Raw genomic sequence first — 72,089 nt, 5'->3', positions numbered from 1 at the left:
TGTTTGATAAAATGCTTAGACAGACCAAAGCATGGATGACCAAAGCATGGGTATTATTGCTAATATGGAATCCCTTTGACTTGTACTGCTATAGATTAAAGTTGAAAGGGTTGACGAACGTTGTACTACGCTCAAAGGCCGAAATTAAGGTATGTGAGGCTAACTCTCTACGTTTGGGAATGTTAATGATTCTCCCTATGACACATTCTTTTACAACGTTACTAATTGCCTCAGAAATATTGTTAAGCTCAATTCTTTGAATAGTTACAGAACTTCTATTATCTAGTTTCGTAATTCATTCATGACTTTCATTCCGAACGTTGTGAGCTGAGTACATAATCAATATAGACTTGTGTTTGATACCTATGAGTCTCAGTCTAGAATACTCAGCATGTTTATAAATGGTTAAAGCTTCAGGTCTCATAATCAGTTCATGAATATGTCTCAGTTAATCATTTCTCAGTATGTTAGTGTTGTACTTTTCAGCATGAGTCTCAGTTATTTTATATAACTTGTTTAATGTTGAACACCTGTGTTTTGGGCCTAAGGCCACAGTTATGTATACGTATACTGGGCTTGAGGCCACAGACTTGTGCACTTATATTGGGCCTGAGGCCACAGATTATGTTTTCAGTTAAATAGGTGATTCTCCATTTGGAACAGGAAGTATTCTTATCGTTACTTCTTTTGTTCACTTCAGTTATCAACTATCAGTTATCAGATCAGTTTTAGTTTCAGTATTTATAGTTCTTTCTTTCTGTTGCTTTTATATACTAGTACAATTCAAATGTACTGACGTCCCTTTTTGGCCGGGGCCTGCATCTGTAATGATTTACAGGTTGATGATTCTGCTTGCTAGGACATCTCGCACCAGCTATTGGTGAGCCCCAGTCTTCCGGGGCATTATCCCTCTTTTCAGTCTTTATAGTATTTCAGTTAATAAGGTATGTCGAGTGCCTTATCCCGATAAACAGTTAGCATTTTCAGTATTCTTTAGAGGCTTCATAGACTATACTTGTAGTCAGTTAGATGTTTAGTAGGCTTTTGTGTTAGCCTTGTCGGCTACTTATTCAGACTTTCAGGCTTATTCAGTATTTTTGCTTTTATGATATTTCAGTCATACTATAAGTAGATCAACATGTGTTAGTGTTATTATCGCTTTCAGAATGTTTTGATATCACATGTTGATTCAGCCAGCTAGTTGGTTCGCTTGGTCACATGTAGTCAGGTACCGAGTGTGGCCATGGTTCGGGGCCTGACAGTGTGACCAGTGCATACTTCGAGAGCTTCATTGCTATACATCTGTTAGGAATATATAACATCTCGATCAATGAAATGTAGAGTAGAGTATAGTATGTTCTACCCTAGATCATTTATCATATCTTTCACAATCTCTTTGTCTTAGATTTGAGTTCATCATTATGTTCTTGTATCAAAGACAAACGTAAAGGACTGGTCAATGAACACAATTAATGTGATGATCTTCCTGTTCTCATGAATATCTTAATCTCAATTTGATATGCTTTTCAAGATATGTCTAGCCAGACCGAATCAAGCATGATCTCGTGGCAACATTCTAAGATAGCAAACACTGAATTGAATCTCAAGAAACTGATCAAAGTCATGAGTGTACATTGTGAAAAATTACTTATAATTTTCAGGGCTTCACACGATAGCAAGTAGAGATTAAACTTGTATAGCCCTTATGGGTCACTATATGCATACATGGTATGAAACATGTATCACATTATTGACTCCTTTTCCACGGAGCGTATGTTATTAAAAATTAAAAACCGTGCAAATGATAGTTCAGACAACTCATGTCTAACTTTAAGTTCACCAATCTTCTCAATCATTTTATTCATTAGAACTCACATCTGGCATTAAGAAGAGACTATTCATTAGAACTCACATCTGGAATTAAGAACAGACTAACTCATTTTAATCACATATATTTAAACATAAAAACAAAAACAAAAAATGACATTCTTATTATAAACTCCAAGCTCTCTTTTATCATCACTTCTAACAATAATTGGTTTATAATTGTCTCATCTCTATTTGTCACTTAGACAATAGAGGCGATTGCTTGTGTGAATAGGCCAATATTTTTGTTTGTCCGACATATTTCTTATACTAAAAATTTGTGTACTAAACATTAAAAAATTATACATGTATATGAACCAACAAGAATGGATAATTAGGCATGAACTAAGAAGATATACATACATTAGCATCTACGCAAACCCAATGACTTCACATATCTTTCATAAGCATCACATGTTATGGGTTTCGTTAATGAATCTGTTATCATTTGATGCGTAAATATGTATTTCACATTCACTTCTTTATGAAAAATAATGTCTGTAACAAAATTATACTTAATGTCAATATGTTTCGTCTTCCCATGGTACTTTGTATCCTTTGTGTAGGTTGTTGCAGCTTGACTATCACAATTGATGGTGACAGGTTCAATAACATTGTTATACACACCCAAGTGGACCAGAAAATGTTTAAGCCAAATAGCTTCTTGCATAGCTGCTGAAAGTGCTACAAGTTCAACTTCCATTGTCGATTATCCATGATTGCTTCTTGCTACTCCATGATATGGCGCCATTGTTAAGTAAGAATACATATCAAGAGGTGAATTTTCTTTCATCCAAATCTCCTCCATAATCAGCATCAGTGTATCCTTTGAGCTGTAGATCATTTCCTTGGTAACACAAAGAATAGTCGACTGTGCCTCTAAGATACCGTAATATCCTTTTAACTACTTTCCAATGTTCTTGTCCTAGATTAGATTGAAATCTGCTAGTCAACTCTGCGGCATAACATATATTATGTCTAGTACATATTATAGCATACATTAGACAACCGATGGCATTGGCATAAGGAACCTTTCTCATTCGTTCCTTCTCTTGTAGAGTTTGAGGACACATCGTCCGGCCTAAAGCTTCACTTTTAGAAACATGAGTGTTTATAGGTTTCCAGTCTTGCATATTAAATCGTTCAAGAACTTTCTTTATATAAGACTATTGTGAAAGAGACATTTATCTCTTTGAACAATTTCTTGAAATCTTAACTCCAAGAATATGTGACGCTTCACCCATATCTTTCATCTCAAATGTTAATGATAGCCACCCATTTATTTCTTTAACATACTCGATGTCACTCGATAAGATCACAAACTTATTTTTAGATATTTTGATGTACACACAATGGTTTTCATGAATCATAGTGAAACCATATGATATGATCTCCTTATGAAAACGTAAATACCATTGTCTAGAAGACTGCTTAAGGCCATAAATTGACCTACGAAGTCGGCAAACTTTATGCTCTTGACGTTTTTTCACAAAACCTACATATTGATCCATATAGATTTCCTCTTCTAGTTCTCCTTGGAGAAATGTGATTTTTACATCCATTTGATGCATTTCAAGATCTAAATTAGCTACCATTGACAAAATTAGCCTTATCGAGGTAAACCCCATAACAGGTGAAAAAGTTTTCTCATAATCGATTCCTTCAAGTTGTGTATACCCTTAGCTACGAGGCGAGCTTTATACCTTTCATTACTACCATCAGCCTTACGCTTTATTTTGGGAATCCATTTGTTCCCAATAGCTTTACGACCCATAGGTAGATCAACCAATTCCCACACTTGGTTTGATTTCATTGATTCCATTTCCTCCTACATTGCTTTTAGCCATTTATCCTTTGCTGGCATGTAAGAGCCTCATTTATATTCCATGGTTCTTTTTCATCTTCTGGAGTATCTATATAAATGCTTCATCTTCGATCTCAAGTTGACGACGGGGAATTTTTGGACGACTCGTTGGTCGAGGTTGAGATGGATAAATTGATTTATCAATTGGTAAGTTACTCTCACTCGGACTAGCAATATCAAAAGAATTCAATAATGATTGAGTATTTGTGGTGGTAGGAACTAATCCATTATCATCTAAATGACTACCACTCCAATCCATTTGAGCATCTATAGCGAAGGCAATCTGGTCTGTAGGTTCATAAAGAGATAAGTCTTGACCTATCTCGCCCTGCTTAGGAAAATCATTCTCTAGGAATGTAACATCGCGTGATTCAACTTCAGTTACAATGCCACTATCTTGCTCACTTAAGAACACATACCCTTAGACTGCTTAGAGTATCATATAAAGATATACTTTCTTCCCTTGGACCTAATTTTCCATATCAGAAAAATCGATTATGAATAAGAGCAGCACAACCCCAAAGCTTCAAAATGCTCAAATTAGGCTTTGGTTTAGTCCATAACTCATATCGCATAGATGTAACTGACTTAGAAGGGACACAATTAAGTACAAATGCAACAATGAGCAAAGTATCACCTTAATAGGTGATAGGAAATTTTGCTTGTGCCATCATTGACCCAACCATTTCTAACAAGGTTCTATTTCGTCATTCCGCAACACCATTTTGTTGTGGAGTGTAGGGAGTAGTTAATTGTCTTTGAATTCCCTTTTCATCACACAATTGTTTGAACTCATCAGACAAATATGTGCTTAAAGCTTTGATTTTTCTATCTAGTTGATTTTCAACTATGTTCATAAACTTAATAAAACAACTCAAAGCTTTATATCTATGAGAAATCAACTATACATAACCAAATCGAGTAAAATCATTTATAAATGTGATGAAGTAAATAGCATCATGGTTTTCCCTTACATTCATTGGACCACAGATGTCAGAATGAATTAATTGCAATAGAGTATCAACTCTTGTGCCTTTCCCAAATGGTTTTCTTGTCGTTTTTCCGGCTAGGAAAAATTCGCAAGTAGACAAATCTACTTTGTCTATAGAGCCAAGAAGACTTTATTTGTCTAGGCGATTCATTCTTTGCTAACCAATATGGCCAAGCCTAGCATACCATAGATTTACATCATTTTCATAATTAGAAGTAAACGTAAATAAGGAAAATTTTTTATTATTATTGAAACTAGGTACACTATCCAATATAATAAAACCATTACAAGGATAACTAGTGCCATATTTTGTCTTGGCCAAATTCAAATCCAAACCATGTTTATGAAAGATTAAATAAAATCCTAAATTAATCAACATTGTGAATGAGAATAGATTCCGACGAATTGAAGGGGCGAATAGTACATCATGTAGAAACAAAGTTCGGCCACCATGCCTTTGGAGTTGTTTCCTACGTAAATCCATTTTGCTCGTTGTGGAATTCTTCAAAAATGTACAAATGCATCTCTGTCCTTCACTAGATGGTCGGTGGCTCTCGAGTCTACAATCTACATAAGATGTGATTCAGTTAGATAAGCACAACAAGATACATTTACATCACTATGTAAATTAGAAATAAGGTCATATACCTTTTTAGGCTCAGGACAATTATGAGCAATATGTCCCTTGTTCTCACAATTGTAGCATTTTACCTTCGCCATATTCACTTTCTTCTGTCGAACAGAAGCACCTTTTAGTTCTTCTTGATTATATTTAGGCTTTTTCGTGGCTTGTCCCTTCCTTTTCTTTTTGAAAAACCCACCATACTTGCGTTTTTGGCCTTGTCCACGTTCTGGACTTGAACTCGCCACACACACACTTGTAGTAGCTTTGTCCATCCCAAGGCTCTTTCTCGAGTTCCGAATAATGCTTAGCATCTTCCATAGTTTTGATGCTACATTATGGGTCAAGTGCATTTCATATTTTCCCAGCGTTGGGTAGGGAGTGAATCACAGCTTGTACTTGTTGCTCTTTGATCAACACGTGACCGGCATCTTTCAGTTCATTCACCATATTCGACATATGGCGCAGATGCTTACGCATAGTATGATCAAGACACTTCTTATAAGTATCAAACTTAATAGTAAGCGCTCTTAACTTGGCAACTGAAGTATGATCAAACTTTTCTTTTAATGCGGACCACATGTCCTTATCATTGTAATACTCTTGGAATTCTCTCATAATCTCGTTATCCATGTTGCTCAACAACGTTATGCGAGCAAGAGAATTCTTCTTTTTCCAAGACTGATAAGCCTCGAGATCTTTCACATGTTGGGGAGTATCACCATTTTCAGGAAGTGTCAGACACATTAAGAGCTTCAAAAGCCTCTTGCTCTTCTCGGGCATATTGGATTTTCATACTCCATATTTCGTAATTGTCACCGTTTAGCTTATCACCTTTGTTAAGCTCAGTGACAATGTTTTTCGCGAAAATTGACATACTGAATTAAACAAGTATAAACTATCATGAGACAATATGTACTTTTCACATGCCTGAATTCATATACATAGGGATGAGGCAGATTGCATCAAGAAGGTAGTTGACGACATATCACCCAAGTCCATTCAAGTTATTTCACCTTTTTCGGAATGTTTAGTGGGAATAAATTCTCAAATCGAGAAAATAATCTCATTTTTAGATATGGAATCAGATGATGTTGGTTATATTGGAATATGGGGGATGGGCGGTATAGGCAAAACAAAAATTGCTAGTGCTACATACGAGAGATGTCGCCTTCGATTTGACGCTGATTGTTTTCTTGATGATGTTGGAGAAATTTACCAGAAGAAGGGACTAATATGGTTACAGAAAGATCTCATCCAAAAGCTCTTGGGTATAAAGATGACTATAACTAGTGAATGTGAAGGTGTCATAATTATCAGCAATAGGCTTAGCCGGAAGAAAGTTTTGGTCATTCTTGATGATGTAAACCATATAAATCAACTAAAATTTTTAGTTGAAGGGCAAGAGTGGTTTGGTAGGGGTAGTAGACTTCTGATTACCACGAGAGACAAGCACCTGTTAATCACTCGTTCGGCTAAAGTATATGAAGTCCTAGTAGATGAAGTCCTACTATTATCTGAGAGAGCTCTTGAACTGTTATGCATGCATGCTTTCAAAAGAAAATCTCTAGAGAGAGATTTTGAGGAACTTTCAAGTGAAATGGTGAAGTATGCTGATGGACTCCCTTTAGCTCTTATAGTTTTGGGTTCTTCGGTTTATGAACGAAACAAAGAGCAATGGAGAGACATAATTGATAGAACGAAGAAAATCCCTAGTGATGACATTCTAGGAAAACTTAAGAGTGGTCTTGATGGGTTGGATAAAGATTTGATGAGAATATTCCTAGATATCGCATGCTTGTTCAATCATGAACCAAGAAAGTATGTGGAACGAATACTTAAGAGTTGTGGTATTCAATTGATTGGAATAAACTACCTCATCGAAAAATTTCTCCTATCCATCAGTGGAGATGGCTGCTGCAGATATCAGATACATAAATTGATAAGAGAAATGGATCAAAATGTGTTGTTAAGGAAAGAGTATCGAAACTGCAGAATATGGCTTCATGAGGAGGTTCAAGACCTTTTTGCATGAAAGTTGGTAAGGAATATTTTAACTAAATTGATAATTTTGTAAGCTCATACTATTGCGACTTTGTTCCGTTGAGTTTTCTGCTTCATATTTTTTTATTCCCGGACAAATAGATATTTGTTTCCTTCTTTACAGAAAATCAAAAAGGTGGAAAGCCTACGGATCTCAAAAGGTTATAGTTTTGAAGATGAACACGTAAATCATAGCAAGGTATTCAAGAGGTTTCAAAGCTTACAGGTGTTGATACTTGATCATGAAATTGTTTTCTCGTATAGCGCTATCACTTATCTTCCTTCTAGCCTGCAGTGGATAGAATGGCGAAACTATCCTTCAAGTTCATTGCCTGAGAGGTTTGAACCATCACACCTTGTTGGCCTTGTATTATCTGAAATTCGGCTTACGGAACTTTGGCCAACATCAAAGGTATACTTTGTGCGCACTGTCTCTTTCCAATTAATCACGCCACGATTCAAGTACTACACCAAATAAATGCTTTGATATACATAATTAGCATCATGTAAAACTTAAAACTTGCAACAACAACAATAACAAACCCAGTGTAATCTCACAAGTGGGGTCTGGGTAGGATAAGATGTACGCAGCCTTATCCCTACCTTTATCGGGTAGAGAGGTTGTTGTTGATTGACCCTCGACAACCCTCATCCTTCATTCGGGCTTGAGATCGGCAATGTGCACGCTCTCACACAGGCAAAGTTAAAACTTAAAACTTGAAAGTCCAATGTATATAGACTTTGTCCAATTTGTTAGGACTTGCATGCCACATTGCTTTACCATCTTTGCCACTCAACTTAAGGTTATTTTAGTCCAAATATTTTTCATTAAAACCTAAAAAGGCTATTTTGAACCGTAAATCAGGGACAATTTTTAAATACCCGGCGCGAAAATAGCTTTTTGGTACCAAGTCATCCCTAGAAAAAGGCTATTTTGAACCGTAAATCAGGGACAATGTCCTGTTCGATTTAAAAAAATTGTGAACCAAAGATGGATCGAGAAACTATGTTTGTAGGAGCAAACATAATACAAAAATCCAATGTGAAGCACGCAAAAGGACTTAAACATGCTATATATTTGTTTCTGCTATTCATTTTCTCTAAACATTCATATTTATGTATTATGAAACATAAGCATTTAAATATATTCCATCCATATATATTGTAATTGCATTAAATTTTAAACGACAAAAGGAAGGAACCATAGAAAGCAAATATGTCTATATTTGTTTTCTATAGGAACAGGGTTATAAATAACTTAAGGTGAAGTACTTTATCACAAAGAATATATTTATGTATTATGAAACATAGGCATTTAAATATATTCCATCCATATATATTGTAATTGCATTAAATTTGAAACGACAAAAGGATGGAACCATAAAAAGCAAATATGTCTATATTTGTTTTCTATAGGAACAGGGTTATAAATAACATAAGGTGAAGTACTTTATCACAAAGAATAGTAAAGAAGCAGTTTTCATGTGAAATACTTTTGATTTAAATTTTCAAATAGTAGATATCAAATGGTGACATGTTGCAAAATTCTCGTACAAAATAATGGAACAATAATTCTGAACAAATTGTTACAATGATAGAACATCTGGTATATAAACTTGCTTTTGTGTAATTTACATCTTCTAATTATAATCTACGAAATAAGGAGATTGAAATAAATGTTTTGATAGGTCAATGCAAGTAAATTAATCAGTCCATGATTTAAATGCTACATTAAATAAATATTCTGATATCCATAATTAAATCCATTTTTTTTTTTTTTGGCTAATCACTCACTTGGAAGTGAATTTAAAACTTACAAATACAAACTTCATCACAAAATCAAAACTTACAAATACAAACTTCATCACAAAATCAAAACTTACAAATACAAACTTCATCACAAAATCAGACGTATAACCTCTCCCTCTCTCTCCATCAGCTTTCTTTTAGCAATTATATCTTTAAAATATTTAGGTGGGATTGAACTAATTTGACGTTCACAATCTAAAACGAAGTACTGTATCATAAAGAATTGTAAAGAAACATTTCTCATGTGAAATATTTTTAATTCTTGGAATTTAATGTTTTTTTAAAAATTAGATATCAACTGGAGTTCGTTGCGAAGTTCTCATACAAAATAATGAAATAATAATTCCGATCAAATTGTTATAATTGTAGAAGATCTTGAATATAAACTTGCTTTTGTGTATAATTTACTCCTTGAAATTATATTTACTTAGTAAAGAACATGCAAGTCCCGGGGGACTCCCTCACATTCCTATAAATATTTAATCTTTAATATTGTGAAAAGTAAACCCTAAAAAGAAATTACGATATTAAAGAGGTAAAATTGCATAGATTGTCACATAACTATCACTTTTTTTTTTTTTAGCAAAGTCACTTAATTGTGTTTTCTAACACAAAAATCACATAACTATCATTTGTTTTCACCAAAGCCACTTAACTATGTTTTCGAACAAAAAAATCACATAACCAACACTTTTTTTTCACCAAAGTTACTTAACTATGTATTCTAACTGAAAAATCACATAACTATCACTTTTTTTCACTAACGTTACTTAACTATTTTTTCTAACATAAAAATCACAAAACTTAGAACTTATTAACACAAAAATCACACCTAGCTTAAAATCCAACTTCCAATGGGTAGTAATTTTTAATTCTCTTTTTATTTTTATTTTTAATCAAATAAATAGAAACCGACCTGACCCAAAATCCATATGCAGAAATTAAAATATTAAAGAAACAAAAATAATCCTTCCACCAAATATACAATTCTTCTCTCTATGTGGAAAAAACAATTCAGTCTAGGATTAACTTTTTTGATTTTGATAATTTTATTTTTTTTCTTCCTAATTATAATGCAATTCAAAATCTTTTTCCATATGATTCATTTTGATGAGGGAAAATTAAATGTTATGGCTTGTGATGCTAACTGTTGGATGGTGGTTTTCCCCATGATTATGGTACGCGAACAAAATGTACCAGAGCAAGACATGACCATAGATAAGCTTGTCCTTGATTATTTAATCCCAGCGACTAAAAATTTTGACGAGTTGTTCTTGGAAAATTTTTACATTCGTAAATCTTATATTACTTGATATAAATATTAGTTAACGTTGGTTAATTTGCCCGAAACAACTTTTTTTTTTCAATCTTAGGGCATATTAGGCCCCTTTTCCAATGTAAATTGAAATTTTACATTGTTGTTGGTGTCACGACCCAAATTAGGCTCGTGCGGGCACCTACCTCCCCACCTTAGTAGGCGAACCCTCTCGTTTATATAACGTTTCAGTCACATAACATTCCTTTAAAAAACATTAGGAAATTAAGAAATACAGTGGAATTTCATTTATAAATACTAACTCAAATGTTTCATAATCCAACAATACATGTTTACAGACTCGATACAATTTTCCCATGACCCGGTCTAGACTAATACAAGAGTGACTAAGTAAATTTCAGAATGACATCATATTAGACTCAACCTCCAATCCCCGAATGAAATGGGAGGCCTTCCAGACAAGCACCGCATAACTTCCGCATATACTTTGATCAATCACCTGAAACAATCTACACCCAAAAAGGGTGTAGCAAGTGCATTATTAGTACAAACACACGTACTGAGTAAGTATCATAGGCCGATAATGGTTAGTAACACATATTGGTAAAGAATTCACGAATAATGCTGATAATCACTAAATCAAGTCACATATCCCGAAACAGTAGATCACAACTTCAATATAACTTAAGTCACAACTAATCCACCATAAATTATAAGTTGGCCAAACACCTATACAGATTCTCAACATCTTTACCATTCCCAAGTCGCTCGTTCGTGTTTTAGGAGCGAACTCATTGTTACAACACCTTCATGTCCAACCTCGCTTAACACGATACACTACTAGTCTTAGGTTTATTTGGCAGGCACAAGTCAACAATACAGGTCACAAAAACCGAGTTCAAATGTTCGTCATTGCCTATGTATAGTATCTAAACCCTATATGATAAGTCTGAGTATATCTGATCCAACCGATCACTACGATAGAATCATTGCATTACGATCATCACAACAGATTTATCACAATCCAATCAACACAACAGAATCATCATAATACAATTATCACATACATCTCGGCCAAGTCATAATGCAATGCAATGTGATAATGGTATGAATGCAATGCATGACATGCAAATGAGGTGTACACATGTACTCCGGATGGAAATATCAACGTCTCGGTAGCACAACCCAGTGTGACTCACGAAGTCTAAGTGCCACCCGTCCCGGATCTTTGCCCAACAAACAGACGGGATCCTGGCTAATTGCTCACAGGGGAGTCTCACCGGCACCACTCTGGGGGACCCGCGGAGCCCATGTACTAACAATGATTCCGGGATAACGTCGGAATCGGCCATGCAAGAACGATGCCCAAATTATAACCATCGGACACCGGCCTCCTCACAATCACTCGAAAGAGTCTGTCAAATATCAGTTTCACAAATCAACAATTCCAGAATGGACTTCAGACATCGGCCTTCTCACAATCACTCAAGTAAAGAGTTTATCAAATATCAATTTCATAAAATCAACGATTCCGAAATGGATCTTCGGACATCGACCTTTTCATAATCACTCAAGTAAAAGAGTTTATCAAGTATCAGTTTTGCTCAATCAACGATACCGGATCATCATCGGGTATCAGCCATGAATGAATATGAGAGAATGCGTGTAATGCATATGTCAACAATCAACAATCAAGTTTAATATCACAAGTACCATAACGAGGTAAGCCAACAACGTATCACATCACAGTACCAACAGTGGGCATGCCAACATATATTTATAGCTCAAGTACCCATGGCGGGTATGCCATTATATATTGAGCACAAATACCAACAACGGTATATCAATTCTATTCAATCAAGACGACACACAGAACTCGATACCTACCAACTACACCTGACATCAAGCCAACACAGTTAAATAACCCAGTACACATAACGGGTGGCTAGTCCCACCACATCTCAAGTCAATAATTTGACCTACGATATGGCCATTTTCCTAATTCATCATATTTGCTTAGGCTAAGAACCTCATCCTACACACGAGTCATTTGTCACCATTTAACTAGGACATCATTCACTACCATGATACATGTTATATTTTGTCTAGCGTTTACATTCACTACAAATACTTTCATCGATAGGCATAATTAGATTACGTCCGCTACTTTCAAGTCACATAAATCAACCCAGAAACAACAAGGCCACATCCATACCTAAGGAGTCTACAGGCCACAAGCCCGAACAATAATTCACATATAACAATACTATCCTAAAGTTCCATCCCAGATCTCCAATTTCCCATACATGTATTCTCCGTTTCTTCTACACACAATACGAAAAACTAACCGGAGTCTACCGAAAGGAAATTCGTAACCTACGTCATGGCTAAGCGGGTGCTACGAACATCCATTAATTCCTTCAAACTGATTGCTACATCGTGATCCATGTGATATAATTTGGAGACAGCCATGTTACCCAAGATTAAAGCTTTCCATATGAATCCTTCATACGAGATTTGGATTAATAGGGAGGTTTGGGGGTCTTAACCCACCTCTAGCCTTCTTCTATATCAAATGTTAAAGATTGTTCCCATTTTCAAGCTTATATTTTAGAAGAACCCATCTCCAAGATCCATGCAAGGATCTATTTTTAAAGGACAAGGAGTGTAGAGATCTTAGTTATTAGCTCCTTTCTTTGGTTAAGAACATGGGAGGTGGCTTAGAAGGAGTTTAGGAAGAAAATGTTGCTACCTCATCACTCTTCCAATTCTAGATGACTTGAAACCCACTTGATAATTCTCTAGATGAGTATGTTTAGGAGTAATTTCTTAGGTGGAAGGAGGGTTGTTGGGTGTTAGAAGGACTTATTTGGACTAAAGACCTCATTTTTGAGCTTTCCCACCGAGCTGGGCGGCTGGAATTTAGGATTATGAAAAATGGGACAATTCCCGAAATGATCCTTTAAATAGGGAAATTCACTGTGCGAGACCGCCCCAGCGACAAGTTTACCGCTACGGCAGTACCGCTAGGGCGTCTAAAGTGTCGTTATGGCGGCTGTGAGATCACCTGGTACCTGTGGCGGTTAGTACACCGCTACAGCGGCATTGCTGTAGAGCCAATACAACTGCTACGGCGGTTAAGTTGGGTCTGGTCCCCATGCTTCTACATCATACACGATGCGTACAACGAGTTTGGTTGACTTAAATAATCTCTAGGATAGGACTAGGTGAAAACACTGTTAGGGACCCATTGCTGTCTTCCTCCTTCAAAATTCACGGTAACGACGAAATGAGTCGTTACAGTTGGCTAGTAGGAAATTGAATTTTATGGGGTAATAGTTATTACTATTTGCATTGAAAGTAATAATCTTGTAATAACGTTTTTCAAATTTATTCACTCTTTTAGTTTTTAATATCTACATATGAGTTTTGGGTCGCGTTAGTTCTTTTCAATTGAGTTTGTATGTTTTAGATGAAAATTTTAAAAAACATTACCCATACAAAAGTTGAATTTTCCGACAGGTGTGATTTTTGTGTTAGTAAGGTCAAAGTTTTGTTACTTTTGTGTTAGAAAATATAGTTAAGTGCCTTTGATGAACGAAAATGTGATAGTTATGTGGCCATTTATGAAATTTACGCTATAGAGGTTTTATTTGCATTGCTAAATTAAAATAGAAGAAATATATGTTTAGATGTTAAGACACTTATGTATTCCAAATACAAAGCTGAAACCTCTTTTTCACATTAGCTACAATCAATATATTTTCATGAGCATTCTAAAAACGAAATTTTTCCATCAATTCTGTAACAACCTTCCCTTTATTGTTTCCCCACAATATTTCTATTAGGAGTAGCTAATTGATATTTCATAGAAACCTTATGTTTTATATATATTTTGTTTTTTATTAATGAAAACAGAAAATAAGCAACTTGAAGCATTTGAATCTCAAGAGGAGCCTTGAGTTAACAAAACCCCCTAATTTTGGTGATATGCTAAACTTGGAGACACAAAATTTATGGAGGTGTAAGAATTTGGAAGAGGCCCATTCTTCTCTTGGAGATTGCGGAATGCTTACAGAACTGGACTTGCAATTCTGTCAGAATCTTAATGAATTGCAAGGAGAGATACCCTGTCACGACCCAATTTGACTAAGTCGTGCGGGTACTTAAATTTTTCACTTCGGTAAGTGAACCCTCAACCTAACGATAACGAAATACATGAATAATAATGTCACGCCTCAAATTTGGAGTGGCATGACCGGCACTCGATGCCACACTAGGCCTGAGCGAACCACTCTAAGGCTAAAAATCTGGGGAGTAACCCCCAACTTAGACCGATAAGGCCCACCTGCCCACAACGATACCAATAAGCTGGCAAGGCCACAATCTAGACATATATAAAAGTACTGACTATCTCGTCTGAACTGGGCACACACACCCAAAATATATATACACAACTGAGCAGGCCGACAAGGTTACTTTGATCGTACAAATCCAACAGTATCCAACAGACATATACAAGCCGACAAGGCTATCACACAGTCACACTATATATGTAGGACTCGTCTACAAGCCTCTAGGGAAAGTATGAATGTACCACGGTCGGAACAGGGCTCCGACCGTACAATTGGAATAAAAAAGGGAGTGACTCCAAAGACCTGGCAACTCCGAACAAAGAGAGAGCTCACCAATCAGCTGATATCCAATCCCGCCTACTGGGGAGGTCTATCGGTCTGTCGATCTGCACCTGTAGGCATGAATACATCACCCCCAGACAAAGGGACGTGTGTACGAATAATGTACTGAATATATAAGGCAAGATAACAGCTGGAATGGAATAACAAACTATACCCTGGATATTTCAAGAAAGCATCTGGAGGTATTCTACCTAGGTTGCCTTTCATCCGAGGCAAGATAACATAACTCCGTGACCCGAGGGTCAGGCATAGATAACTCTATGACTCATAAGCCAGGTATAATCAACTCCATGACCCGTAGGTCAGGTATGCGCAACTCCGTGACCCATCGGTCAGGCAACAACTCCATGACCCGTGGGCCAGGCGTATACAAACACATAACGATAACTCGAAGGCAACATAACAACCTATAAGCAACATATACACTAATTATACCTCATGTCACTCAATCATCTTATAAAACGCAACTATTCTTATACTCACTCTTAACTAGAAAGGAGTACTATAATAGGGTTATGGTAACCCAAGTATAATCTTCGTGAATAGCATATCTTTGTGTGAATAGTCAAGGATGTCTCAATAGTAGGAATCATGCCAATGAAAATAAGGAATAGCATTAACATACCTGAAGCTTACTTCTCGACTTTCCAACTTACTTCCTATCTTTTAATCTACAAACGATCTTTCGTAGTCTCACAATCTACATAAAAAACCATTCATACTATTGTTAGGCTTATCGTCAAATGCTTGTCTTAAGCCTTCAAATTAAATCCTTTTAGAATCTGCTGAAATTTGGGTAGCATCTCCCCTGTTTATATCCCTATCCCGAAATCACAATACCAATGTTACACTCCGTAAGAGTCTGTGCTATTTTAATTAAGACAAGAAAGAATGAGTTAAGAAAGTTCAAGGAAAGTTAATCGAGTTAGTAAGAATATCGTTATATATATGGTTGCCTTAAGTATCCCGAGGTGACATCGTAACCTAAAGGATTTGAAATCGCGTTATGAGCGTATATGAGGTAATGTGAGTGCCCTTTTAAAGTATTTGAGATTATTAGTAATGATATAGAAGATGGATAAAAGATATGAATATATTTTTGCGATTGGAGTTTCGTCGAAGCTTCGTAAGTTCTCCAGTTACGTTTAAGGTTATGGTGATTCTCCGGACCCTTCAAGACGTGTATGGATTGTTATGTATGTATATGTATGTATAAGAGGTTACATGAGAGTTGGAAGAGGATTAGAAGATAAACGAATCTAAACAAAATGCATCGGAACAACTTCAGTAAAATCTCGGACCAGATTTTTAGCCCATATTGTTGGGGGCATATCTCCTAGTATATGAGGAGTTTTAAGGTGTTTCAAAAGCCTAAAATTACGTTCATCGAGTCTAGTTTCCAACGCAACAAACCGCTCGGCAAAATGATATTTAGATAAGGAAATATGGACGATGCAATTTGGGCTGGCAGGGCAGCAAGTTTGGACCCGACCCAAACACTAATGTTTCGGCCCATGAGGCCCATTAACGTTAATATATATGGCAAATTCACTTGAGGGCTGATCATTTTCAGCTAATATCCTCCAAAAACATTAGAGAGAGAGAGAGAGAGAGAGAGAGAGATCCTAGGCTAAGGAAGCCATTTTGATCAAAATCCGAGCTCCGAATCCCGAAGCTCATGAAGAGAAAAACGTTGTACGTTGCGTTGCCTTCAATTTGAGATAAATATTGGTCTTGGGGGATGAAATTTTCGTGGTGGAGCTTCTGATAAGGTATTTATAAAATTCCTTTTATGTTATTAAAGTGTTTATTTAGAGTTTTAACGAATTAGAACGGAGAAAACAACATTATAAACTCGTTTGTTGTTTTGTTGAAATTTATGGGTGAGGGGCTGTTTTAATTGAAATTGATGGACTGATTTTAATTAATATTTTGGTTGTTGTAATCATGGATATGTGAGGAGAGTGAAGGAATTTAATGGTTAGAGTTGGAGTTAAATTGTTGTGGGTTGTTGTAAGGATTATAGAGATAATAATGTGGTTTTATTGCACATGAGTAGATGATGTGGTGTCGAGTGGCTGCTGTTGTATTTCCCTGAAATTTTCTGAAAATATGGCATGAAATAAGGTATAAGAAGTGCATATGGGCTGCTTGGTGTATTGCAAGTGTTCGTTAGAATTTCGGGCATCGTTATGTTACAGTTGGGGGTTGTTTTGATATGTTGTTGTTCTTGTTGAAATAAAAGAATTGAAGATATGGTTGTGTCCATATGTTATTATTGGTATTTTTGTGTCAACAGGAGAGCAATTGGAAATTCGGATAGACGAGTTTATAGGGGAAATGCTGCCCAAATTGTTGTAGACAAGTGATGAGTTAAAGATTGAATACCAAAAGCCTTATAGTTAACAATTGGTAAAAATGACCATTTGTAGGTTTTGGGCGAATCGGAGATTGAGTTTGGACAAGCGTGAGTAGCGCGAAAGGTATGTAAAGCTTATCCTTTCCTTCTTTGGCATGCCCTAGGTCTACTAGGTTGAGATTTCGGCCTCGGGGACCATCCTGCTCATCGTAACCCGAGATTAGTTTTCGTTACTATTCATTCAATAGAATTGAATTATAAAAGGTGCATTTTACTAGAAAAGTGGTTGGACTTCCAAAACGTTTACAAATGTAACCCGATCGTTCTAAAACTTTCTTGGATGACTCCGTAGAGTCTAATGGGCGTGATTCTCGTCCGCCGCCTCGACTTGGCCCGAGGTGGGCCCGCTATCCCCGATGCCTCTCTTATTGTTCTGTTTGTCTTATTCCCGTACGGTAAGTCAAGGGAACTCATGGTTATTGTTCCGACTACTAAACGGGAGATATTTTATCTATCCCGAGACGGATTTTAATGATTATTGACCCAATTGTGGGGACCGAAACCCTGACATGTGATGTACGGCTTTAGCCAATGTACTCTTGTCCGGAGTTCGCAGGTAACTCCTGGTTATTATGCTGTTCACTATATGATAGGTGTTATGACCACCTTCATGAGCATTATAAAATGTTTTTGACATCTAAAGCGTTTTTAAAAATCTTACCCTGAGATTCTGGACAAACTACTTATTTTCTTTATTTTCTGATATACGATTTTGGTATACCTGAGTCCTGTGTGATGCATGATCCTGGCATGTGTGATTATGTTTGGAAAGTGATAATTTGGCATTTTGTCTGGTTATCTTCTGTGTTACCGAGTCCCGGGCCGGTTATGTGAATATGCGCATATGTGATATTGGCCGCTGGACCCTCGACCGCGGCGTGCTCGACATTGACTACTGGACCCTTGACCGCGTCATGCCGGACGTGTGGCATTGACTGCTGGACCCTTGACCGCGTCTTCCGCACTTGTGATTATGCCGACATAGACCGCTGGACCCTTGACCGCGGTATGTCGAACTTGTGATAGAAAACCGCTGGATACTTGACCGCGGTATGTGTGATTGTGACCGCTGGACTTATGGCCGCGGAAATTGTGCGTTGATTCTTCTATGTGTGTGAAACAAAGATGTTTTCCAAAAGAAAGCAAACATTTTGTCATCCCGATTGTCGTGTTGATTTCTCCGGAACTTCTTTTGCCTGTTGTACGCCGGATACGATTCCTTAGTATGCTGGCTATTGTGCTCGCTTTCTATATATCGCATTTCAGTTGTGACTTTTCTTTCTGTGTTGTATGCTTTACATACTCAGTACATATTTCGTACTGACCCCTCTTTTCGGGGGGCTGCGTTTCATGCCGCGCAGGTACTCCCAGGTGAGTTGAAGACAATATAGAAGATGTTCCAGTGCAGATGGCAAGCTCCATTTGTTCCCGGAGTGCTGCCGAGTCAGAGTTGGTATGTTATGCTTTCTGGATTACGTTAGAGACTTTGCAGACAGCGTCGTGGGTATTGGTTGTCAGTCTGTAAGCGGCTCCGTCAGCCAAAATGTCGGTCTGTGTTATGTACTGAATTTTGTATGATTATTGATTCGTTATGCTTGGAAGCTACGTGAAAGAATATTTCTGGAAAAAAAAAATTTACGATGTATTTCATCTCATTTGATTTGAAAAGTTTGACATGATTTTATGTGCAGCAAGAGTCTGAGGGTTCGCTCGGCCCTAGGTAAGGGTCGGGTGCCCATCACACCCTAGCGGAATTAGGGTGTGACAACCAACAACCAACAACAACGACAACTCTAATATCAACAACATCATTATCAGTACCAATATACTCCAAAAAATATCCCACACGATGTTTACCTGATTTCCCAACCAACTAATCCACTACACGATGATTTAATAAATCTATCTTTGTAAATAAACCTAAATCAATATCAATAAAGAGAGATCCATACCGTGTTCTTACTAGAACAAAAATATCTTCAATATCTACTTTGAATCCAGGCCAACATCCACCGCAAAACGACACTATAATCACAACTATATGTTAGCCGAGCCTTGATTAGTACTTCGCCACTTGAAATCACTCAAATCCCTTAATTCTATGGTACATATATGCCCCTTTATGTTTGCTGAGCTTTTTGGGAAATTATTGGATGGAGAAAAGGGCATTTAGGTCCTTATATAGTGTGTGGAAGTCGGTGGAAACCGACTTAAAATTGCTTTGCGCGTTCGTGTCAGTCCCAGCCGCGTTCGCGCAGGGTTATTTCCCTGCTTTGGTAGTCCGTCTTCAAATGCTCATAATGTTAGATTCCGATGTCGGATCGATGCATGGTTTGTTGCATTGGAAACTAGAATTTATGAACTTCAATTTAGGCTTTTATTTTACTTCAAAACTCCTAATATACTAGGAGATATCCTTCTCTCAAATTAGACCAAATTATCGTACGAAACCTTGCCCATCCTCTTTCCAAAGCTCCAACAAACTTAACTTCCTTAAGCCACTTGCCCTCCAATCCGTCCATGACCTAGTACATGAACTTAAACCCTCATAACCATAAAACGGACACATATAATCTAATATATCCTAGAAAATACCCCAGCGTCTGCAATTGGATAGCTAACACCTAACGAATCTCAACGTACAAAATTACGAGGTGCAACAAATAAATCAAGCAAGCGAAAAAGAAAAATTACAAAAGTCTCACAATAATATATAATAGAAATAGTGCGGAAATAAGGAAACACCCCCAGGGTCTGATCTAAGTCATATAAGAGCATCTAAAAGAAATAATACAAGTCTGGAATAATATAATAATACATCAATATGTCTGTGTCTCAGAGTAGAAAAGTAAGACGTGATAATAAGAGGAGTCTTCAAGGCGGCGAATGACTCGTGCTCACCCTGGAAACTTGACGCTAATGCTGAAGGCGACTATCAGCTAGAGGAGATGGATGAAGACCTAACCTGGTACTCTGCATTCATAAAAGAATGCAGCAAGTGTAGATCAGTACAAAACCACAGTACTGGTAGGTATCATAGGCTAACTAAGTATAGCTAACATAATTTAGACAATAAAGAAAGATAGGCAGATAAACTAACAAGTATAAGTCAAGCATAATCGAAGCCAAGTACACGTCATCACCTAAGTAGAGCATCTAATCCCACATGTGCCAAGTCTCAATATGTCAAATCCGAATCCAACATCACAAGTAAAACACCAAATCATCTCAATGTAAGTCGTGATGCAATGCAATGCAATAATGTATGAATGCAATGCAATGCCATGCAAATGCTATGTACACATGTTCTCCAGACGAAAATATTGACGTCTCGGTAGCACAACCCAAGGTGACTCGCGATGTCTAAGTGCCACTCATCCCGGATCTTTGCCCACGGGGATTCTCACCGGCACCACCCTGGAGGACCCGCGGAGTCTATGCACTCACTCAATCCATGATTCCGGGACTAACATCGGATATCAGACTCTCACGTCATTCTCATTTAAAAATCGAGCCCAGCTTATCACAGTGTTTCATCAAATACCAACAATGTATCAAAAGTATATCATAAGAGTGCGTGCAATGCATGTATCAACATCAATAATCAGATCAATAACACAAGAACCAACAATGGGTATGCCAACAATATATTAGTGTCACAAGTACCAACAGTGGTATGCCGACAATATCATGAAAGACTACATAAGTCATATAGAACTCTATCCTCGCATTAAAATCAACCCGTAAAGTACTACAATATCACAATCAAGAAGGACTAATAGATCCCAATATCTACTAACAGCACGTGGCATCAAGCCAATACAATAGAACAATCAAGTCACAACACAATGGGGTGGCTAGCCCCAATCACACAACAGGCCCCAACCTAAGACAATATCCAACCCAACTTCATATCCGAAGGTTTACATACTTTCTTCGAAAATATCATATAAATATATGCTTCGCTACACGAAGTCTCACCAAGGGTAAGCCATAACCTACCTGGATGGCTGAACAACAATACACCAACAGTCACTCCTTAGCCTTGCCCTTCCGCTGAGCCTCAAGATCAAGAAAGTCTAGGTATATTTTAAATCTAGATTAGAAATCATGAAGATCGATACCTATCTTGAAATCATTCAAATTAGGTCAAAACCCAACCCTAGAATTTAGGAAAACAGGGCCCACAAGGTCAAAACGAAAAATTCGAGGGTAAAATATCCAATTAAACACTAGATGATCAAAACCCATCAACTAATTGCTAATTTAGCTCAAGGATTCATCCAATTTAGAAATCCAAGCAAAACTCCCAATTTTGGGTATAAACCCTAACTCTTAGATTCAAGAATTCAAAACTAATAATCAGAGATATATGATTAACAACCTTAGATACAATATAATCTAGCATAAACCCAATCAATTAATCAAGATTACAAGCCTAGAAGGAGAACTCATAAAAACTCTCTTTTAATCCACAAGTTCATAAGTGTCTTAAGTTGTGTTCTCTCCATTTATCATGGGGTGGTCATGAATGTTCCGAATGGCAAGTTAATGTGTTGAAGTCCCTACAGTATTTAACTTGGACAATTATATCCAGGTTTTCATCTCTCCCTCACATATATGTATGTTTAATATTCTTGTCAAATTGTTCCCTATTAATAATTATTATTTCTGTTGCAGTATGACTTCCACCAAAGGGATTATTTTCACATTTGATTTCCTGGAGGAAACAAAATTTGGTTATAAGTTTAAAAATCAAAAGGGGATCTCAATTGATCTGAACCCATCTTCGTATATCGATAATTTCATGGGTTTTTCAATAAGCTACCGTCCTAATATGAAGCAAATATGGTATTAATAGCTGCATTGGTCTGCAAATCTGACCCTGAAAGAGAACATTCCTTGAAGTGTGTCATCCTTGAATCTAATCCTTTTCCTTCTGCCAAGTGTTTCATCTACATACCATCTAAAACATTGTGGCATGCTTATGACAATAAATAAGGGAAGAACCCAAATGATTATTGCCTATTTGAGGTATCTACACAGTCAGGGGAGGAAGCATGTTGAGGAGTTCGCCTGGAGTATGATAGTAGATTTAGGAGATGGAGAAGGATGCGGCTAATGGAATTTAGGCAAATCGAGCCATCACACACTTCTAGTTTGCAGGTGTCTGGTGAGCATAACATTGCAACAGACTGGGACAACATTCGGGCTAAAAGAATAAAGAGATGGATCAAGCAACAATGGTTTTGTTGTGCATCAAGTATCAGGTTTGTCCTCCTTGACTAAATTTGATAGGCATAATACATAAACAGGCCCTCAAATTTTTCCTCGCAAGTATGCCCTCCAATTTTGGGTGTGCACAAGTAGGCACCTCAACTTGTCTCCACTTTGTCAGCTGAACACTCCAACTTACAAAAGGATCATCTAGACACTTCTAAAATTTATGTGTCATGCCAGCATTTTTGTTTACGTGTTCAACTTTATACAAGTTGAGGTGCCTACTTGTGCACACCTAAAGTTGAGGGTATACTTGCCAGTTGAGGCCAAGTTTGAGGTCCTGTTTATGTATTATGCCAAGTTGATATTTTTAATTTTAATATATAGGTTGGACGTCCTGAGGATCTTGAATCTTTGCACTCCTTGCTGTATGTGTAGATTATCATTTAACCAAGCGGAAGTCTCCAGATTTTTTGCATACTCGATGGACAACTGAAACATGATTCTCTGAAAATTAGAATTAAAATTGCATGTATGAATAACTACATCAACATTAATTCTTCAATGGTGGGATTCTAAGCTACCTTTGTAATTATGTGCAGTTAGTGGCTGCAATTTTTTGACGGTCTTTGTTCCATGTTGGATACAGTTCTTAGTGGAACAAAATGTCCTTTTCTAGAAACTCTAGAAGTTCCTTCAATTTTAGTTCATCATGATCTCAATACGAAAATAAAAATTTCGATCCATTCTGATATCATCAAGTTTCAAAGAAAATGAAGGTACTCTTGAAAAATATTTTAGTAAGTTAGCCCTAATCTTACTAAAATATTTTTCCAAGACACTAACTTATATCATCTATTTGTAATCCCTCGCTAATTACCCTGCCTGTTAGATTGATAATTTATCTCATGTTAATTTTTTGACTCATAAATCCATGTTTCTTCAAGTAGAAATAGGATCCTAGGAGTGGCGTTTAAGCCACTTTGATACGATATCGAGAAGCTTAATGTTGATAATGACTCGAGTTGGAGCTGATCCTCAATACCATCTAGTGTTAACTTTCAATTTCAAGAAGATGGACACTTTGAGGAGAAATTCATTGAGAGTATGCAACCTCTTGGGAATTCAAGGAAGCTCAAGTGCACATCTTCAAGCTATACATTCCTTGATCATGAAGCTGGAGCTCTTGAAGATGATAGAAGGTCAACGGGTGGCAGCCTTTAAGATATGGGAGATAGTTTGGATGGAAGAGTCCAAGACTGCTACATTTTAAGAAGAGCCTTTCCTTGATAATGCCTAGATTTTAAATGTAGCTAGTAGTTAAATGCCAAATGTGGCTAGTTGTCAAATAAGTGTGGCTAGGCATGCAAAGGCAAAACTATATATACTTGTCTTAGCCTATTTTCATTAGTTAGTTTTGAGATTAATGAAACTTTTATGAGTGTAGTTTCTCCCTCATGGAGCTTAGGTTAATACTTAGTCATTAGTGGGTGGATTCCCTATCTCTTAGCTTGGAACATCTCTTAGATAATCTAGGATTAGAATTCCATGTATGAGTTCAAGTTTCCTTCCCCCTTGACTTGAATTCATCTTTGATTGTTGATTAGTCACAATTATAGTTGAATTAATCCTTTCTTTCTTCTATCTCATCCCCTCTTCTTTCTCATATATCAATTTCTCCTTTATTTAATTTCCACGCATTTGGTTGGTGTTTTCATACTTTCCTAATTAGGATCATATCACAGTTGATCAATTTACTAAGAGGAAACATGTGATTATGAGTCGGTAGCTCAGCATGAGGCAGAGTGGTGAATCTAACAGAAGCAATTAGCTAGTGACCTTTGGTAAATAAAATTTGGCGGTTAATTTATCTTATCTTATTTGCATGCAGCAACCCTGTAACACCCGTACTTTCGGGATAAGGTTTGACTCATAATACTGGGATCTAACGGATCCAAGATGGGAGGTGTAGGAAGTGGTTTGAAATACCTTTAATTCCATCCATATAAGGATCAGGTCAATCATATCTATGTACAAAAGGTTATGCATGTTTTACTAAGACCTATCAGTGGTGGTCGTCCACGGGCATGCAACGTGAGCAGACTGGTGACCCAAGGCCATGTCATGATTGTAAGGGCAGCGAAGAGAGGCCCATTGCATGCACGAGCGAGTGCGCGCTGCTGGGTACGAGGTTTTCAAGAAAATCCTTCTCAAGGGTTCAAGTGAAGGAATTGGAGTTCTTCATCAAAAGTTTGGATTTTCCTTTAGTTTTTGAAGCTAATAATGTATGTAAGACTTTCCTATTCCAAATGATTATAACTTTGAATTGGTGATTATGGACTAAGTTCTTGAGAGATAACCTAATAGGTTATATAGTAAGAAACGTATAAACTATTGTATGGTTTGGATTGTTGACTTAGGATTGTTGTAATCAGATGAAGAATGATGTTAATTATATCTATTTCAGATTTTAGAATCACCTAGAAGCAAAAGGTTGGGTAATTGGATCAAGAAACACCATTGATGAGGGTTGTGGAGCTTTATGCCCACAAGGTGTTTGATAAAATGCCTAGATGATCAAAGCATGAGTATTCTTATTAATATTGATTCCCTTTGATGTATATTGCTCTAGATTAACGTCGAAAGGGGTGACGAACGCTATAATACGCTAAAAGGTCGGAATTGTGGTATGTGAGGCTAAGTCTCTACGTTTGGGAATGTTAATGATTCTCCTTACGCCACGTTGCGCCGCATTCTTTTACAACGTTACAAATTGCCTAAGAAATATAGTTAAGTTTAGTTCCTGGAATAGTTGCAGAACTTCTATTCCCTAGTTTCGTAGTTCATTCATGACTTTCATTCCAAACGTTGTGAGCTCGGTATGTAATCAATGTAGACTTGTGTTTGATGCCCATGAGTCTCAGTCTAGAATACTCAGTATGTTTTAAACAATTAAAGTTTCAATTCTCATAATTAGTCATGAATACATGTCTTAGCCTAGTTCTATTCAGTATTCCAATATAATGTAACTCAGTATGATTCAGTATTCTAGTATCATGTAACTCAGTATTATTTAGTACACATGTATTATAGTATGGTTCTCAATTCCTGATTTTAAATCCCTGAATGTTAAACAGTTGTATTTGCGCTTGAGGCCATAGTTTATGCTTTATGCATCTTTGGGCCTGAGGCCGCAGTTGTGTTTACTTATACTTGGGCCCGAGGCCGCAGCTTGTGCACATATATATTGGGCCTGAGGCCGCAACTTATTTACTCAGATAAACAGGTGGTTTCTCATTCATAACAGGGAGTATTCACATCTTTACTTCTTTGTTCGATTCATCTATCACTTATCAATTATCAGTTCAGTTTTAGTTTCAGTAGTTACAGTTCTTTCTTTCAGTTGCTTTACATACCAGTGCAATTTAAATGTATTGACGTCCCCTTTTATTGCTCGGGGCTTGCATTTCACGATGTAGGTACAGATTTACAGGATGATGGATCCGCTCGCTAGGATTCTCGTATCAGCTGCTTGGTGAGCCCCAGTTCCTTCGGGGTGTTATTATATTTTCAGTCTTTACAATATTTCAGTCAGTGAGGTATGTCGGGGGCCTTGTCCTGGTAAAACAGTCATACTTCATTATTCATATAGGCTTCATAGACTATAGTGGCAGTCAGTCAGATGTTTAAAAGGCTTGGTGTTAGCGCTGTCGGCTACTTATTTATACATTCAGACTTTCAGTATATCAGCATGTGTTAGTTTATTTTTTGCATTCAATATGTTATGATATCACATTTTGGTTCAGCCAACTAGTTGGTTCGTTGGGTCACATATAGTTAGGCACTAGGTGCCGTGTAACATCCAAACCCAGGTTCGGGGCGTGACAAACCCTTAAGACACTGTTGAAGTGTGGCAATTGTGATCCATTGAACAGTTCTACCCATGAAGAAGGTGAAGACAAGGAAGAGTTGACTAGTCATAATTAGGTTCTGTCTTGTTGTTGAAAAAACAAAAACTTTGTTTGTTGAATATTTTTGATAATTTTTCTTTCTTCTAAGATGTATTATTTGATAATTAGTTGTTTTTGGTGTATTCTATTTATTATTGTTATTGAGTAATTTGTAATTGGCTCTTATTTATTATTGAGGTTGAATTGGTGAATTTTTGGCTGAAATTGTTGTTTGGTTTGTCCAGCATCGCATATATAGTTGTTTCTTCTGGTTGTCAGGTGGTAAAGCTCGCTGCTTGAGAAAAATATACCAGAATTACCAAAAGACTGTCAAGAGTCTCTCTTGGTAACACTAACCATATTTTAATAACACTGACGGAAACCGTTGGTAATGTAAATAAATATTTCCAGGATATTGAATATACTGATGGATAGATGGGATTTTTCTTTCTTTTTCATAATGAACTAACACTTTTCCTTCTGTACTTTAAATCTAATGTTTAAAAAGTATACGATAGCTTCCATCGATACATTTTATTTTCCCCCAGAAATTTTGTCGGGTATCTAATCGATAGGGCTTGTAATGAGCTCCATCGGAAGATACCAAGGATGTCTCCTAGTAATTATTACAGAGATAGAATTTTTCTGGATACCCTGTATCAATGGACTTTCATCGACAAGGGCTTATTACCTAGTGACTTCGTTGATAATGTTCATCGGTAAAATGTGAAAATGTAGTAGTGTGAACCTGTGCTCTAAACGTAGCACATGAAGTAGCAGCACATCTTTTGTCGTAAAATATTCGAATGGGGATTTGGTGCATGCTGTTACTAGATGATCACGTAAACACAATGTTTGAAATTCATGTCGTAAGAGATTCGGATGAGGACTTGTATAAAGTTGAACAAGTAAACAAAAATGCTGACATGGCACATAAATTTTGGAGGTGTCTAGATGATCATTTTGTAAGTTGGAGTATTCAACTGACAAAGTGGAGACAAGTTGAGGCGCCTACTTGTGCACACCCAAAGTTGGAAGGCATACTTGCCAGCTGAGGCCAGATTTGAGGGCTTGTTTATGTATTATGCCATGCCTAAAATATAGTAGTTGTAGTTGGATATTGTATTTTTGAAGTTGAAAAGATATTCAAGACAAACCTACTCAAAAGCAGAAAGAAATAAAACGAAACTTTTTTCTTTGTTGGTTTTCGAGTGTTATTGTGATTTAGATCCTTTCTAGGAAAGGATTAAACCTAGTACTATAAATACATGCTAGCTTGGATTTATTAAGTAGGACAGAATATAAAACCTAAGAGAACTCAATCTTGTAACTTACTTTCTCCCTTGATATTAATAAAAATGTCGGTCGTTCTCCACGGACTAGGATAACATCTATCCGAACCACGTTAATTACTGTATTTTTATCGTTTTCGCGCTAACAGTATTTATAGAGATCTCTATTTACAAGCTAGTGCCAAGTGCCAACATATGCTAAAATATTACTGAAACAGCTTTCTCGATTGTTGTGGTTTAGACAAAAGTCATACTAATATCTCAGTCTCAGATCCAATATTTTAACTGCAATTAGATGTATTATTAATTCTAATAGAGAATTTTTTTTGATTCCCTTTTCATTTGTTTGTCGTCGTCTTTTCCAACTTTATTTTTTCTTTCCTTTTGACCAATTCAGATCTACTCCCCTGTCTCACTCTTTAATTTCTCACAATAATGATGAAGATAGGGTTCAAATTTATGACATATAGGAAGATGATTGGAAGTTTCCCCATAGACCAAATTCTGCAATCACATAGCTGAGAATTAATTTGGTTGTTAGGCTTCCAATATTGCTCTTTATTAAGAAGCAGAACAACTATATTATTTGAGTTTTCTCACCATAAACCCAAAGCTGAGAATTTCCTGTTAAGCTTTAGCAATATTCTTCAACAATGTATCACGCTTCTTCTTCCAAAATTTGCAAGCATGATGTCTTTTTTAGTTTTAGAGGTGAAGATACACGTAGAACCTTTGTGAGTCATTTCTTTAATGCTCTAAAACAAAGAGGAATCCACGCTTTCAAAGACGATGAGCGGTTGGAAACTGGAAAATCAATTTCTGGTGAACTTTTGAAAACTATAGAAGAGTCTAGATTTGCTATTGTGATATTTCCAAAAAATATGCATCCTCAAGATGGTGCTTAGAGGAGCTTGCACACATCATAAAGTTCAAAAATGAATTGGATCAGATTGTGATTCCAGTCTTCTATGATGTGAGTCCATCAAATGTGTGCCATCAAAATGCCCCTTTCGCTAAATCCTTTTCCAAGCATGAGAAAAATTACAAAGATGATTTGGAGAAGGTTCAAAGATGGAGGGATGCATTTTCGGAGGCACAGAAAATATCAGGGTATCATTTACAAAATTTCAAGTAAGCATTTTTTTTCCGGGTTTCTCGTTCTCAAGAGGAAAAAGACCAAACGTTTAGCTACAATTCCACACAATTCTACTATACTTTTTTTCGAAAAAGGAACAAAGATCTAGGAAAATAGAGACACATATGGTAGTCAGTTTACTTATAATTATAAATTAGATTAGTGGATAGACCTTGAGTGTCACACCCCAACCTGTGGGGAAGGGGTGTGGCCGGCACCCGACACCCAAAGAGTCGAGCGAACCAGCTGTGATATTTGAACTCTGTAACATGAATCAATGGCCGACAAGGCTACTGAATAACAATTGTAAGAAGTAGATCATGACAACCTGCAAGAAGAAAAGGCCCAACAACACATATATGCATAACTAGGGCCGACAAGGCCACAACCAAGAAAGATAACTAGTCAGAAGGTCGGCAAGGCCAAACACAATACCTGTACACTGACTGATAGTCTGTAAGCCTCTAAGAGCACTAATATGCATCAACTGGTCCGGACAGTAGCCCCGTCATACCCGTAGCCATACGCATATCTCTCTCTCTCTATATATATATATATATATATACATGCATGCATCTTATTTAATGACTCTGACCAGCAACTCCGGAGAATGGAGTGCGAACATCCCCGCTGAACTCTAGTATCCTACTGAGAAAGGTACACCAATCCATCTACCGTACCTGTGGGCATGATCACATCGCACAAAATGCGTCAGTACGAAAGATGTACCGAGTATGTAAGGCAGTAAGCATAAACATAACATAAGCATAAGAGATATAAATAATAAGAGGGGAGATATAGAGGCAACCTGAAACTCTGAACGAGGCCACTGAGGGCGACTATAAGCATGACATAAATGTAAATGCATTCTCGTAAAATCCCTCCTCACAGTGGAGGCTTATAACATATCATATCATATCATATAATAATATATATCCCTCTGTGGGGTGAGCTCAACATCATATCATCATCTCTGCCCAACTGATCAGCGGTATGCACAGCTACGTGCCTGCCTGGCCGTCTATGACACGGCGCGGTAATGAAAGAAATCCATCTATGTGCACATCTACGTGCCTGCCCGACCGACTATAGCGTGGCACGGTAATGAAAATAAATACATATATATAAGTGCAATGCAAGACTGACCTCAGAAGGGATATCATTGAAGGAGTCAGAGTGACCTATCGTCGTTATCCTCTGACTATCGTTATTATTGCTACGCTCATAAATCTTTAATCAATAGGCCAAAGAAATAAAAGTACAGGGAAACATCCTGTTATGAATTATACACAAAGCCAAAGTTTGCCAAACTCTGATGAAATATGATCGACACAACTTTTATCGGAAAGAGTGTGCCAACGAGAGGTTTGTTACCTTGGAGCAATAGACAAAAAGATAAGGATTAACTCAATTAAAGGAAGTACAATCACTCAACTTTGATGTGAAGAGTACAATCACTAATACCATTCTTCATTCAATAAACAAGAGGGATACGACATGTGAAAGGTACTTCAATACAAGCTATTCGTGAGAAAAGGGTAAGCTTAACCATTTTGGAACATAATCGACATAAGTTGAACAGAACGTCTTTTAATCGATAACCAAAATGAGATGTGGAACATAATTTGGTATAAGTCATAGATGAAGTATGTGTCACACCCTAACAATGGTAGGGCATGACGGGCACCCAACTCTCATCAGAGTCGAGCGAACCCTTAGACATTCGCTCTATCAAAACCTGTCATTTCAAAAACTTTTAAAAACAAGAAATTTTTCCAAATAGAAATCATTATCTTTATAACGATTATGAAAACTTTCAATCAAATAAGTACTTTAAACCAATTGAAATCATCTAAAATACATACTCTTTTAAAATCCAGAAATGACTCAACTGACATCACTTTGTCGACATCTCGACAAATATACCACAGGACACTGTATGCAGAAGTCTCTAAGAAGTGAACTGAACATTATGAGTCAGGACAGGGCCCTGACATACCCATAATCATGCATATCTATACATGACTCAGCACAGCTCCAGAATGAGGTGAAACTTGCCAATCCCAGCTAACGTCCAAGCATTCTAGCTATACACTTAACCTGCCAAACAATCTGGGGCTGCGGGCATAAACGCAGCGTCCCCAGGCAAAAGGATGTCAGTACGGACAATGTACTGAGTATGTAAGGTGGTAACAAATCATAATCATAATTTGATTTAGGAGAGAAGAAATCAAAATCTAACTCAATACTTGCAGCCTTCGCTGGACGAAATATAAATGTGCACACGAAGTCTCAAAACAATCTTTAAGTAAATAATATGATCCAACACACATGCTGCTTCCGACATGTTAACCGAATGGTCCCTTCGGACAGCCGCTTCCGGCTAGTATCACAATAGTCCCTTCGGACGGCCGCTTCCGGCATAATAATGATGGCCCCTTCGGGCAGCCGCTTCCGGCTTAATAATGATGACCCTTTCGGGTAGCCGCTTCCGGCTTAATTATGATGGCCCCTTCGGGCAGCCGCTTCCGGCTTAATATCACCATCATATCAACACAAACTCAATCCACAAATATCAATTTCAATTTATATCATAAGTCACTAATTAATTCATCACAATCCAGTTATTAGCCTTAGTCTTTATAAGAAGTTATCAAATTTGTATCTCACTAGACTTAGGAGGACATACTTCCAGGTTTGAGGGTAGAATTGTTATGAAATTCTTATTACTTATATTCTACTCAATTTCATCTTATTGCCCTACTCAAAGAATAAATGATCATATCAATATAAAGGGATGATACTATGGAATGTAAACATAAATCGTAAATGAAATGAAATAGTAAAATCTCGCACCCCCTTCGGAGTGGTTTTGAAAATCAAACTTTATGTTTCCTTTAGTATAAAACTAATTTCCTCGAAATCATTAGTAAAATCATATACACAACTCAACTTGGCACCTTATGGGTGTTCCCTTGGGAACATAATAGAAGTACAATATCAATAAGCCATCACAAGAAACATTTAGACCTTACTCGTCTAAGAACGGAATTATATAGAGTACATATAATATGAATAGCAACAATAATCATGCCAAAAGAAGAAAGGTTTGCCTTACATACCTTACGTCGTCCAAGGAACTCAACTTAATCACGAACTTTTCACAATTAGTATGACAAACCTATAATCGTAAGAATATGCACGGGACTTAAGAAGGCTTTCGTATATCATATATATTAATTGATAACTTAATTCTAAAACGAAACGGGCAGCATCTCCTCTATATCATTAGTATCTCCCAATTCGGTATATCACCACAACAGCCCAACAACAAATAAATCTCAAAAACACAACAGTATACTTAATTTACTACAACAATCCATCCAATATATATCCTTAAAATCAATCCCTTAAACTTATCTCCATTTCTAACGGAATTTCGACAGCATTTCCTTTATAAACTGGATAAACCCGAAAATCCAATTCAGCTAAATTATCTGCAACAACGTCAAACAACAATATCGACAATCAATATACATCATAACTCAGATATTTCCATCCATTTAACTCCACTGAAACAGCCCCACCTTCATAAACCTCCCAAAAATGCCAAACGAGCTTTAAACATTATTTCCTCCGTTCTAATCCGTTAAAACTCTAAATAAACACTTTAATAACATAAGAGGAACCTTATACATACCTTAGCAGAAGATCAATCACGAAATATCATCCTCCAAGCACAATAATTAGCTTAAAACGACGACAACAACTCGTACTACACTTTATCCTTCACGAGTCTGGGGATTCGGGACCTCGAACTTGCTCGATTCTCCTCTTTCTCTTTCTAACTCTCCTCTCTCTCGATAAAAGTTCGTATACTGATTGATTTGTAAATGAGTGAATTTGTATGCATTTATCCCTTATATATGAGTCTTGGGTCGGTTCCCACCGACCTTGAGTCGGGTTGGGCCGAGCCCACTGCCCAGCTTGACCTTGCTGCATTAAAACATCCATAACGTTCTATACCTATGTTGTGTGAAGGCCCACGACCTATGGTTGGAAATATAATTTAATTATCTACAACTTTCATATTTGTGGTTTTCCCAAATTCCCAAATAATGATAGGGTTATGGTCTCCCGAAGTCAGATCACCCGAAAACGTAACTTAAAAACATCTTTTTGGAGGGCTTACACTTGAATTTGGCTCAAGGGTCCTTCTTGAGTTGTGTTTAACTTCACATATATTATCCATATAACTTATCATATGTACTTTATAAAAATCCCATCATGTGGGCCCCACCTCAGCTTACGGTTACGAGGGCTATATATCTTTTAACGTATCATTCCCATCATATTGTACGAATTCCAAATATCATACTCGTGCTATCGTCATGCTACTACAGTAGAATTTCATTCTTTATACTTGTAATATTTGCTCCTCCTTGAGCTCACATTAAGCGGTCTGTAGCCTTAGTAACACGAAATTTTCTGGGGTGTAACAGTATGTGTCAGCTCAATTATCATGGAACGCGATCGATCCAAGTTTACGAAACAACCTTTCAATGAAAGTTCATATGAAATCTAGTCATGCCACAAAGAGAATAGAAAGCCCTACATACCACGTTGATGAAGTTTTTCACGTTCCATGAGTCCTTGAATACCTTACGAACGATCACCTACATCATACAAACAATATGGGATCAATTCCAAGTTCATAGCTTATGAAAATACTCATTGAGGCATTTCATCGAACGACTTGCGGGCGTAAGTTAGTAGGGTCATTTGTAGTTTGGTTTCTTCATTCAAGACTACCATTTTTCTTTTCCTTTACTCCTACTCTTCCTTATAAATCCATCCATAACTTCATAGCTCCAAATAATACATTTAAACCACAAGAAACAGCCCAAAAAATCAAGTTCCTCCATAAGAGTTCCTTACAGTTAATAAAGACTTGTCCCTATGGGATTTCTCCTCCAATCTCTAAGTTAAATACTTGTAGAAGCTTAAGAGGACCATGAGAAGGGTAGAACATACCTTAAACTTCAAAATCACTCCAAAACAGAGATTACTTCAAGTTGAAGATTTCTTTCGAAAAGCGAAACAACGAAGAAACGACGATTCTACGATTACCACGTGAGTCCTTACGTTAAAGTTACTTGATTAGCCTTTAGATTTGCTTATGATTGATGGAGAAATGTTTGAGAGAGTATTGGGAGTGCTTAGGTTTTGTATCTTAGAGAAAATGAGGTCCAAGATGATTTGTGGGTCTTTTATACAAAAGGGAATAAGCTGCCACCGACCTTGCACACTGCTCCCATAGCAGTTTACGTCCCTAGACGGAAATGCGAATATCTATCTACTCCGATGTCGTATTGATGAACGGTAAAATGTACTGGAAACCAAACTCATAGACCTTCAATTTGATATGTGTATCACCCCGTAACTCCAAGTAAATTGAGATAAAAGCTCCTCGACATCTGACCCAAATTTTAGTGAAATTTACGAACTTAACTTGCGACGCCCTTTGTCGACTTTCGTATCACAACTCGTTTGACTTCCAAACTAAACAAACGAACATTATACAATTAAAATACTTCTATTATTACTTTATTAGCATGTGAAGAACTCCTAATCTCACCCAAAAGTACAAGTTATCGTATTCCCAACTTACCGACTTTTGACGAAACTCATGCTTTTTTGATTCATTCACCCTCTAAACCTTTCGCCACTTACTAATATTATTTATAGACTCTTATAATCATTTATATTAATAAGATGAATCCCTTTTAACCGCAAGATAATTTCTTTTGAACTTGCGTCAACTAACTCATTATGCAACTTTAACGTGCGAAGATCCGGGGTGTAACATTGAGTATGTGCTTGTTTGATAATGTAACTACATTTAAAAATGTTGTAGTTCATAATGGTTGATTTTTTTTCAAATGAAAAAGAAAAGAAACTACTCTGTGGCATTATCATGTGTTTGTTTTAGACATTAGTCCATGACAACTCTTGCTTTTAACCCGCAAGGGTGGCCGAGTTGGTTGGGCAGGGATCTCCCAAATGGGGTTGGGTTCGAATCCCCCTGTATGGTTTCTCGGTCGATCTCGTCACATGAGGCTTGCCTAGTGCGGTTTACCTCTCCTATGTGGTTTGCGGGCTATTACGCAGTGGCGAATTTAAGTGGAGGTGAGGGTGTTCAGCAAAAACATATAGTGTATATATAGGGTAGATTTTCTCTGTTTATGTACATATATTACCTTTTGAACACCTTGAACATATGCAAAAGGTTAGCTCAAGCAGTCCAGGTTGTTCAAAATTATCTCTAGCAGCATAGGTTCAATTCTCATCAACAACATTATTTTTTATTTTTAGCTTTTGTTGTTTTTTTTCGAACCTCCTAAGTGAAAATTCTGGATCCACCACTGCTATTACACTGGAGCGAGTTTACCCTATATGCACCCGAAGGGTAGCGGCTGAGGATTCCCTTGTCATAAAAAACTCTATCTGTTATTTCTATTTAATTTACTCTAAGATTCTTTTCCCTGTAATGTAGGGATGAGGCATATGGAATCAAGAAACTAGTTGATGACATATTTCCTAAATCGCTTCAAGTTATTTCACCTTTCCCGGAAAGCTTAGTGGGTATGAAATCTCTGGTTGAGAAAGTAACCTCATTATTAGATAGGGAATCAAACGATGTTTACTCTATTGGGATTTGGGGTATGGGCGGCATAGGAAAGACATAAATTGCAAGTTCTATAATCAGACATACCATCATCGATTTGAAGCCGATTGTTTTATTGGTGGTGTTGGAGCATTTTATCAGATCAATGGACTGACATGTCTAGCAGAAGTCTTCATTTGCAAGCTCTTGGGTGAAAAGATGACTCTAACTAGTGAACACGAAGGGCTGATTATTTTAAAGAATATGCTTCGCTAGAAGAAATTAGAATTTTTGGTTAGAGGGCCAGAGTAGCATGGTATGGGGATAACGTGTATGAAGTTCAACTATTAACTGAGGATGATGCTTTTGAATTGTTCAGTAGGCATGCTTTTAGAGAAAAATCACCAGAGAAATATTTTATGGAACCTTCAAGAGAAGTGGTGAACTATGCTGGTCGACTCCCTTTAGCTCTTAAAGTTTTGGGATCAATCTATATTGAGTGACTGCCTCCATTATGTTGTTGCTAGCAAATACCACTATTTTTGGTTTTGGATCTTCCAAATCATTCCCGCAGGAGATCCGGACCCATTTTTTTCTGATCCTTCGAGAAAAAGATTCTTCTTTTTACAAACGAGACAAAAAGCACTAGAGAAAAATAATTAATCTTCTGAAGGGAATCCCTCACAATGATATTCTAGGAAAGCTTAGGCTTAGTTTGATGGACTGGACAAAGATGAGAAGGAAATATTTCTAGATATTGCATGCTTGACTATATCTAGTTTTACTCTTTATGTGGAACAAGTACTTGAGACTCGTGGTTTTCAACTGATAAGAGATTACCTTATCAAAAAATCTCTATTATCTATTAACATAAAGAATATAATATTGATGCATAATATGATAAGAGATATGGGTGAAAATGTCACATGGGGAAAAGTATGCTACCAACAGAATATGGCTTCCGGAGGAGGTTCGTGACCTTTTCAAAGGAAAGTTGGTAAGCAATATTTAACGTAATTAATAATTTCATAAACGTTTAGTTCTGTTCACTTTTTTTTTTGTTTCATTTTTTCCCTCAGCAATTAAATATATGTTTCACTCTTTACAGCAAAGGTGGAAAGACTATATATCCCAAAAGATTACGATTTTGAAAATGATCCTTTCAATTATAGCGATAATTTCAAGAGAATGCAAAGCTTATAAGTACTCATAATTGGTGATGGAACTTTTTGCTCGGACTGCGCTATCACTTATTGTTACGACTACGTGATATGGATCTTGTCACAGGGCGATTCACTAAAACGTTTGTGCTTAACAGATCCTTTCCCTTGTTCCTATTCCGTGAATGACCTATTTTGCTAGAAAACAAATAAGCTTGTTAGAAGGGAGCCTATAACCTTAGGACTCATTAGAGAGAGTCCCAGACCTCTTGTTCTTTGATAGAAATTGTCCTCCCTTTCTTTTATTCCTGCTGCCTCTTTAAATAGAAAACCCTATTACATGATATTGAGAAAATCTAGGAATTTAATAACATAGAAAATCTATTTATATAACTAATTTAGTAAAACTAAACTACTGCCTATTTTAATGCGCAGAAAATCTGCCAGGAATCAGATCTACTTATCCTCTTTGATGTTACGATATTTCTCGACTTGAGGGCCCCGCGCAGCATACACTTTACCCAAAAATGAGTCTATAACATTACCCCCCTCCTCCGGAAAGAGCTTGTCCTCAAGCTCGAAGTCTAGATAAGCATTATGAAAACGTGCAACATCTTCCCAAGTAGCATCTGATTAATCAAACCCCACAAGTGCACTAAAATTTCCCAAGTTCCCTAATTATGTTGAGCACGTGATGTGCCATGAATTTCGACACATTTTATGTCTTTTTCACTAGAAGTGTTGCTTGTTTTTAAGTGTTTTTACATCGTTTCTTATGTTATTTTGGTGTTTTATAGGGTTGGTTGACTAAGGAACGGAAATGATAAGAAATGCTGAAAAATGAACAACTTGGAGCAAAAGGACGGTCTGTAACTCGAGTTACGGACCGTAACGTGATCCGTACCCAGAGAGGAAGATCCAGATATGTGCCGCTATAAAGGACGGTCCGTAACTCATGTTATGGGCCGTAACGTGTACCGTAATCTGAAGGAAATTTCCAGTAAGAAGCCTAAGTAGTGTCATATGTTACGCCCAGAAGGATGGTCCGTAACGTAGGTTACGGGGCGTAACATCATGGCGTAACGCATTGGCCACTGAACACTGAAGCCATGATCCGCTGGAAGATAAGGACTGTAACCTGTGTGACGGTCCGTCGCAAGAAGCCGTAACGGTTGACCTATATCAAGCTGACAAAGGACGGAACCGAAGGACGAACCGTAACCTGTTTTACGGTCCGTAATGATGCCGCGAAAGGGTATTTTTGTCCAGAAATTTGGCGCGATTTTTGGCCCTATAAATACTTAAAGTTAGGTGTTTAACATTTATTCTGATCTTTTGGGAGCTTTAACTTTAAGCCTTGGATATTTGTGAAGTGGTTGGAGCATTTAAAGCACCAACTTCACCCCCATTCCACATTGTATTAGCATTGTAAGTACATTATGTTAACTTTTAAGCTTTCTTTGTTAACCAAAATAACGAGTAGCTAATTTTAATTCTAAGGTTGTGGACCCCATGATGGGTATTATGTGAATGGGTTTCTACTATTGATATATGCATAATGGTTGTTGGTATTTATTCTATCTTTGTGCGTTTGCGTTGGGTAATGATTGCAAGCATTAGCCTAAGCCATTATACTAACTTTTCTTGGGAAAGAGAGTTAGTATTGGTAAGATTGAATAATAATGACTCGGGGCGTTAACCCTCATTTAATAGACTAACTTAGAGATAAGAACAAGTCTAATTGGCATTATTGGTCGCTCTTCGAGTTCAACTCTTTCACATTTGGAAAAATCATAAAGAGGAAATACGACCTAACTGTTGGGAAACATTAGGAAGTCCTTAAGGGATCAAGTGCATACTCTTAGAACAATCATTAGAAGTATATCACATTGAAACCTGAAGCATAATATCCAATCAAAGTGGGGAACACAACCTTAGTCTCTCTCTCGCATTAAGTACAATTCAAGTCAAAGTATTCAAATACATTACACAAAAAATATTTCAAACTATTCGGAATAGGATTAAAGCCTTTAAAGACTAGTATCGCATACAACTAGTACCCTTTTCTTTCCATATTCCCTGTGGGATTCGACCCCAACCTTGTTTGGGTTATTATATTTGACAACGACCGCTTTACGCCTCTCATAGGTGTAATTTGAGCGTATCAAATTTTGGCGCTGTTGCTGGGGAATACGGTTTTGAAATTACTGATTGTTGTGTACTTTTCTTTAAAAAAAATTCTATTCCATCACACCTTGTTTGCTGTTTTGGTGAACTAGGTGAACATGGCAGGAAGACATAATAGAAATCAAGGAAACCAAGGTGGGCTCTAAGTGAACCCACCTGCACAAGAAGAGGGGGAAGATGAGAATATATTTACTGAATTCATCAATGAAGCTAATTATGCTTCTGCTGTGGTCCCTCCTAGGACTGGAAATGCGACTTTCAAAATTGATAGTTCTATCTATCAGCTGCTGAAACTTGAAGGTTATTTCTGAAATTCTTTAGAGGACTGTCTACTCCGACATTTGAGGAACTTCCTGCACGTATGTGCTCAACAATCTCAAGGTGCTGTTTCTGCTGATGCACTTCGGTTACGGGTCTTCAAATATTCCTTGGCTGGCCAAACAAGGGAATGGTATGAAAAGCTTCCCAGCAATTCTATTCATACCTGGAGCAAGCTATCCCATACATTTCTGAAGAAGTGGTTCCCACCGATCAAAAAGGCTAAACTTCGAGATAAGATCTTTGAGTTCAAACAGTTCCCGGGGGAATAATTATATTCTTCATGGGAGCGGTTCAAGTACTATCTAGCTCAATCTCCAACTCACGGATTTTCGGATGCTATTCTCACCGAGAAATTCTACAAGGGCTTAGATACAATGAATCAGATTGCTGTCAATACTGTCGTGGGAGAATGCTTCATGGACAAGTCATTTATCAACATCACCCGTTTGCTTGATAAACTCACCACCCATAATCAAGTTTGGCATTCAACTGACAGTGAGAGTCTCTCTTATGGTAGTCCATCACTAGCTGCTATTGCAAAACAAAACCACGAGAGAGATCATGCCTTTGCTCAATTGCAAACCACGGTGGATCTATTATCAAAGAAGTTGGCAGAAAAGGATGCACAAGGGGTAAATGTTGTTGAGGAGTTACCACCTCATCCACAGGGGATGTATCAAGTCCCTGAGGGGATGTACCAAGATGGGAAACAACATTATGAAAATGCTAATTATGTCAACAACTCCCAAGGGGGTTATCAAAGGCAAAATTATCAAGGTCCGGGCCATCTCCCATGGAAAAAGCCTCAACACCAATTGCAAGGGAACAATTATAGTAGAAATGATCAGGGAAATCCAAATTAAGGGAATTACAATAACAACAATTATGGCAACAAGATCTCTATCCCCTACATTCCACCTAGGGGCAAGCATCAAGTTCCCAACAGTGAAGAGAAAATTCAGCTAGCAACTCTGCTAGCAATACTGCTAACGATTCTGCGGAGCTGAAAAGTGATACAGAAAATGCTAATGAATCAGGACAGAACTGAAAGTACAATGAAGGGAATGTCTCAAGTTTAAATATCTCATTCAGAAGCTTGAATCGCAATTCAGATACCTTTCCAGAGAAGTGCATACTCCTCAACGTGGACAACTACCAAGTGATACAGTTCCAAATCCGAAAGGTAGTGGGGTAAACTCTGTGGAGCATGTAGCTGCTATTAGCACCCAAAGTGGAAAAATACTTCAAGGTGCTGATAAAAAGGTGATTGATCTTGAGCCAATTGTTGAAGAAAAGGCACAACCTGATGTATCTGATGTTATTGTGGAGGAAGAAACAGAGGAGGAAGTCCCTATTATAGCTGAAGAGGAGCAAAATCTTGATAATCTCAAGGCACAAGGAGAAAAACGTGAAAAGGGGATGGCAAAACTTTTTGGCGCTCTACGCCCTTTGACTCAAATGTTCAAATCTTCACCGCCTTTTTCTCAAAGGCTAGTGAGGAAAATAGAAGATGACAACTGTTTGCGATTTTATGATCAACTCAAGCAACTGACGATGAACATTCCTTTCATGGATGCTGTCCAAGAAATGTCTGGGTTTGCTAAGTATTTGAAGGATCTCTTAACAAAGAAGAAGAAGCCATTGAAACACGACACTGTGAGTATCACTCATCGCGCCAGTGCTATTATTTCCAAGACCACAATGCAAAAAATGGAAGATCCTGGAGCATTCACCATTGCATATACCATAGGGCAGCAAGACTTTTTCAAGGCGTTGTGTGATAACGGGGCTAGCATAAATCTTATGCCTCTTGAGATTTTCAAGAGATCAGGATCAGGGATACCAAGGCCCACTACCATGAGGTTGCAGATGGCTGACAGGTCGATAAAAAGGCCAGTTGGGGTAGTTGATGATGTGCTTGTTCAAATTGGGGAATTCTTACTGCCGGCAGATTTCGTGATTCTTGACTATGCTGTTGATCAAGAAATTCCTATTATTATGGGGAGACCTTTCCTTGCTACAGGGAGGGCTCTTATGGATTCAGAAAAGAATGAAATCTAGTTCCGGGTTAACGATGAGGAGGTGACTTTTCATGCCAGCAAGGGTATGAAATTGCCTAGTCTTTATCAAAGTATTTCAGTCATTAATTCTTTTGATGTGGTGGATGAAGTGGTAGAATTCAAGATGGAGGAAAAATGCTTGGGTGAAGCATTATCGTCCATCTTGGTCAATTTTGATGCAGAAGAAATGGAGGGATATATTGAGACGGTGAATTAACTCACCGGTCTGGGGTCTTACTCTTATGAGCCCAAGAAATTGTCTCTTGATATAGAGAAGCGAACAACTCCTCCAGCAAAACCGTCAATTATTGAGCCACCGAAGTTGGAGCTCAAGAAACTTCCATCCCATCTTAGATATAAGTTTCTTGGAGCAAATTCCACTCTCCCAGTTATTGTGTCATCACTTCTGAATGAGGGCCAAACTCATAGACTCATCGCAGTTTTGAGGAAACATTTGAGAGCTTTGGGTTAGACTATTGCAAACATCCGGGGGATTCCCTCCGAAATTTGTGAGCACCGAATTCAGTTAGAAGAGGAAATTTCACCAAGTGTTGAGCATCAGAAAAGATTGAATCCACCGATGCAAGAGGTGGTAAAGAAAGAGATTATTAAGTGGCTAGATGCTGGGGTGGTTTACCCGATTGCCAACAGTCCATGGGTAAGTCCAGTCCAATGTGTGCCAAAGAAAGGGGGCATCACTGTAGTCCCTAATTCTAAAAATGAGTTGATTCCTACAAGAACTGTCACCGGTTGGAGAGTGTGTATAGACTACAAAAAGCTGAACACTGTATCTTGCAAGGATCATTTCCCGATGCCTTTTATTGATCAAATGCTTGATCGGCTAGCTGGAAGGTCTTATTATTGTTTCTTGGATGGGTACTCAGGTTACAACCAAATCAACATTGCATTGGAAGACCAAGAAAAGACTACTTTCACTTGTCCCTATGGGACATTCGCTTTCAGTCGAATGCCATTTGGTTTTTGCAATGCCCTATCTACTTTCCAACTATGCATGATGTCCATATTCACTGACATGGTTAAAAACTTCTCTTGAAGTCTTCATGGATGACTTCTCTGTTGTGGGAGATTCATTCGATGAATGTTTAGACCATCTTGATCGGGTGCTACAAAGGTGTGAGGAGACAAACCTCGTTCTCAACTGGAAAAAGTGTCATTTTATTGTAAAGGAGGGAATTGTCCTTGGCCATAAGATTTTCGAAATAGGGATTGAGGTTGACCAAGCCAAAATCGATGTGATTTCAAAACTCCCTCCACCCATCTGAGTAAAAGGGGTTCGAAGTTTCTTGGGTCACGCCGGATTCTATAGAATATTTATCAAAGACTTTTCTAAAATTTCAAATCCAATGTGCAAACTCTTGGAAAAGGAGTCCAAATTCAATTTTGATGAGAAGTGCATCAAGGCTTTCGACGAGTTGAGGTTAAAATTGACCTCAGCCCCTATTGTTGTGTCCCCGGATTGGTCGTTGCCCTTTGAATTAATGTGTGATGCCAGTGGTCTTGCAATTGGCGCTGTGCTTGGTCAGCGGCTCAACAAAATCTTGCACCCAATTTATTATGCCAGCAAAACACTAAATGGAGCTCAATTAAACTATACAGTAATAGAGCAGGAGCTACTTGCTATTGTTTATGCCTTTGAAAAGTTCCGGGCTTATTTATTGGGTGCCAAAGTAGTGGTTCACACTGACCATGCTGCCCTGCGGTACTTAATGGCTACAAAAGATGCTAATCCTCGGTTGATAAGATTGATAAGATGGGTGTTGTTGCTACAAGAATTTGACTTTGAAGTCAAAGGCCGAAAAGGGTCAGAAAATCAAGTGGCTGACCATCTCTCCAAACATGAAGCAGCAGGGAGACCGATTGATGTGCTGGATATTGATGACACTTTTCCGGATGAAAGAGTCTTGGTAGTCTCCAGTGATGTGACACCATCGTATGCCGATATTTCCAATTATTTGGTAACTGGCACTGTTCCTGAAGACTTGAAGGCATATCAAAAGAAGAAATTCTTGAGATATTGCCGATAGTATTGTTGGGATGGGCCTTAATTATTCAGGACTTGTGCAGACAATATGATCAGAAGATGTGTGGCTGAATCTGAGGTGATGGATATTTTGAAGGCTTGTCATGATTCTCCGGTTGGTGGGTATCACAGTGGAAATAGAACTGCAGCCAAGGTGCTAGAGTGTGGCTACTATTGGCCAGCCATCTATCGTGATGCAAATATGTTGGCACGTTCTTGTGATAAATGCCGGCGCCAGGGCACAATTGGTCGGAAGCATGAAACACCGATGAATTTTTTGCTTGAGGTGGAGCTCTTTGATGTGTGGGGCATTGATTTTATAGGGCCCTTTATGAGCTATATGGCCTGAAATATATTCTTGTTGCGGTGGATTATGTCTCCAAGTGGGTGGAGGCGGTGACCTTGCCTAACAATGATGGTAGGAGAGTCATTGTCTTTCTAAAAAAGAACATCTTAACTAGATTTGGCACTCCTAGAGATATTATTAGTGATGGTGGTTCTCATTTCTGCAACAAACTATTCGCTGATCTTCTTGAAAAATATGGCGTACATCACAGGGTTGCCACTCCATATCATCCTCAGATGAGTGGTCAGGTTGAAGTCTCCAACAAAGAGACAAAGAGCATCTTGGCAAAGACGGTCAATGTGAATCGCACTAACTGGTCCAAAAAGTTGGATGATGCTCTTTGGGCATATCGCACAGCGTTCAAAACGCCTATTGGGACTTCACTGTATAAGTTGGTATTTGTCACGACCCAGCTACGGGCCGCGATGGGTACTCGGGGCTAGCCACCGAGCACCACTCGTTCTACTACTCATCGTACTCATTTAATGCTCTTTTATTACATTTATACTCAAATTTTAGGAAAATCATATTTCATATGAAAACATAAATACTTTTATATACATATGCCTCTCGGCCATCAAAATAATATATATACATAGTAACAATCTCGTGAGACCATCTAACCCACACTGCGTATCTACGAGCCTCTACTGGAATGCTAAACATGAAGACGGGACAAGACCCCGTCATGCCCAAAATACATATACATGAATGTACACAAAAGAATAATCAAGCACCTCCGGAACAAAGGAGTACTTTCAATCGGCTGACATCTACTACGAATCTGGGTCAAGCTCTCCTCCCTGTCTACCTGTGGGCATGAACACAGCATCTAAAGAAACGGACGTCAGTACGAACATTGTACTGAGTATGAGAGGCATAAACAATGAAATAAGATAATGATACAAAGGAAATATCAATATGAAACATCTGTATCTGACTGTCAAATATAGAAGAAGTAATGCATCCTGTCTTACTCATACTCATCGTCATATCATATATGCATAAATGTATAAGCTGCCCGCCCATATAGGTACGGTGTGATAATGTATAAACTGCCCGTCCATATCGGATCGGTGTGATAATCATAACATTAGCCTGCATCCAGGCCTCCCGCGTCCGGGGTATCATCTCATGCCGCCCACTAATGGTGTCTGCCCATGCCATCTGGCCATGGTGTATACGCTGCCCGCCTTAGCGGTGAATGCCTGGCCATATAGGCGCGGTGTTATATCACAATATGCTCATCACAATATACTCATCATAATATGTTTATCATAGTACATACATAAGGCTCAAGGGCAACTGTACCTTGTCGGGGTGACGTAAGGTCGTGATCCCCCGATTTCATTATCGAAAATTCACCAATATCCTGCCTCACCTTGAAGGAATTAGTATATAAGGTGAGTATAAGCAACAAATAACATTATCAAAATTATAGGATCTCTAAACTATCTCTCATCTTATATAGCTATTCATGGATATAGACTTGTAGCTTTCCGGAATATAGGAACTCATGAAGAAAATATGAAGTCATGCTTTAGGATTCATGCCATTAGAAAGAAAGGACTAGCCTCACATACCTTTGACGTTTAACCAAGCTATCACTTGCTTGTTCTCCTTTGATATCACGTTTTTACCTTCAAGAGAGAATTCGCGCTAACGTTAGTTAATCGTCTATAAAAACGCGCTACTATTTCTAGGGAAAATTGAGCAGCATTTCCTTTGTTTATACTACTTTCCCTACATTCCATAACAACTCTCAAACGTTCATAACAACATTCTCAATATGATAGACAACACTCATCATTCGTTTACAATATCCATATTTCACAATTTGTCTTCAATTTCTCCAGAATCATGGTCATGGTTCATTGTTGCATTTTTCTCACATAGGATACTTACTCCATGTTCTAAATGTCATTCATAATATTTTTATAATCACAAATTATCAATGATCATGGCTCAATTCAAACCTTTACTCAACATTGCTACTATTCACACTTTCATGACCCATTTCTTACATCCTTCTATAATCCAAGTGTTTCAACTCTTCCATTCCCTAAATAACATGTAAATGCCATAAAACTTACCTTAGATGTTGTAGGAACAAGCCTTGAGTGGTATTACTCTTCTTGCACCAAAACCCTAGTTTGCTTCTCTTGAAATTTCTTAACTTGGATGAACTTTGATGAGTTTCATACACTTGATTCACTTGGATTCTTGATATTGATCTTTGATTCCCTTTGTTTTCTTGTATATGAAGAGTGGGGAATATTCTAGAGGTTTCTAGAAAGAAGTATCGTGGGAATGAGATGAATTTAATGAGCTTGGGTCTCCTTTTAATGACTTAAAATCTAATTTGGAATGAACAGTAGTTGAAGTGCACAGTGGTCGTAAACCCAGTTTACGGTCCATATTCCAGTTTATGGTTCGTATTCTGCGGGCGTATTTAAGCATCACAGAACCAGAAAGTCAGGCTGAGGACATGGTGGTTTACGACTCAGTTTACAGGCCGTATTTCAGTTTACGGTCCGTATTTCAAGTCGTTTTTAACCATTCAAGTCTTTGGCAGAAAGTTGAAGTTTTGTAAGTTGAAATATGACATGGCAGTTTACGGTCCGTATACCACTTTACGGTTTGTATTTCATTTTACGATCGACTGGGCCAAAGTGCAAATCTGCAACTTTCACGTCTTCAGAACCTATAATTAGTCATTGTGGAGCATAACCTATCTCTTATTCCCATTGCCTTTGAAATATTACTTAGGGTCGTCAAACATCACTCCCTTCTAGTTAAACCATCGTATACTCGTATTCTTCGTTAGTCTATTCATTGTACGTTCACGGGGAAATTTACGAGGTGTAACATTCTTCCCCCCTTTTGGAACATTCGTCCTCGACTGTTAAGTCATCGGGGATTCTAGAAAAAAAATTGCCAGAGTTTCCCCTGTAATATGGCACTACCTTCCTGTCACAATAACCCAAAATATCATTGCCTCATAGGGCTACATCACAATATCAACATATCTATGGTCACACACGACCAAAAGCATAAAAAGTAAGCATATATACCTTATATCGTTTGGCGTTTCATCTTGAATCTCTCCTGGGGGTTGAAATAAATGTGGGTACTTGGACTTCATATTCTCTTCTGCTTCCCAAGTCATTTCTTCACGGTTATTGTTTCGCCACAAGACTTTAACTGAAGCTACCTCTTTATTCTGAAGTTTTCGCACTTGTCTGTCTAGAATAGCAATAGGCACTTCTTCATAGGTTAGCTTTTCTGTCACTTGCAGTTCATCTATCGGGATAATCTTTGTGGGATCTCCAATACATTTGCGGAGCATCGAAACATAGAAGACTGGATGGACCGATTCAAGCTCCGAAGGCAAGTCCAATTCATAGGCGACATGACCCACCTTGCGGATAATTTTATAGGGTCCAATATATCTAGGACTTAACTTCCCTCTCTTGCCAAATCTCATTACCCCTTTCATTGGCGACACATTCAAAAATACCCAATCATCAGCCTGGAATTCCAAGTCTTATCGGCGATTGTCCGCATAAGACTTTTGGCGACTTTGGGCTGTCAGCAATCGATCTCGGATAACCTTAACTTTTTCCATCGCTTGCTGAATCAATTCGGGGCCTACTATCTGTATTTTTCCTATTTCAAACCATCCAATGTGAGACCTGCATTTCCTCCCATATAAAGCTTCATACGGAGCCATTTGAATACTGGAATGGTAGCTATTGTTATAAGAAAACTCAATAAGGGATAAGTGATAATCCCAGCTACCACCAAAATCTAATACACATGCCCATAGCATATCTTCCAAGGTCTGAATAGTACGCTCGGCTTGTCCATCGGTCTGCCGATGAAATGCCGTGCTAAGCTTCACTTGAGTGACTAGACCTTCTTGGAAGGACTTCCAGAACTTGGCTGTAAACTGTGCTCCTCTATCTGTGATAATAGATAATGGAATACCATGAAGTCGCACAAGTTATTTGAGATATAACCTCGCATAGTCTTCTGCTGAGTACGTGGTTCTAACTGGAAGAAAATGGGCTGCTTTCGTCAACCTATCCACGATCACCCATATAGAATCATATTTACCACGGTAACGAGGTAACCCCACAATAAAATCCATGTTGATCACTTCCCATTTCCAAGTAGGGATTTCCATTGCTTGCAATAGGCCCCCTGGCTTTTGATGTTCAATCTTTACTTGTTGGCAATTTGGACATTGAGCTACAAATTTTGCTATATCTCTCTTCATGCCATCCCACCAATACATCATCTTGAGGTCATGACACATTTTGGTTGCACCTGGGTGAATAGAATACCGAGAACAATGTGCTTCTTCTAGAATTCGTCGGCGCAATTCTGCCACATTCGGCACACATAACCTGCCTCGGTATCTAAGAATTCCATCCATAGAAACTCCAAATGAAGACTTCTCTTTTCCATGAGACGTGTCTCTGTAATGACACAATTGAGGATCTTCATATTGCCGTTCTTTCACTTCTATATCCAAGGACGAAATTGTGGGATCATTGATACTAATCCCCACATTACCCGAATCGATTACACGTACTCCAAGATTAGCTAGTTGATGGAGCTCATGAACTATCTCTTTTTTTTCCGGAGGAACTTCGCATAAATTGCTCATTGATCGGCGGCTAAGCACATCGGCTACTACATTTGCTTTTCCGGGGTGGTACAAAATATTCACATCATAATCTTTCCACAATTCTAACTACCGCCTCTGCCGCAGGTTCAGCTCCTTCTGCTTGAAAATGTACTGAAGACTTTTGTGATCTGTATAGATATCAACATGCACAACATACAAATAATGTCTCCACATTTTTAAGGCATGAATAACCGTAGCCAATTCGAGGTCATGAGTTGGATAGTTTTTTTCATGTTTCCGCAGCTGCCTCGAAGCATATGCAATAACTCTACCGTGCTGCATTAATACACATCCCAATCCAACACCGGAAGCGTCACAATACACCACATAGCCATCTGACCATTCTGGAAGTGTTAAGATCGAAGCTGAGGTCAATCTATCTTTCAACTCTTGGAAGCTGCACTCACAAGCGTCATTCTATTGGAATTTAGCTGACTTCTGGGTTAGCTTCGTCAATGGGGATGAAATAGACGAAAATACCTCTACGAATCTTCTATAATAACCCGCCAAACCCAGAAAACTATGAACTTCTGTAGGCGTCGTAGGCATTGGCCAGGTCATCACAGCTTCAATTTTCTGACTGTCGACTCGAATGCCATCATCTGAAATAACATGGCCCAGAAATGTTACAGAATTTAGCCAAAACTCGCACTTTGAAAAATTTTCATATAATTCCCGGGCTCAAAGAATGCCAAGAACGATACGTAAATGATCTGCATGTTCTGATTCTGTGCGAGAGTATACCAAGATATCATCGATGAATACTATCACGAATAAATCCAAGAGTGGCCTGAATACATTATTCATCAAATTCATAAACACGGCCGGAGCATTAGTTAATCCAAACGACATCACCCGGAACTCATAGTGGCCATATCTCGTTCTAAAGGCTGTTTTGGGAATATCCGCTTCTCTAACTCTCACTTGATGATAACCCGATCTCAAGTCTATTTTTGAAAACCATTTGACACCCTATAGTTGATCAAATAAATCATCAATCCTCGGAAGAGGATATTTGTTCTTTATTGTCACCTTGTTCAATTGCCTATAATCGATGCACATTCGTAGGGATCCGTCTTTCTTTCTCACGAACAAGACTGGGGCTCCCCACGGTGATGAGTTGGGTTTAATAAACCCCTTTTCAAGCAAATCTTTCAGCTGTGCCTTTAGCTCTTTCAATTCTGCCGGAACCATTCGATACGGAGGAATAGAAATAGGCTTGGTGTCCGGCAATACATCAATAGCAAAATTAATCTCCCGCTCGGGAGGAAGACCTGGAAGCTCTTCCGGGAACACATCCGGAAATGCATTCACTACAAGAACTGATCGGAAAATTGGCGACTTTGCCTCAGTGTCATGAACCCGAACTAAGTGATAAATATATCCCTTGGCTATCATCTTCCTTGCCTTAAGGTAGGAAATAAACCTACCTCTTGGAGATGCTGCATTACCCTTCCATTCAAGCACGGGCTCTCTCGGAAATTGGAATCGAACTACTTTCAACCGGCAATCGACATTAGCATAACATGATGCCAACCAATTCATACCCATAATTACATCGAAATCCAACATTTCCAGTTCAATTAAATCAGCTTTGGTCTGGCGATCACATATCACAATTACACAACTTTTATACATTCGTTTTGCTATCACGGGATCACCAACCGGAGTAGATACCTCAAAAGGTTTGATTGGCTCAGGTTGCACCCCAATACAACCAGCAACATACGGAGTAATATAAGAAAGAGTAGAACCCAGATCTATCAATGCATACATATCACAGAAGAATATAGACAATGTACCCGTAACCACATCCGGGGAGGACTCAAGATCCTGTCGTCCGGCTAAAGCATATACACGGGGCTGAGTGGCACCTGAAGTAGATGTTGCCCCTCTGCCTGTGCCTCGGCCTGCTGGTATCTGAGAAGTCTGCTCAGAGTTTAGTTGTCACCCCTCTAAACTCTGAGCATGAGCCTATATCCGGGAAATATCCATCCCATCTTGTAGCGAAGTTGTCAAGCAATCTTTGAATAAATGTGGCCCTAAGCCACTCACGAATCTATGTACCCGGTCTCCCATGTCAGCCACCATAGTCGGGGCATACCTAGCCAATGAATTAAATTGAAGGTTATATTCTCGGGCACTCATATTCCCTTGCCTCAAAGTTAGGAACCTATCCGCCCTAGCTCGACGGATCTCGGGTGGCAAATAGTGACGAATAAAAGCATCCACGAATTCTTGCCAAACCGGAGGAGGTGCATTTTCTCCTCTCGATAATGCCCAGTTATTATACCATAAGACTGCTACGTCCCGGAGTCTATAAGAGGCCAACTCCACGGATTCAGTTTCAGAGGCATGAATAATCTTTAGGGTCTTTAACATCTTATCAATAAAGCCTTGCGGATCTTCATCCGTCTTCGACCCGAAGAACTCTGGAGGATTTAAAGTCACGAATTCACGGGCTCTAGTACTGGCTGACCGATCACTTGGGCCCGCATTTTGCCGATGTGCCTGGGCGGCAACCAACTGTGTCAATAAATGTATGGCCTCGGTCATTTGTTGACCCGAAACACCCGGTGGAGGGATTGGAGCTGGAGCTCCTCCTTGTCCTTCCACATTAGGTGGGGTGGAGGAATTATTAGATAGAGCCTCATTATGCGATTCACCCTCTTCAATATTCATCAGAGGCTCTCTTTCTACCCGCCTCTTTGTCGTAGCCTTGCCCTTCTGGGCGGCTGTAGCTTTTCCCTTTGGCGGCATTTCTGGAATCACAACACACTATTAGGGCGGATAAAATCTTATACATGGCTCTATCGCACGATCTCATAAGAAGAAAGATGGTCATTTTTCCTAAATGCCCTGTAGCCTCTTATTTATTGATATGGCGCACAACACACCATAAACAAGACTCTACTAGACACGGCTCGTACACACTTCCTAGGACTGAACTGCTCTGATACCACTTTTGTCATGACCCAGCTAGGGGCCGCGACGGGTACCCGGGGCTAGCCACCGAGCACCACTCGTTCTACTACTCATCTTACTCATTTAATGCTTTTTTATTACATTTATACTCAAATTGTAGGAAAATCATATTTCATGTGAAAACATAAATACTTTTATATACATATGCCTCTCGGCTATCAAAATAATATGTATACATAGTAACAATCTCGTGAGACCATCTAACCCACACTGCGTATCTACGAGCCTGTACTGGAATGCTAAACATGAAGACGGGACAAGACCCCGTCATGCCCAAAATACATATACATGAATGTACACAAAATAATAATCAAGAACCTCCGGAAAAAAGGAGTGCTTTCAATCGGCTGACAGCTACTACGAATCTGGGTCAAGCACTCTTCTATGTCTACCTATGGGCATGAATGCAGCGTCCAAACTAACGGACGTCAGTACGAACATAGTACTGAGTATGAGAGGCATAAACAATGAAATAAGATAATGATACAAAGAAAATATCAATATGAAACATCTGTATCTGACTGTCAAATATAGAAGAAGTAATGCATCCTGTCTTACTCATACTCATCGTCATATCATATATGCATAAATGTATAAGTTGTCCGCCCATATAGGTACGGTGTGATAATGTATAAACTTCCCGTCCATATCAGATCGGTGTGATAATCATAACATTAGCCTGCGTCCAGGCCTCCCGCGTCCGGGGTATCATCTCATGCAGCCCACTAGTGGTGTCTGCCCATGCCATCTGGCCATGGTGTATACGCTGCCCGCATTAGCGGTGACTGCCCGTCCATATAGGCGTGGTGTTATATCACAATATGCTCATCATATATACTCATCATAATATGTTTATCATAGTACATGCATAAGGCTCAAGGACAACTATACTTTGTCAGGGTGACGTAAGGTCGTGATCCCCCGATTTCATTATGGAACATTCACCAATATCCTGCCTCACCTTGAAGGAATTAGTATATAAGGTGAGTGTAAGTAATAAATAACATTATTAAAATTATAGGATCTCTAACATATCTCTCATCTTATATAGCTATTCATGGATATAGACTTGTAGCTTTCCGGAATGTAGGAACTCATGAAGAAATAGGAAGTCATGCTTTAGGATTCGTGCCATTAGAAAGAAAGGACTAAGCTCACATACCTTTGACGTTTAACCAAGCTATCACTTGCTTGTTCTCCTTTGATATCACGTTTTTACCTTCAAGAGAGAATTCGCGCTAACGTTAGTTAATTGTCTATAAAAACGCGCTACTATTTCTAGGGAAAATTGAGCAGCATTTCCTTTGTTTATACTACTTTCCCTACATTCCATATCAACTCTCAAACGTTCATAACAACATTCTCAATATGATAGACAACACTCATCATTCGTTTACAATATCCATATTTCACAATTTGTCTTCAATTTCTCCATAATCATGGTCATGGTTCATTGTTGCATTTTTCTCACATAGGATACTTACTCCATATTCTAAATGTCATTCATAACATTTTTATAATCACAAATTATCAATGATCATGGCTCAATTCAAACCTTTACTCAACATTGCTACTATTCACACTTTCATGACCCATTTCTTACATCCTTCTATAATCCAAGTGTTTCAACTCTTCCATACCCTAAATAACATGTAAATACCATAAACCTTACCTTAGATGTTGTAGAAACAAGCCTTGAGTGGTATTACTCTTCTTGCACCAAAATCCTAGTTTGCTTCTCTTGAAATTTCTTAACTTGGATGAACTTTGATGAGTTTCATACACTTGATTCACTTGGATTCTTGATATTGATCTTTGATTCCCTTTGTTTTCTCGTAGATGAAGAGTGGGAATATTCTAGAGGTTTCTAGAGAGAAGTATCGTGGGAATGACATGAATTTAATGAGCTTGGGTCTCCTTTTAATGACTTAAAATCTAATTTGGAATGAACAGTAGTTGAAGTGCACAGTGGTCGTAAACCCAGTTTACGGTCCGTATTCTGCGGGCGTATTTAAGTATAACCGAACCAGAAAGTCAGGTTGAGGACATGGTGGTTTACGACTCAGTTTACGGGTCGTATTTCAGTTTATGGTCCGTATTTCAAGTCGTTTTTAACCATTCAAGTCTTTGGCAGAAAGTTGAAGTTTTGTAAGTTGAAATAAGACATGGCAGTTTACGGGCCGTATACCACTTTACGGTTTGTATTTCATTTTACGATCGACTGGGTCAAAGTGCAAATCTGCAACTTTCACGTCTTCAAAACCTTTAATTAGTCATTGTGGAGCATAACCTATCTCTTATTCCCATTGCCTTTGAAATCTTACTTAGGGTCGTCAAACGTCATTCCCTTCTACTTAAAACATCGTATACTCGTATTCTTCGTTAGTCTATTCATTGTATGTTCACGGGGAAATTTACCAGGTGTAACATTCTTCCCCCCTTTTGGAACATTCGTCCTCGAATGTTAAGTCATCGGGGATTCTAGAAACAAAATCCAGAGTTTCCCCTGTAATATGGCACTACCTTCCTATCACAACAACCCATAATATCATTGCCTCACAGGGCTACATCACAATATCAACATATCTATGGTCACACACGACCAAAAGCATAAAACGTAAGCATATCTACCTTATATCGTTTGGCGTTTCATCTTGAATCTCTCCTGGGGGTTGAAATAAATGTGGGTACTTGGACTTCATACTCTCTTCAACTTCCCAAGTCATTTCTTTTCGGTTATTGTTTCGCCACAAGACTTTAACTGAAGCTACCTCTTTATTCTGAAGTTTTCGCACTTGTCTGTCTAGAATAGCAATAGGCACTTCTTCATAGGTTAGCTTTTCTGTCACTTGCACATCATCTATCGGGATAATCTTTGTGGGATCTGTAATACACTTGTGGAGCATCGAAACATGGAAGACTGGATGGACCGATTCAAGCTCCGAAGGCAAGTCCAATTCATAGGCGACATGACCAACCTTGCAGATAATTTTATAGGGTCCAATATATCTAGGAATTAACTTCCCTCTCTTTCCAAATCTCATTATCCCTTTCATTGGCGACACTTTCAAAAATACCCAATCATCAGCCTGGAATTCCAAGTCTCGTCGGCGATTGTCCGCATAAGACTTTTGGCGACTTTAGGCTGTCAGCAATCGATCTCGGATCACCTTAACTTTTTCCACCGCTTGCTGAATCAATTCGGGGCCTACTAGCTGTACTTCTCCTAGTTAAAACCATCCGATTGGAGAACTGCATTTCATCCCATATAAAGCTTCATACGGAGCCATTTGAATACTGGAATGGTAGCTATTGTTATAAGAAAACTCAATAAGGGATAAAGTATCATCCCAGCTAGCACCAATATCTAATACACATGCCCGTAGCATATCTTCCATTGTCGGAATAGTACGCTCGGCTTATCCATCAGTCTGCCGATGAAATGCCGTGCTAAGCTTCACTTGAGTGCCTAGACCTTCTTGGAAGGATTTCCAGAACTTGGCTTTAAACTGTGCTCCTCTATCTGTGATAATAGATAATGGAATACCATGAAGTCGCACAAGTTATTTGAGATATAACCTCGCATAGTCTTCTGCTGAGTAAATGGTTCTAACTGGAAGAAAATGGGTTGCTTTCGTCAACATATCCACGATCACCCATATAGAATCATATTTTCCACGGTAACGAGGTAACCCCACAATAAAATCCATGTTGATCACTTCCCATTTCCAAGTAGGGATTTCCATTGCTTGCAATAGGCCCCCTGGCTTTTGATGTTCAATCTTTACTTGTTGGCAATTTGGACATTGGGCTACAAATTTTGCTATATCTCTCTTCATGCCATCCCACCAATACATCATCTTGAGGTCATGATACATTTTGGTTGCACCTGGGTGAATAGAATACCGAGAACAATGTGCTTTTTCTAGAATTCGTCGGCGCAATTCTGCCACATTCGGCACACATAACCTGCCTCGGTATCTAAGAATTCCATCCATAGAAACTCCAAATGAAGACTTCTCTTTTCCATGAGACCTGTCTCTGTAATGACACAATTGAGGATCTTCATATTGTCGTTCTTTCACTTCTATTTCCAAGGACGAAATTGTGGGATCATTGATACTAATCCCCACATTACTCTGATCGATTACACGTACTCCAAGATTAGCTAGTTGATGGAGCTCATGAACTATCTCTTTCTTTTCCGGAGGAACTTTGCATAAACTGCCCATTGATCGGCGGCTAAGCGCATCGGCTACTACATTTACTTTTCCAGGGTGGTACAAAATATTCACATCATAATCTTTCAACAATTCTAACCACCGCCTCTGCCGCAGGTTCAATTCCTTCTTCTTGAAAATGTACTGAAGACTTTTGTGATCTGTTTAGATATCAACATGCACACCATACAAATAATTTCTCCACATTTTTAAGGCATGAATAACCGCAGCCAATTCGAGGTCATGAGTTGGATAGTTCTTTTCATGTTTCCGTAGCTGCCTCGAAGCATATGCAATAACTCTACCGTGCTGCATTAATACACATCCCAATCCAAAACCGGAAGCGTCACAATACACCACATAGCCATCTGACCCTTCTGGAAGTGTTAAGATCGGAAGTCCTTAAGAGATCAAGTGCATACTCTTAGAACAACTATTAGAAGTGTCATATCCCGTATTTTTATATGTCGAAATATTCGTCAGCTAATCGACATAAGTTAAGGAAGGGATTATTTTGGGATATGAAATAAGTGCCTTTAATTCTCGATTTTAATTAGTGCACAATTAGTTTATAAATTTCAATTAGTATAGAAATATTATTGGAAATTAGGGACTAATTAAATATGATTAGATTATTATGTAGGGATTAGTGAGTAATTGAGATTAATTAAGTTAATTATGCTTGAGTGGGCCCCACCCATAGTTAAAAAAAAGATAATAAATCAAAACAACAATTGATGAGTCATAAGAGGGGAGGGCACGTGTCCAATAGGGAGGCACCATATATAACCTTAAGTTAATGACTAATTAAGGTGATCACTTTCATTTTCCAAATTGGAGACCTAAGAAAAGGAAAAAGAAAGGCATAACCATGGCTGCCATGCTCTCGGCCAGCCATGGTCCTTAAGAAAAATTTTGTTTTCTTGTTGTTGATTAAGTTCCAAGGTGAATTTCAAGTCGAAGGAAGTGATAGCAACATTGGGTATTAAATTGAGGAAGGAGAAATAGTGAAATTGGAGCAAATAAATGTAGAATTTCCTCCAATTAAATTAAGGTAAGATTTTCTCATTTTATGTTATAATTGTATTAATGGTGTTGTAATGGAAGGATTAAAATTGGATTAGATGAAATTAGAAGTAAGAAATTGCATGAATTCGTTGTTATTGGGAGTTGTAGCTGTTGTATGGAATTGTTGAGTTGCAAAGATTAAAAGTGTGGTTTATGTTCATATGTTGTTGTTTGTGTTGTTGTCGTATTGTAGTTGATATGGCTCTTAAATTTGGAAGAAAGAAGAATATAACGTATCGTATATAAAAGCGTATGTTGATCTGTTTGGCGTATGATCTTAAATGTTAATGATTTGGATTGGAAAAGGATTAAGAAAGGTTATTAGGTTGTTTGAGTTGTTCATGGGCTGGATTGTAAGGATTTAATATGAATATTTCTATTACTGTCGTTGTTGGTATTGCTGTGATAACAGGAGGTTAATTGGAAGTTCGGGTTAGGCGAGTTATATAGGGGAAGTGTTGCCCGATTTCCGTTAAGTTCTTAACTAATAAAAATCCTAATCAAGAAAGTATGAATTAAAGAATGATTCCTATAAGCGATTGGTTGTAGATTTTAAGCTAAAAAGTATAGTTTACTAACGATAGCGTTACTTTCATATCGAATAGGCTAAAGGGACGACGAAGTGAACTTGATTACGGTTAACCTATAACAGGTATGTAAAGTTATCCTTTCTTCTTTTTGGCATGATCTTTGTGAAGCAAACAGACGACGTATATATGATCCCAAAGAAGTTCCTATTCTTAGAGACACTAGGATGATTATGTTGTTGATTTCCCTAAGCTATTTCATATGGTTTTGATAAGTGTCTATGATTTCTGAAGTTCCTTTTGCTATAATCCATAATGACATTCGAGGGATACTTGATATGACTGTCGCCATTGATACTCAAGTGTTAATTCATTATACTTATTCTATTTGAGTCTCTGATGATGATTTAGTCTGTATAGGGATGCTCACTATTCTGGTCGTGCATGCCTCAATATGTCTTTCACCGAGTCCCGGGCCGGGTATGTTATCGTGCACAGTTTCACTGCATTGTTCACCGAGTCCCTCACTAGAGAGCCGGGTACAGTATATATATATGATGATATGTTTATGGCGGCCAGGATGTATATGATGACCTTATTTACCGAGTCCCATAATGGGCCGGGTGTGATATATGATATTGACATGCATGATTTATGTTTCAAAAGGCAAGTGTTTTGGTATTCTTGATATTATACTTGTCTCCTGTACTCCCTATTTCAGTTATGATCCTCTTTACTGTACTTCATGCTTTATATACTCGGTACATATTTTGTACTGACCCCCCTTTCTCCGGGGGGCTGCGTTTCATGCCCGCAGGTACAGATAGTCGGTTTGGTGACCCTCCAGCTTAGGACTTCTACTCAGCTGTCTTGGAGAGCTCCATTGTTCCGGAGCCTAGACTTTTGGTACAGATCTTATGATATATATATATATATATATATATATATATATATATATATATATATATATATATATATATATATATATATATATATATATATGTTTATCCAGGGGTACGGCGGGGCCCTGTTCCGTCATATTTCGCTATCGATACTCTTAGAGGTCTGTAGACATATGTGTGGGTTGTGTATAAGTTTGTTCAGCTGTGTCTATACGATGTGCTATGGATATTGATATGTTGTGGCAGCCTTGTCGGCTTGCGTATCATATTATGTTCTGATTAGTTGTGACTCCTCAGGAGACAAGTTATTTGAGTATGTGTATATGTGATGACATTATGAACTTTTGGAGTTCTTATGCAAGTTTCCATATTGTTCATAGTTCAATTTGACTATATCTAACCGGTATGTGTATGAGTGTCCAGCTCGGGCACTAGTCATGGCCCATGGGGTTGGGTCGTGACAAAAGAGGTATCAGAGCAGTTCATCCTCGGAGTGTCTACAGACCGTGTCTAGTAGAGTCTTGTTTATCGGTGTGTTGTACACCACATCTATAAACGGGAAGCTACAGGACATTTAGGATGTTACTTTTCTTTCATATCTAAGATCGTGCGATAGAACCCAGCCATAGGAACTGAAATTCCTTATACTAACCCTTGAATTCAATTGAAGAACGGCATCGACAGAAGAAAGTGACTGATGATGTTGGGAGCTATAAAGTGCATAGGTTAGAATATTGAAGTATGATTGAAATGTAAAATTGAAGAATGAAAGGGAAGGTAGATAGGAAGGCATAACAGGACAGATCGTTAAAGGATCAGGTACGTCTCGAGGTGTGATATATGAGGTAAGTTTCGACATCTTTATACCTTTACTTGAAATTGGGAACCCTGTGTGGCTATGATATGATATGATATGATATATACGTATATATGTTGGCCCTGTGAGGCATTGTTGGTATTTCCTGCGTGCAGGTTTTGGGAAAAGTAAGAAATACAAGAGAAACTCTGCCAAAATTTTCCTAGAAATGAAAAGGGAATGAGCTATAAGCTCGTAATATTCTTGAGGGGTCGTGTCAACAGTAATAATAGGATTTGACCAAGTTGCAAGTCTGACTTCGAGAAATAAAGATAATTATTGAATTGATAGTAATAGTAATTATGAGGTCGACATCGATAGGGTAAATTTATCATGTTGGATCAAAGCTTTAAGAGATACCCTTCATGTCATCCGTAAGAGGCATCATTCTTATTTGGGAAATTTACTTCGAAGAAGCATATATGAGCAGCAAAGTTTGGAATTTATTTGAACGGACCAAAATACTTTCCAGCCACATTTTACCTTGGAAGAGGCTCATGTTGAAGAGCAAAAACGTCCACAATTAAGTTTTACTTTTATTTGAAGAGTACAAAGCATACAGCAAGTAGTTTATGAACTAAATAGTTCGTTCATGACCCAAGAACAAATTTGAAGGCGAACTATGTGAATCAAGTGGAGCGTTCTTGTGTTCTTGAGGTAACATTTCATCATATCTTTATGTCCTTGAATTTATTAGTCCTTAATCAACTAATTGGAGATGGAATTTGTAGAGGGAAAACTCAAACCTGTGGGTTGTCTTAGATCATGTGTTTGACGTGTTGTTGATGAAATGCTAGGAATTTGGAAGGGCTTGTGACACCAAGATATGGTTTAGAAAAAGGTGGCAAATCTTAACAAAACGTTTTATTGAGGTATCGAATGAACTGATAAGTAGGGATAAATTACGACGAGTTTACAGTTAAAAGGAGTAATAGTATGATTGAGATAAAAGTACGGAGGAGGAAGGATTATGATAAATATGAAGGTATTGATAAGACAGCTTGTGAGATATTAAGGGTAAGATTGATCAGAAAGGGTGAAAGATTAAGTACGCCTACTCCACAGAGTGTAATTAAAACATAGTAAGAATCGTGAATAAGGTTAAGAAGTGGTACGTTATAGGATTGATTACGAACAGGATGTAATGTGAATATCATAAGGGTTGTTATGAAAATGAGTAAAGCCTAGCGAGGAAGTGACTAAAAGACATGACGTAATCTATGTGATTAAGGTATTAAGGCGAGCTATAGAATGAATAAGAAAGACTTATAAAGTTCTTCTATAAGGAAAACTTCAGAATAAAGATTATACGATAACGAAAATGAAAGCGAGCCCAAGAAAAGAAGGAGTTAATTGAAAGAAGGAAATAAGAATAAAGCGAGCGAGATAACAGTGTAGTAACAGGTTATGACGTAGCCGAGAACACGAGTAATATAAATGGCATAACTTGTGAAAGACCAAGCTACAGAAAAATGAACAACGAGGTAGAATGAGTGCTAGAAAATGACTAGTATGACAAGGACAAACAGGGATGAACAGAATACGTTTGGAGGATGAGAAAAGGGGTTATGCAGAAATAGTGTTTTCTGAAGGATACAGGAGTAGCATGAGATTCCTCGTGCACAGAATGAAAGATGGACATAGACTGGAGAAATGGTAAGGGAATACTAAAGGAAGCACCCTAGATAGACAAAATTAATTGAGTACGAGTATAAAATAAAAGGGGAATATATAGCTACGAACTTAAAGGTGCAGTGCTAAGACAAGGTGATAAGATAAGACCATTATTAAGACGAACTTGATATGATTTTGAGTAAGTTAGAAGTCAGTGTTGGGTACGCAACAAGGGTAGAAGAGCATAAGACATAAAGGAGTACTGCGCGTATACGACTTCACCTGTGAAATCCTTAAAGGGCAGGGACTGTAGGTTGAGGAACAAATAATGTATCGCGATTCTATTAAAGGAAACATATGATACAGGTTGGGATAAAGATAATGTTACAAGAGAGCTTTGAACACTTTTCATCAGAATATGAGTGCTACTTAATTGAGAATTTGGAATGACTACAAGCACTCATTAATTGTCAATTGGATTTAGTGGAATATGACCTTGGATGAGTTGCTACATTGATTGCATTACTCGAGTACGAATTATCAGACAAGATTTTATACTACATATGGAAAGGTTCTCATCGCTTCACGATTTGTCAAGGTTTCGTACGAGGATAATAAAAGTTATAGATTATAAAGAAAAGACAGATATTGTACAGTATACCAAGTGAGTTAAAAAAATTGGGGGGGGGGGGGGGATCAGGTGAATTTGAGATTAGAAATAGGGACATAGAGCGAAATATAAACAGATAATGATAAGTACAACCCCAAAGGGGGGAAGCGGATGAAAGCAAAGTAAGTATAGATGGAAAAAATTGACACTACAACATATTTGATATGGATACTCAAACTTCAAGTGAGATTCCGTGCTGAAACAAGTTGGTAAGATCTGAAAGCTAGCGATAAACGGATAGTAGTCAAGACGGTATTTGAGACAGTGCTGAGAATTATTTAAAAGATCTTGAATGATATGACATTAAAAGATAGGTGCTTATGAAAAGAAATAGTACGATAAGAGAATGGCAACGACTAATTTAAGCGATATTACGAAAGATAGCAATGCTATACTAGAATTGAGGCTAAGATTTGGCAAGAAGTTGTGCGCTAATGATGTTGCGACTTATAAGTGACAAAGGGGAGAGATAGAAAATTTATGTAGTAGGATATGAGGAAATCAAAGGGTAAATAAAGAAACGGCACGAGATAATATGCCTAAAATGTTACAAGTTGGATTAAGGAAAGTTGTGAAATGGTTTAACCGAGATGATCAGAACAAGCGGGTCACTGGTTACTGAGTGACAGTGAATTTATATGTCAAATTAAGAGAAATTCTTTCAGAATTATACCAGTTAATAATAGACAGGTCACAGAGCAGCTATGTAAAGTTGTAATATGAGGGAGCTCCAGCGCTACTTGGTAGCCAACTCTAAGGATCGAGATTAAGAGCTAAAAGCAAAATGACAGTTAAAAAGAAAGTCGAGAAGCGATACCTGAGGCTGAAGATTCCAGAATATAGATTGGAAAAGCAGGGCAATATAAGGTTATTGAAGTAAAATTGCACCATGGAAAATTTCATTTTATTCGTAAAGTTACGAAGGGTCTACAAGTTACCAGAGGTATAAGTACTCCAAGGATTGCAAAGTCTAACAAACCGATGAGGGATATCTGCGCGTTACAAGATCTTGTTTAAAAATCAGAAGGTAAAGTGAAGTGAACGATACATCATCTTAAGGGAGTAACTATAGAAAAAGAAAGAGTCGAGTTATGCCTAAGTGCACTATGAATACAAGTCCGAATCAATCAGTGACAGTACAACTGAACAGTATGCAAACAAGAGAGAGAGTAACATTCCAGCAGAAGAGCTGGTAATACAGCTGTCAACCATAAAGACAATGACGTGGAATTATTACTTCGAGAAGCAACAGAAAGAGGAAATACTATGGAAATGGTTACTTACAGATCTGGGATGCATTATAACAAATTGAAGGGTATCGACCGACGAAAGAGGCATGTGAAGGGTATAATTCAATAAAAAGGGTATTTAAGGAAGTATTGGAAGCGCAGGACTAGTTTAACATTCTAGGACGAATGTTCTAAAGGGGGGAAGGATGTTATATCCCGTATTTTGATATGTCGAATTATTCGTCAGCTAATCGACATAAGTTAAGGATGGAATTATTTTGGGATATGAAATAAGTGCCTTTAATTCTCGATTTTAATTAGTGCACAATTAGTTTATAAATTTTAATTAGTGCACAATTAGTTTATAAATTTCAATTAGTATAGAAATAATATTGGAAATTAGGGACTAATTAACTATGATTAGATTATTAAGTAGGGATTAGTGAGTAATTAAGATTAATTAAGTTAATTATGCTTGAGTGGGCCCCACCCGTAGTTTAAAAAAAAGATAATAAATCAAAACAACAATTGATGAGTCATAAGGGGGGAGGGCACGTGTCCAAGAGGGAGGCACCATATATAACCTTAAGTTAATGACTAATTAAGGTGATCACTTTCATTTTCCAAATTGGAGACCTAAGAAAAGGAAAAAGAAAGGCATAACCATGGCTGCCATGCTCTCGGCCAGCCATGGTCCTTAAGAAAACATTTGTTTTCTTGTTGTTGATTAAGTTCCAAGGTGAATTGCAAGTCGAAGGAAGTGATAGCAACATTGGGTATTAAATTGAGGAAGAAGAAATAGTGAAATTGGAGCAAATAAATGTAGAATTTCCTCCAATTAAATTAAGGTAAGATTTTCTCATTTTATGGTATAATTGTATTAATGGTGTTGTAATGGAAGGATTAAAATTGGATTAGATGAAATTGGAAGTAAGAAATTGCATGAATTCGTTGTTATTGGGAGTTGTAGCTGTTGTATGGAATTGTTGAGTTGAAAAGATTAAAAGTGTGGTTTATGTTCATATGTTGTTGTTTGTGTTGTTGTCATATTGTCGTTGATATGGCTCCTAAATTTGGAAGAAAGAAGAATATAACGTATCGTATATAAAGCGTATGTTGATCTGTTTGGCGTATGATCTTAAATGTTAATGATTTGGATTGGAAAAGGATTAAGAAAGGTTATTAGGTTGTTTGAGTTGTTCATGGGCTGGATTGTAAGGATTTAATATGAATATTTCTATTACTGTCGTTGTTGGTATTGCTGTGATAACAGGAGGTTAATTGGAAGTTCGGTTTAGGCGAGTTATATAGGAGAAATGCTGCCCGATTTCCGTTAAGTTCTTAACTAATAAAAATCCTAATCAAGAAAGTATGAATTAAAGAATGATTCCTATAAGCGATTGGTTGTAGATTTATAAGCTAAAAATTATAGTTTACTAACGATAGCGTTACTTTCATATCGAATAGGCTAAAGGGACGACGAAGCGAACTTGATTACGGTTAACCTATAACAGGTATGTAAAGTTATCCTTTCTTCTTTTTGGCATGATCTATGTGAAGCAAACAGACGACGTATATATGATCCCAAAGAAGTTCCTATTCTTAGAGACACTAGGATGATTATGTTCTTGATTTCCATAAGCTATTTCATATGGTTTTGATAAGTGTCTATGATTTCTGAAGTTCCTTTTGCTATAATCCATAATGACATTCGAGGGATACTTGATATGACTGTCACCATTGATACTCAAGAGTTAATTCATTCTACTTATTCTGTTTGAGTCTCTGATGATGATTTAGTATGTATATGGTTGCTCACTACTCTGCTCGTGCATGCCTCAATGTCTTTCACCGAGTCCCGGGCCGGGTATGTTATCATGCACAATTTCACTGCATTGTTCACCGAGTCCCTCACTAGAGGGCCGGGTACGGTATATATATATATATATATATATATATTATGATATGATGATATGATGATATGTTTATGGCGGCCAGGATGGTATATGATGACCTTATTCACCGAGTCCCATAATGGGTCGGGTATGATATATGATATTGACATGCATGATTTATGTTTCAAAAGACAAGTGTTTTGGTATTCTGGATGTTATACTTGTCTCATGTACTCCCTATTTCAGTTATGATCCTCTTTACTGTACTTCATGCTTTATATACTGTACATATTTCGTACTGACCCCCCTTTCTCCGGGGGGCTGCGTTTCATGCCCGCAGGTACAGATAGTCGGTTTGGTGACCCTCCAGCTTAGGACTTCTACTCAGCTGTCTTGGAGAGCTCCATTGTTCCGGAGCCTAGACTTTTGGTACAGATCTTATGATATATATATATATATATATATATGTTTATCCAGGGGTACGGCGGGGCCCTGTCCCGTCATATTTCGCTATTGATACTCTTAGAGGTTTGTAGACATATGTGTGGGTTGTGTATAAGTTTGTTCAGCTGTGTCTATACGATGTGCTATGGATATTGATATGTTGTGGCAGCCTTGTCGGCTTGCGTATCATATTATGTTCTGATTAGTTGTGACTCCTCAGGAGACAAGTTATTTGAGTATGTGTATATATGATGACGTTATGAACCTTTGGAGTTCTTATGCAAGTTTCCATATTGTTCATAGTTCAATTTGGCTATATCTAACAGGTATGTGTATGAGTGTCCAGCTCGGGCACTAGTCATGGCCCATGGGGTTGGGTCGTGACAAGAAGAATATCACATTGAAACCTGAAGCATAATATCTAATCAAAGTGGGGAACACAACCTTAGTCTCTCTCTCGCATTAAGTACAATTCAAGTCAAAGTATTCAATTACAGTACACAACAAATATTTCAAACTATTCGGAATAGGATTAAAGTCTTTAAAGACTAGTATCGCATACAAATAGTACCATTTTCTCTCCATATTCCCTGTGGGATTCAACCCTAACCTTGTTTGGGGTATTATATTTGACAACGACCGCTTTACACCACTCATAGGTGTAATTTGAGCGTATCAGCACGTAGTACAGAACAAGTCATAGGAACAACATGACCATCCTCCATTGGTGGCAGAGTTGGAGGATCAGTTGGAGAAGCACCCTTAAAAGCCTTGAGGAGGGATGCATGAAACACATTATGCAACTTACTATCTGTCATGACCCGGCTAGGGGCCATGACGGGTACCCGGGGCTAACCACCGAGCACCACTCATTCTATTACTTATCATACTCATTAAGCGTACATTCATTAATTTATACTCAAACATAGGAAAACCATTTTTGATTTGGAAACATAATTACTTTTATATACATAAGCCCTTCAGCTATCAAAATAATAATATAGATACAATAGTAACATCGTGAGACCATATAACCCACACATGCGTATCTACGAGCCTCTACTGGAGTACTAGATATATGGATGGGACAGGACCCCGTCGTGCCCAAAATATATTTACATATATATACACAAAAAAATAAACCAAATAGCACCTTCGGAATAATGGAGTGCTCTTATAAATCTGCGGGTAGCTTCTATGGATCTGCACCGTCTCCCTGTCTACCTGTGGGCATGAACACAGCATCCAAGAAAAAAGGACGTTAGTACGAATATTGTACTGAGTATGTAAGGCATAAACGATAATGGTATATCAATGAAATACGAAGACATCGAGTGAAGAGCGATCTGTAACTGACTGTCACTTAAAACTAAAATAATGCATGCTAACTTACTTCATAATCATCATCATATCATGTATGCATATATGTATAAGCTGCCCGACCATATAGGTACGGTGTGATAATCATTATCCTGCGTCCAGGCCTCCCGCGTCCGGGGTACCATCTCATGCCGCCCACTAGTGGTGTCTACCCATGCCGTCTACACATGGTGTATACGATGCCCGCTTTAGCGGTGTCTGCCGGCCATGTAGGCGCGGCGTGATAGCATCATGTACATCTCATAGACTTATCATATTCTCATCATACTATTATCATAATGCATGACTGGGAACTTAAGACAATTATACTCTATTGGGGTGACATAAGGTCGTGAACCCCCGATTCCGTTATGGAGCATTCATAAGCATTCTGCCTCACCTTGAAGGAATTAGCATATAAGGTGAGTGTATACAATGAAAAACATCAATGGATCATAATAAGAATCATTATCTTGTAGAAACATAGTATCATGGGCCTTAGACTCTTTAGACTTAGACTCCTCATTATCATGCTCGTAGCATATCTCTTATCTTATCTCATATGAAGCTCTTTACTAGGATTGACTCTTAATTTTCGGGACGTAGGAAAGTCATGAAGAGTTAGGGAATATCATGTCATAAGAATCATGCCTTAGAAAGAAGGGACTAGCCTTACATACCTTTTCGTTTAGCTACTCTATCGCTTGAACGTTCCTCTCCAATATTCACGTTTTTACCTTCAAGATAGTTTATACTCATGTTAGATAATCGATAACATAAGCGCGTTTGAACTAAGCTAGAGAAAATTGAGCAGAATCTCCTTTATTTATACTACTTTCTCCATATCACATATCAACTCCCAAACGTCAACAACAACATTCATAATACCATCATCAATAACTTTTATCCAATTCGTCATTATCCAATCCCCACAATTTCCTCTCAAGGTCATCCATAATCATGATCATAGTACAACATTATATTCATTCTCATCTAATGTTTCTATCATGCTCTTGACATCATTCATAATGTAATTACAATCACAACATATCAATATTCATGATTCATTCCCAACTACTACTAAAAAATGACACTATTCCCACTTTCATGACCCATTTCCTATACCCTTACACAATCCAAGTGTTTCAACTTTTCAACACCTTAAATAACATGTAAATACCATAAAACTTACCTTTCATAGTGTGGGAATGAGCATTAAGTGGAAATACTTCACTTGAGCAAAACCCTAGTTCCACTTCCCATGGAATTTCTTGACTTGGATAAACTTTGATATGTTTCTCACACTTAGTTTTGTTGATTTGATGAAGTTGATCATCAATTTCTCATGAGTTCTTGTATATGGAGTGCGTGGAAGGTTCTAGATAATTCTTGAGTTGTGGAGAATGAAAATGAAATGAAAATAATGAACTTGGGGTCCTTTATTTAAAACATAAAAATATGTCCCGACATAATCATACGGACACTTATACGGCTCGTATAAATTTATACAGTCCGTATAAGTGACCGTGAAATTGGTTCAGCAACCATCCCTTTCTGTGTCAACTATACGACACATTATACGGTCCGTATAAATTTATACGGTCCGTATAAGTGACCGTAAAATCACCCCAATCAACAACTCATTATGTGACCATTATATGACACATTATACGGTCCATATAATTTTATACGGTCCGTATAAGTGACCGTATAATCCCATCAGTGAGGGACCTTCGCTGTGACGATTCTGCGGACCATTATACGGACTGTATAACATTATACGGACCGTATATTTGGTCGTATAATCTATTCCTTATCTGATTTTGCCCTCGTCACTTCGTTTGATCTCAAATCCTTATGGAACCTTCTTGATACTTGTTTAACACCTCCTTAACAATCTAAGGGATATTATAACTCTTCTCCAAAACATTATTAAACCACCATTAATTCAATACTCATAAATTCTACCCGATACACAACATATATCTTGCTTTCCTTAACAACTTTCATCTCCTACCTCCCATGTCTTTGAAATCTCATTCAGAATCATCAAATGTCATTTCTTATTTATTAAAAAATCGTATACGTCGTGCCCTTCGTTAGTCTACTCACTGTACGTTAACGAAAAATTTCCGGGGTGTAACATTCTCCCCCCCTTTTGGAACATTCGTCCTCGAATGTTAAGTACTCGGGAATCCAACTAACATTTCGCCAGAGTTTCCCCTGTAATATGGCACTACCATCCCTTCACAACAGCCCACAATAACATTGCCTCACAGGGCCATAATACAATAACAATATAAGTTGGCCACACGCGGCCCATATGCATTAAAGAAAATATACATACCTCATAATCTCGATGTTTCGTCGTGGATTTCTTCTGGGGCTAAAATAAGTGCGGGTATTTGGATTTCATACTCTCTTCTGCTTCCCAAGTCATTTTTTCTCGGTTGTTATTTCGCCATAAGATTTTAACTGAGGCTACTTCCTTATTTCGAAGTCTTCGTGCTTGCTTGTCTAATATGGCAATGGGCACTTCTTCATAGACTAACTTTTCTGTCACTTGAACATCATCTATTGGGACAATCGTCGTAGGATCTCCAACACACTTGCGGAGCATTGAAACATGGAAAACTGGGTGGACCAATTCAAGTTCTGGAGGCAAGTCCAATTCATAAGCTACTTGACCCACCTTGTGGATAATCTTATAAGGTCCAATGTATCGAGGACTTAACTTTCCTTTCTTGCCAAATCTCATCACACCTTTCATCGGTGACACCTTCAAGAATACCCAATCATCAACTTGAAATTCTAAGTCTCGCCGGCGGTTGTCCGCATAAGATTTCTGGCGACTTTGGGCTGTCAATAATCGATTTCGGATCACTTTGACGTTTTCTACCGCCTGCTGAATCAACTCAGGGCCTATTAGTAGTACTTCTCCTATTTCAAACCATCCAATCAGGGATCTACACTTCATTCCATATAGAGCTTCATATGGAGCCATTTGGTTACTGGAATGGTAGTTATTGTTGTACACAAACTCGATTAGAGGTAAGTGGTCATCCCAACTACCACCGAAATCTAGTACACATGCCCGTAGGATTTCTTCCAAGGTCTGAATAGTACGTTCGGCTTGCCCATCAGTTTGCGGATAGAATGTCGTGCTGAGCTTTACTTGAGTACCTAGACCTTCTTGGAAGGATTTCCAAAACTTGGCTGTAAATTGCGCCCCTCTATCTGTGATAATGGATATCGAAATACCATGGAGTCGCACAATTTCTTTGAGATACAACCTTGCATAATCTTCTGCTGAGTATGTGGTTCTGACCGGAAGAAAATGAGCTGCTTTCATGTGTCTGTCCACGATCACCCATATAGAATCATACTTGCCTCGGGAACGGGGTAACCCCGCAATAAAATCCATGTTGATCACTTCCCATTTCCAAGTAGGGATCTCCATTTCTTGCAATAATCCTCCTGGCTTTTGATGTTTGATTTTCAGTTGCTGGCAATTTGGGCATTGAGCTACAAATTCTGCTATGTCTCTCTTCATGCCATCCCACCAATATATCAACTTGAGATCATGATACATCTTTTTTGCACCTGGGTGAATAGAATATCGAGAATAATGAGCGTCTTCTAGAATTCGACGGCGCAATTCTGCAACATTCGACACACATAGCCTGCCTCGGTATCTAAGAATTTCATCCATAGAAGCTTCAAATGGAGATTTCTCTTTTTCTTGAAATGTGTCACTGTAATGGCTCAAATGAGGATCTTCATATTGACGCTCTTTTACTTCCATATTCAAGGATGAAACTGTGGGATTATTAATGCCAATTCTTGCACTACCTGAATCACTTAGACGTACTCCAACATTAGCAAGTTGGTGGAGCTCATGAATTATTTCTTTTTTCTCCGGAGGAACTTCACATAGGCTACCCATCGATTGGCGGCTAAGCGCATCAGCTACTACATTTGCCTTTCCGGGGTGGTATAAAATACTCACATCATAATCTTTTAATAATTCTAACCGCCGCCTCTGCCGCAGATTCAACTCCTTCTGTTTGAATATGTATTGAAGACTCTTGTTATCCGTATAAATATCGACATGTACCCTATATAAATAGTGTCTCCACATCTTTAATGCATGGATAACTGCAGCCAATTCGAGATCATGAGTTGGGTAGTTCTTTTCATGTTTCCGCAGCTGCCTTAAAGCAGAAGCAATGACTTTACCGTGCTGCATTAACACACATCCTAACCCAACACCGGAAGCATCACAATATACAATATAACTATCTGGCCCTTCTAGGAGTGTCAAGACTTAGGCTGAGGTTAATTTGTCCTTCAAATCTTGGAAGCTGCGTTCACAAGCATCACTCCACTGAAAGTTAGCTGACTTCTAGGTTAGCTTCGTCAATGGGGCTGAAATAGAGGAAAATCCGTCTACGAACCTTCTGTAGTACCCTGCCAATCCCAGAAAACTACGGACTTCTTTAGGCGTCGTAGGCCTTAGCCAAATCTTTACGGCTTTTCTGAGTATCAACTCGAATGCCATCATCTGAAATAACATGACCCAGGAATGTCACAGAATTCAGCCAAAACTCGCACTTTGAATAATTTTCATACAATTCTCGCGTTCGAAGAATGCCAAGAACCATACGTAAATGGTCAGCATGTTCTGATTCTGTACGAGAGTATACCAGAATGTCATCAATAAACACTATTACGAATAAACCCAAGAAAGGCATGAATACGTTATTCATCAAATTCATGAACACTGCTTGAGCATTAGTCAACCCAAACAACATCTCCCGGAATTCATAATGGCCATATCTCGTTCTGAAAGCTGTCTTGGGAATATCTTCTTCTTTAACTCTCACTTGGTGATAACCTGACCTCAAGTCTATTTTGGAAAACCACTTGGCACCTTGTAGTTGATCAAACAAATCATCAATCCTTGGGAGAGGATATTTGTTCTTTATCGTCACCTTGTTCAACTGCCTATAATCGATACACATTCGTAGAGAACCATCTTTCTTTCTTACGAATAGGACGGGTGCTCCCCACGGTGATGAACTGGGTCTAATAAACCCCTTCTCAAGAAAATCTTTCAACTGTGCCTTTAATTCTTTCAATTTTGCCGGAGCCATTCAGTACGGAGGAATAGAGATAGGCTTGGTGTCCGGCAACACATCAATGGAAAAATCAAATTCTCTTTCCGGTGGAAGACCTGGAAGTTCATCTGGAAATACGTCTGGGAACTCATTCACTACCAGAACAGACTGGAAAGTTGGCGACTTTTCTTCGGTGTCATGAACTCGAACCAAGTGATAAATATAGCCCTTAGCTATCATCTTCCTTGCCTTAAGGTAGGAAATAAACCTACCTTTTGGAGAGGCTGTATTATCCTTCCATTCAAACACGGGCTCTCCCAGAAATTGAAATCGAACTATATTCATTTGGCAATCAACATTAGCATAACATGAGGCCAACCAATCCATACCCATAATCACATCGAAATCTAACATTTCCAGCTCAATTAAATCAGCTTTAGTCTGGCGGTCACATATCACAATTACACAATTTTTATACACTTGTCTAGCTATCACGGGATCACCAACCGGAGTAGATACCTCAAAAGGTTTTATTGTC

General features: G+C 38.1%; 1 protein-coding gene, 1 long non-coding RNA gene and 1 other non-coding gene across 3 annotated transcripts in view; 2 read left to right on the top strand and 1 right to left on the bottom strand.

Annotated features, from left to right (window-relative positions):
- Positions 1-3,542, top strand: part of LOC132633820 (uncharacterized) — a 7,234-nt gene extending 3,692 nt beyond the window's left edge. The window contains exons 2-3 of the long non-coding RNA XR_009579845.1: positions 839-944; positions 2,433-3,542. This is a non-coding gene — a long non-coding RNA (uncharacterized LOC132633820). The remainder of the gene's footprint in view (positions 1-838; positions 945-2,432) is intronic.
- A 25,160-nt stretch (positions 3,543-28,702) lies between these two features.
- On the top strand, positions 28,703-36,354 carry LOC132630573 (disease resistance protein Roq1-like). Its single transcript, XM_060346143.1, has 5 exons — positions 28,703-28,912; positions 28,999-29,180; positions 35,741-35,907; positions 36,014-36,062; positions 36,234-36,354. The coding sequence occupies exons 1-5, from the start codon at positions 28,703-28,705 to the stop codon at positions 36,352-36,354; spliced, it is 729 nt and encodes a 242-aa protein (XP_060202126.1).
- Positions 36,355-39,740: 3,386 nt separating this feature from the next.
- Positions 39,741-39,847, bottom strand: LOC132634471 (small nucleolar RNA R71). Its single transcript, XR_009580190.1, has one exon. It is a non-coding gene; the product is annotated as a small nucleolar RNA R71 (small nucleolar RNA).
- Between the last annotated feature and the right edge of the window lie 32,242 nt (positions 39,848-72,089).

The sequence above is a fragment of the Lycium barbarum genome, chromosome 3, assembly GCF_019175385.1.
Source record: "Lycium barbarum isolate Lr01 chromosome 3, ASM1917538v2, whole genome shotgun sequence".
In the NCBI taxonomy this organism is placed as follows: Eukaryota; Viridiplantae; Streptophyta; class Magnoliopsida; order Solanales; family Solanaceae; genus Lycium; species Lycium barbarum.
This window is presented reverse-complemented; position numbering and strand designations above follow the sequence as displayed.

Coding starts and splice junctions, on each gene's coding strand:
- LOC132630573 (XM_060346143.1), top strand. CDS start 28,703: ATGTATCACGCTTCTTCTTCCAAAATTTGCAAGCATGATGTCTTTTTT. Junction 28,913..28,998: donor AAGAGTCTAGATTTGCTATT/GTGATATTTCCA, acceptor GAATTGGATCAG/ATTGTGATTCCAGTCTTCTA. Junction 29,181..35,740: donor TATCATTTACAAAATTTCAA/GTAAGCATTTTT, acceptor CCTGTAATGTAG/GGATGAGGCATATGGAATCA.